Here is a 72,089-nt window from a genome sequence, read left to right as displayed (position 1 = left end):
CGCAAATACGAAACACCAGAACCATGCCTGCAAAAAACTATAGAAATAATCTGAGACTCATCCGAGGCCACCGGGGCTCGGTTTAATCACACCAACGAGTCCCAAAACATAGTTCAGACTTACTATATGCCTCAAATCACACCAAATAACATCAAAATAACAAATCACACCTCAATTCCAACCTAATGAACTAATGAACTTTCAACTTCTATAACTGATGTCGAACCATATCAAATCAACTATGACATCTCAAATTTTGCATGCAAGTCCCAAATGACAAAATGGAACTATACCAGCCTCCGAAACTATAATCTGAATCCAATATCGAAAAAGTCAACTCTCGGTCATACCTATCAACCATCCAAAGCTTTAACTTTTCAATTTTCTCCAAAAAGTATCAAATCAACCTACGGACCCCCAAATCAAAATTCAGACATATGCCTAAGTTCCAAATCACCATACGATGCTACTGAAATTATTAAAATACCATGTCAGAGTCGTCTACACAAAAGTCAAATGTCAGAGTCGTCTACACAAAAGTCAAACTCCGGTCATGATATAGATTTAAGTACCGAATTGAAGAAATTAAAGACAAGATAGAAATTTAGAATAGACCCAATAAAGAAGTAATTGTAAAATAATTGAAATAATCAGTTACCCAACAAATTACAATACTTAGTAGACCTAAACTATAGAATTACCCTCAAGAGGAATTACATTCCTCTTGTGAATACACCTTGCAAGAGTTTGAATTAACAAGTTGGTAACATATGCTCCTCACAATTTTTCAATATTCAAAGATAAGCTAACCTAGAAATGACTCAACATATATTATTTATACTAGGTCCAAATAAAGTAATAAAGATATAAGTAGCCCTAATGGGTCTAACTACTATGCCCACAAGGAAAATCTTATAACCCAAGTCTCGAATCATTGGCAAGCATGGCCTAGGTCCATATGCTTGCATCTAAGTCCTCATTTTGTTCAACCGGCCGTGGAAGAATCATGGGGGCATACATGTGCACCTATCACTATCCACGTAGGCATGGCCTTCCACGTGGTCACCATACAAGTCTCCATGCTCCTCCACATCTCCACCCTCAACACATTGTATGCCTTCAAGGGTCTTCCACCATTGTCTTCCAATGCTTCCAGGATATCCCAATGCTTGGTGAAGAGGTGAAAATCCCTTAGTTCTTTAGCTTGAGATCTTGTGAATAACCTAGATGCCATTAGTGTTCCTTGGGGTGTATCATTCTCCCCTTTTTGAGAAGAATTTGGCCTCAAATGCGGATCATCATCATCACCTAGAACACAAGGAAGAAAGTCACTAATATTGAAAATATTATGAACTTGATATTCACTTGGCAAGTCTATCTTGTGGGCATTGTCATTGATATTCTCCAACGCCAGGTAAGGGCCTTCTCCTCTCGGCATAAGCTTTCTTTTCCTTTTGCTTGGAAATCTATCCTTCCTTAGGTGTACCCACACCCAATCACCGGGTTGAAGGATCACTTTCTTCCTTCCTTTGTTCCTTTTGCTAGCTACTTGTTGATATTTCTCCTCAAGTTATGCCTTGACCCTTTGATGAATCTTCTTCATAGAATCAACTATCTTTTGTGCATTTAAATCAACAACAACATCTTATGAATGAGGAGTAAAATCCAAAGAAGTCGGAGGGTTAAAGACATATACAATCTCAAAAGGGGTCATACAAGTAGAAGAATGAAACGATCTATTATAAGCAATTCAACCAAAGGTAATTGGTCTTCCCAATGTTCTTCCCTTTCACTATAGTCCTCAACATGTCCCCTAACGTAGATTTTATGTTGATACAAAAGAAGTCACACTAAAATCAAACGGACAAGAGTCAAACAATTAACAACGTAATCAAAGAGAAAACCACAAAATTATTGGCACGAAATGAAGATACGGACACAACAACTAGATTGACAAAGTAGGACTAGTTACTAATGTTAACTAGATAAGAATAATCAAAGAAAACAAGTAGGAATAAGAAGAACACAAAAATTGAGCCAGAGAAAATCATGTCCACGATTTATTTCCGTGGCCACGGGTGGGTTGGGTGGTGCAATTTCTTGCCTTAGATTTAATTTCATGTCTGCGAAATTTCTGATTTTCTGAGGTTCAAGTCTGTCTAGCTCTACTCCATGTTTTTGGTCCAAAAATCTGGACTTTCAACTTCTTCTTCTTCTTCTTCATCTTCTTCTTCTTCATTTCATGTTTGGTTTTGAAATTTCAAATTGATCCAAATCACATGAAAATGCCTTCAAACTTAATATTTCACTTGGGAATCACCGCAAGATCAAACCCTAATGGGTTTTAAAATCAATTTCATGAATTATATAAACTCAAATAGATCAAGTTGTACCTTTTCCATGAACTCACTGATGAACATGATGAACTTTAAGAACAAGAAACATTCCAATTTCACTTGTAGTCACTCAAATGACTTCAAACCAACTTAATTTGTTGCATTTTAACATAGAGAACTGTTTACCGTGAAAATGATAACAACAATTAAATTTGTAAATGGGGTTCTAAAAATACATGATCTATTTTATGCTAATTGTTAGAGTAGATGATGCTAGGAATATGAAGTTTAATGATGAAATGAAAGCTAAAATGAGACAATAATAAAATCAAGAGGCCTGCTGCCCGGGTATAGGACCGGTCGATGGGGGACCTCGGGGTCGATATCCGGGTCGAGCTCGATCTATCGGGGATAGTCGGGAATGAGATAAAAATTAGGTTATGATCAAACAAAGCTCTATATGGCCAAGGCCAAGCGATAAATAAAGAACAAGTAAGAAAGAGATAAATGCTGAAGTGACCTCGAGCCAGTGAGTGCAAACGAGTTAGAGAGAAGAGAGAGATATTATTGATATTGTGGAGAAATAGTTGGAGCAACATCAGTCGTTTATAAGGTATTGTGGGTTCCCTTTATATAGGAGGGGAAACCCGGCTATAGTACATGGGCATTAATTGTAAAGTATGGAGATGTGACGGCGAGATGCGACGCTTCAGCGTAGGCTCTGGATAGGCTGGCCCTGTCAAACTTAGCCGTGTGCCTAGGGAATTTCCCCTTCTGTGCTAACCTCGCCCTTTGTCTTCTTCAAGTCAGGCCTCGACGAGCCCCGAGGGAGGGGACTTGATCGTGGCTACATGTCCTCGAGGTCTCGAGGCATTCCCCCGAAGCGGCTCGATAGCGAGAAATAAACTCCTCTGATTTTGCTGCGTATAGCTAGTCTCCACGTTTCCCAGAACGAAGCGATGGAAAATGATTCTGACACCTGACCCCTCAACCTTCTTACAATGATGTCACACTAATGATACAACCTGTGGCACGAGCTTTTGTGACAACCGGGGTGCCCCGTGAACTTGTGCATTTTGACATCATTTAGTGCTCTGTCAATTCTCATTCTCCAAGGTGAGTGTACCGCCGTTGATTCGGTTCTTCAAGAGCGTAGTAATTGCATTCGCCGATCAATCTTCCAAAGACTCGATGATTTTGTCGTTACCCCTATAAATGGGGATGCCTTGGCGAGGATTTTCCTATCCCAGTACCCCCGTTGGCTTATTTGCCCATTTCGTCTTATCATCTTCCTCCATCCTTGAACATCATGTTTGGGTCTCATGGCCTCAAGGCCGTTCGGCAGAGCCCCCGCAGGCTGTGTTGTGGTCTTTTGCTGGAGCTTCCCTTTGTCGAGCATGATCATGCTGTCCTATCATTATTGTGGACGTTGTTACGTTTACTTCTGTTTGCTAGAGATGATGACATACGAGGGTCAACTTTCCTTGCTCGCAAAAAGCTCTTCGAATTACATACCGCTACTCAAAAGGGGGCTTAGATTATACACTGCTGCTCACCTTCATACCCCGGCTCGACGTGGTGCTCTGCCCCAAGCTGGGGGCTTGCACGACTAGATGTTGTAGGAAGTGGACTGTATGTAGCCGTGCAAGCGGGACCGAGGCTTGTTCGGTCCGCTGTCTCTCTGAGGTTCTCTTGACCAGCGAGGATCCTCGAGCTTTGGAGAGCTATGGCATTTTTTCATTCCCTCATGGTTCTCGCCCTATCCCTTGGGGATATCAGTGTGGAAGGCGGGGATGAGGCTTATGAGGATGCACGTCCGGAGGCGCCCAGTGTAGGAGGCAGACTTTCAAAGGTAGATCGGTCTTAGGCTTTTACTTCGTGTGTGCATCCTTTTGTTTCTTCCTTTTTTGGTGTAGCGATCCTCTGTAGGCTTATGTAAGGACCCCTCGAGGGCCATTGTACATGTATTTTTATGAATATGAATATACTTCCTTGACTTCTGTTTTCGATTCTTGCCTTATTATTGCATGCTCTTGTGCCCTTCGGGGCCTTTGAATGTTTTCCTTTTTTGTTGGCCATTGATATCTAACTCGGATGCGAGCATTCTTTCCGATCCTCTGCTGATTGATATGGCTCTTTTTCAAGCCCATCGTCGTACCTCAGACCAAGCCCAAATTGATCCGATATGTTCGGGCTGTCGAGCCCTCCGAGTTGCATGGAGATAATATGCTGAGTTTTCGAGAATGGTAACCTGAGTGAAGGTCAGTTTTGGGTACCTGGGGGTCTCTTTTGAACTTGATGCAGATAGCTTTTTAAAGCATAGGGGATAGACTTCTGTTGAGGGGTTGCCTGTACTCAGGCACTGCCTTGAACCTTCCTGAAGCCTTCGTAATCGGAGCTTCGCATGATTACTTTTCTTTTAGAAAAGGAAACCATGAGATCGGGTACCACCTTGAGTCGAGTGATGGCGTTGAATGCTTCCCGAAGCCTGACTTCTTTTTTGGCGAAGATCCTCGAGGTCGGATGTTGCCTCAAAACTGGACATAATACTGTTGACTCCTTGAGGCCTGGTTTCTCGTCGATGGATGCATCTAGGGTTGGGTATCGTCCCGTCGATCTGTGTCGAGACCGTTGGCTTCCCGGGGCTCACTCCGGATAGGTGAATTGTCGCTATTTCCGCATATATGTGTGGTGGCTTCGGCTTCTTCAAAAGGCCTCACTGTTTTAGATAGCTACCCCTCTGCCTTGGCATAGGGTTCTTCATTTCTTCAGGCGCAAAAAGCGTTGGCACATGTTCTTGTTTTAGTCTGTCGATTCTACCATAGTCGTGGCAACTACTTCAGGGCCGACCTGCCAAGGAGTGGGGAGTTCCACTCCCAACGCTCAGGATCCACGGGAGTTCGCTTTAAAGACCGGTTCTTTGATAAAGAAGGAACATCTAGAGATGGTCAGGAGATACTGTGGATGGAGCGAGGAGATAACGCTGCAGGTGCTTTCCACGGATGAGAGCATTACAGACTCTACTGATGGATTCTTGAGCGTATACCTATATCCTTTCGCATTCAGCCCCCTTGATAGGGTCGTGCTTGATTTTTGCTTGAAGTACCGGGCTACTTTGGCACAGATACATCTGTCATTTTGGCAAGTGGTGTTGATGATGAGGTCATTTGCGGAGAAGGCTGGGCTTGATTTCACGCTCAGTCACCTCGTCAGGCTGTACCAACCCTTTTATCACCGAGGCCTGCTAAACCTGCAGTGCCGTTCGTCCACGCCCTTTGTTGTCGATGACAAATAAGATGGGGATCGAGAGTGGGCCAGTTGGTCCATCTAGGTCTGGACGACTGACATCATCCCCGTGGAGCTTATGCCATTTCCCGAGGGATGGAATTACGCATGTGAGTCGAGTGTCTGGCGCTTTCTCAGATTTTCCTTATAGCGAAAAATCAGTTGAGTAATTGTGCTTCTCCCTTTTTGCAGCAACTTCATAGATGCCAGGCAAAGTTCTTAATCTGCTCAGCTGGGTCTGGAGGTTGGTGACCCATTCGACCTGCGACGAGCGTAGGTGGCGAACTGTATTCTGTATCAGATGGGGAGCGAGATACCAAGGTATGCGCGCACGCTTCCTTTGCCTTGGCCTTCATATATTGGAGATGACATTTTCCCCTTTCTTTTTTACCGGCTTTACCGCTATAGGTACCGGTCGGTTCCTTGGGATGAGGCTATGCTCTTCCAAAAAGGGGAAGGAGTCATCGGCCTCCGAGCTGAGGGACGATGGAGATAAATGGGATTTGTACCCGCAGTATGGTGGAGCTTTTAATGGGGCTCGACAGGCCCGTACCTTCGAGAAGGGGGCATTGCCCAAGCCTGTTGTTCTCGAAGTGTCTGATTCCGGGATGGTGGTTCCCCCGAGTGAATATGCTTTGCTCGAAGTTGGTTCTCCCGTGGCCGGAGGGGCAGGACCAACAAGAGTCTGTTCCGCCTTTGAGGAAGTCGGCTGACTCCACTTCATGGTGAGTTACTGCACAGTCTTTCTGCATTTTGTGTCCTCCTTTCTTTATCGAGTTTTTATTTTGCAGGCCTTTGATAGGCTCAGGTCTGAACTATTCCGTTAAGGGGCCAGGCTTCGGAAAGCTCTAGACGAGGTTGAGTCCTTTAAGCTCCTTAGCAAGGAGAAGGAGGTTGAGTTGATGCATTGGCGATATGAGGCGTACCGAAGCTCGAATTACGAGAGATACTTGATGGAGCAGGTAACCTTTCATAGTACACGCTTCGCTTCTTTTGACCCTTAAGGTTAACCCGTTTTCCTATCTCAGCTGCAGAAAAAGATGGAGGCCTTAGAATACCTTAAGGGCAAAGCCGACCGCGTCAGGAATGCTTGCGGTGAACTAAGGGCTCAGGTGCAAGCTCAAGCTTTAGAGAAGAAAAGTGCCTCAACTAAGGTTCCCGCCTTCGAGGTCTAACTTCGTTTGGCCCGTGACAATGCTTCAGTTCAAGCAGATATGATCACGAAGCTCGAGACCGATCTCTCAAAGGTTAGGGCTGAGATAACCGATGCTCGGGCTGAAGCATCATTGAGTCAAACCAGGGCTGATCAAGAGATGGCGATTCACGTGAAAGATGCTTCTGATGCCCAGGCTGAGTTGAAGCGGGCTCTCGATCGTGAGAATAGGATCAAAGAATATTTTCATTGTAGATCCTAAAGAGAGGTACTCGAGGAGGTCGGCACTAGGGGCTTCGTTCTCTCGGGTGAATTGGCTCGTGCAAGGGCGGACGAGCGTGATGCTCGGTTACTTCTTACTGATGTTTCAGAGAGCGAATTTTGGGCCAACAAGCCGTAGCCTTTTGGAGCGGAGCATAGATTCCGTCATTTTTCAATTTTGTATTTGATATCTGCAGAACATGTTTGTAGATGGAGAACGCGCATTTCGTGTATATAAAATAAGGGAAAACTTGAAGCTTTATCTCTTTCGTATCCCTTTCTGCATTGCTTTTGACCAGGTGGGCTGGTTTTGGTGTTTGACAGGAACCTCGTGGGTCCGGAGCTAATTAGGTAGGCCCAGAGGCTTTTAAGTGTGACTTTTGTCGTAAGTAGGCATTGGGGCCTCTGTTCTTTGCCCAGCTATTTAGAATCAAACTTTGAACCCGGCCTTGACTCGAGCTTACCAGACCTCCAGTCTCCTGTGCCTGCATAAGTGGATGATAATCGTTTTTATTTCTCTCCCTTGGGCATTTGTTGTTTCCACTATTTTGGGTTCAGTCTCCGAGTCATGTTGCGACTCAAGCTTCAATTGACCCTCAAGGTTTTTGTACCTGCATGGGCGGATGATGGTGGTTTCTATTTCTCGCCCTTGGTCGTTTGTTGTTTCAAATATTTTGGGTCCATTCTCCGAGTCGCGTTGCGACTCGAGTTTCAATTGACCGTCAAGTTTTTTCAATTTTCAAGCTGGCGACAGTGGCTGTTACGCTATTTGGTCGTTGAGACCTTTTAGTATGCGGTCCGAAGGTTTGTATAGTTAACTATTTTGGATCCGGTCTCCGAATCGGGTTACGACTCAAACTCATTTTAATCCTCAAGTTGTCAATTTTCAAGCTGGCGACAATGGCTCTTACGCTATTTGGTCATTGAGACCTTTTAGTGTGCAGCCCGGAGGCTTTTTTGGTTAGCTACGATGGCTCTTACGCTTTTGCCCGTAGGCATTTTGTAGGCTTTGTATTCCTCTCGTTAAGGTCTTTTTGAAATAATTTTGCCTGACCCATCGCCGATTCGATAAGAACCTCGATTCCAAGTCGTTAGCAGCGATGTTCGAGCACCTCGGAAGGTTCTTAGCTCGTAGGCTGAGTAGGTCGAAGACTTGTGATTTGGAGCTGACATGGTCGAAGCTCGTTTGCCTGTTGACGGACGCCTGTTTTAACCGGTTCTTTCCGAAGTATATTTGAAGTAATGACCTGCAATTTTGTTTAGCGACGGTCGGCCGTCCCCGAGTTGCATTATTTTGGCTGTATCATCCATTTTGACCGTAGTCATATGTGTTTGGCCAGAGCCATATTTGATCCCGAGTGATAGTTTAGGCGTCTACACCGAGGGTATGCCCTTTCGGGATTCTTACAAATGCGACGTATAGCCTAAACTTCAGGATTTTGAGTTTTATGCTTGTTGAGGTCTTACAGTTTGTCATGCCTATTGAGGTCTTACAGTTTTGTCATGCCTGTAGAGGTCTTACAGTTTTTGTTGCTATGTAGAATAGATCTAGTTATACCAAGTCTGCCTGCTCGGGGTCTTACAGCCTCGGGTTTACAAGTGTAAGGCGATTGGCGATAGTCTCCGAGTCATCGAGTTTGCTTGGGCTCAAAGGCCGTCATTCCTGGTCTCAGAGTTACCTTGCTGGGCATTTATGAGGCCCGAGTTCCGACCCTGGGGTCGTGCGAGCGCCAAATTGTCGACGTCAAGTCTCTAAGTACTTCAAGATGCATTCGGTGGAGGGATCCTTACCGAGAGTATACTAAAATTTCCTTCTTTTGGAGTATGATATGCTGAAAGATATTCTTTTATTGCTTGACATAAATACATATCGTTTCATTGTTGTGAGCTCGGACGCGCGGGTGCGGCTCCTTGGACCGTTTGGTCTGATACATGATTCCCTATTGAAACTTGGTCTGTCATTCCCCGGCCCTTCTGAGCGGTCCGAGCTTTTAGAGAGGGGGAGTGTCCTCCACCGTTTGATTGCAGAATGAAGGCTTACGATCTTGCCGGGTCCTTCTTAAGGGGTACGCTGCTCCGCTAAGAACCCGCTGGAGAGACCCTCTTTGGGGCAGAAGTCTGGCCGAGAGGAAAGAGTGCGACGGGTCCTGTTAAGGCCTTGGGATCCTCGGGTAAAGCTAGCACTTACGAACGCCTTGGACGGATGTCTGCATACAGGTTAGTAAAAAACAATGAAGGAAGGAGGTAATTTTTCTTTACCGCGGGTGTGTAGGCGATGTTCCGGGGTTTGATAGGTTCCTGCTTTTCCGGAGCGTGGATTCTAGTACGGCCCTCCACCGTGTTTAATCGGACATGGCCGAAGATGTGGTTCGCTTACCCTTTGATCATTTTGAGAGTGGAGGTATTGATACCGTCGATGCGTCATATGAAGAGGAATTCTTTCTTGCCTCATATTGCTTTCCGCTTACGATTTTATTTTCGTCCCTTGAGTGGAATTTCATCCCTCGGGCGAAGTGGGGGCGCCGCTGTCTTTGTGCGGTGCGCTCGTGGCCGTATGAATAAGATGTCTATGCCTTTCACCTCCTTTGACGGTATGGGACTCGGCGTTCCCGTCTGAGCAAGCCATGCGGTATCAAGAGAATGGTCTTTCTCCTTGCTGTAGCGATCGCCGTCTAGAATTTGTTAAAGATCCGAGAGGTGGTCGTGTTATGACCCGGTGGTCCGAGTCGAAATATTAACCTCGGCTCGACAACATTGATGTGTTGATCGAACCACCTAAATTCATGAGCACATGTTTTATTTGAAATAGATCAAATGAGGGAGAAGTTTACCAATGCGTTAGTGTGAGGCCGAGGTGGAGCCTCAACGTCTTTTTTACTGGATGTAAGGGCGTCCTTTGGAATGTATCCTCGGAGCCGTCTTTTCCTAGTAACAAGCAATTTTTTACTTTCCGCTTTATGAGTCCTTGGAGGGTTCCACCGTTCCTCCACTATCGTGCCAATACGTCACGACTTATTTACTGCGTTCTTCCTAGTTGCCTTCCTCCCTCAGGGTTGGGTTCGAGCATGATCACTCAACAGTACTCGGTGGTGATTTTTAATCAGTCCCACGACTGTTTTCCTCCTGAGTTGGTGGCCATTTTCGACCCCGTGATCGTGCGCGCCATATGGTTCCCGCGCCAGGTTGTGGTTCCTTTGAGGGGGATTCAGTTGAATAGGTCTGAGCTGTTTGGCATCCCTGGTTTCACTTACGGTGAACATGATGTTCAGTATAGCAATGGTGAAATCATACTCTGATGGGCGAGGCACACCTGTCGGCCACGCCTCGTCGAATCTGGCTCTGTTGAAGATTCCTCGAGGATGTTGCCCTCGGGCCATTTCCCGATCGTTGTGAGGTAGATTGTGTCTCAGGGCGTTCCTCCTATCCGCGGCGTACGGGTGGTACCTCCTTCTGTCTGGCATTAGTTTCTTTGCCGGGAACCTGCTTGGGTACACTGAGCATGAGGAGGTTCCCAGATGGTCGTCCATGACCCTGATTCGCTGTTGGTGCCAGGTACGGGCATCCGACCAGATCTTGGATGGGTAATCAACCAAGTTTCGTTTGAACTGCCCTAAAATCGCTGGGCTTGGTTTGTTTATGCTTTAGGCGAAGGCCTGTGCTGCCCAGTCTTCCGAGACTGGGGGCAATCTTGTTCAAGGAATGAGGTGCAAATTCCCGTGGTGCTTCACTCTCCCTTTGTTCGGCCCTGGATGTGTCGGGCTCTTTCGTTGCTCCTTCGATGGAATCAACGTGCATTTCTATGGAGGAATCTGCCAGTGTGATGAGCGAGTTTGCGAGGTCGGGTTCTAGGCCATGACACCATGTCATGGTTCCCTTTGAGAGTGTTTCCCCAAACCTCTTCAACAAGACGAGCTCGAACTTATCATCTCGAGGGTCGTTGCCTCTTCCCGCACACATAGAAGCGGTGATATGATCATTGGGATCTAAGGTCCCGTTGTACTTGGGGAATTCTGGCATTCCGGACTTCTTTGAAATGGGTTCTGGGACTGCTTCCTTGAGGGACGGCCGTTGCATGAACTTCCACGAACCTGACTCGATCCTTTTGGAGAGATCCCCGAGCATCTTTGCTATGGCAGGATTGGTTACCAATCCGTTGTTGCTTGATCTCTCGGATACTTATTTGGCGGGGGGAGCTGTTTCTGGAACTGCTGTGCTTGGATTCTCCGGGAGGCTTTGCAACTGGGCGATAGCCAACTGATGTGCCTACAACATTTCAAAAATATCATGAAGATTTACTTCCTGTGCTTCTCGAGCTAGGGTTTTTTGGGCTTCCTGTCGGTTGATATGTTGTATTCTCCCATCGGTGCATGAGGTTTCATCGACCTTCTGCGCATTTTGCGAAACCGCATCCGCTGGAGTCGGCCCGGATGCATTTTCGGGGTTCTGCGACATCATGCCAATGATCTGAGCAGCCACACCATTGTCGCCGTGATTTTCGAGGTAGTTGTTCTCAACCCTGTTTGCCGAGCCAGACATTTTGACCTAAAATCAAGGGATCTTGGACAAGAAAAAGTGTGAAAGATAATTTGCAATTGAGCAATGAAACCAGCAAAAAAATAATCACTATTATTTTTAGCCCCACGGTGGGTGCCAAACTGTTTACCGTGAAAATGGTAACAATAATTAAATTTGCAAATGGGGTTCTAAAAACGCGTGATCTATTTTTATTCTTGTTGTTAGAGCAGATGATACTAGGAATATGAAGTTTAATGATGAAAGGCAAGCTAAAACGAGGCAGTAATCAAACCGAGAGGCCTGCTGCCTGGTTATAGGACCGATCGATGGAGGACCTCGAGGTCGATATTCGGGTCGAGCTCGAGTTATATGGGATAGTCGGGGATGGAATAACAGTTAGGCTATGATCAAACAAAGCTCTATATGGACAAGGCCAAGATATAAATAAAGAACAAGTAAGAAAGCGATAAATGCTAAAGTGGCCTCGAGCCAGTGAGAGCAAGAGAGTTAGAGAGAAGAGAGAGAGATATTATTGATCTTGTGGAGAAATAGTTGGAGCAACATCAGACCTTTACAAGGTACTGCGGGTTCCCTTTATATAGGAGGGGAAACCCGGCTATAGTACATGGGCATTAATTGTAAAGTATGGAGATGTGACAGCGAGATGTGACGCTTTGGCGTAGGCTCTGGATAGGCCGGCCCTGTCAGACTTAGCCGTGTACCTATGGAACTTCCCCTTTTGTTCTAGCCTCGGCCTTTGTCTTCTTTGATTCAGGCCTCGATTAGCCCCGAGGCAGGGGATTCGGTCATGGCTACACGTCATCGGGGTCTCGAGGCATTCCCCCGAAGTGGCTCGATAGCGAGAAATCATGTCCTCTGATTTTTCCGCGTACAAGAACAAACCTCAATCAATTTCAAAAATCAAAATGCATCAAGATCTAAGAAATTAAAGATTCAACTCAAGGACACGGAGAACAAATTTTTATTTGATTTTCAAATTTTTAAGGATTTTCAAATGTAAATCAAATACATAGCTAGTGTATGTAGTAACAAACTCTAATCCAAGCACCGATACCAAATGATATGAATCTAGTACGGAATTGAAAAAAATAAAGACAAGATATAAATTGAGAATAGACCCAACAAAGAAGTAATTGTCAAATAATTAAAATCTCAATTATCCAACAAATTACAATACATTGTAGACCTAAACTATATGATTACCCTCAAGAGGAATGAAATTCCTCTTGTGAATACACCTTGCAAGAGTTTGAATCAACAAGTTGGAAACACATGCTGCTCACAATTCTTCAATATTCAAAGATAAGCTAACCTAGAAGTGACCTCATCATATGTTATTTATACTAGGTCCAAATAAGGTAAGAAAGACATAAGTACCTCTAATAGGTCTAACTACTATTCCCACAAGGGAAATCTTACAAACTAAGTCTCCAATCATGGCAAGCATGTCCAAGGTCCACATGCTTGCATCCAATTCATCAAGGGGGCACACATGTGCGCCTATCACCATCCATGTAGGCATGGCCTTCCACGTGGTCACCATCCATGTCTCTATGCTCCTCCAAGATCTCCACCCTCAACATAATGTATGCCTCCAAGGGTCTTCCACCATTGTCTTCTAATGCTTCCAAGATGTCAGGACCTAAACCGACCGGCCGCGATGGGCACCCGATATCCTACTCAGCCGAGTACCAACATAACATATATTTCTTATTAAATCATCATATACACGTGACATACGGGCCTAATATACCAACATGATCCTTTATAAACTCAATACATAGGTGGGTAAGTTCGTACAATCTTTCACGTACATGACATATGTCTACAAGCCTCTAAGAGTACATAATTGTCATAAATCACACTAACCAAACATGCAACTCTGAAGTAAATGAAGCGCACCAACTTCTTCCGCTGAGCTGATAGCCTGCTTGGAGGGCTCTCGTCCTGTCTATCTGGACCTTCAGGCATAAAACGCAGCGTTTCCAGGCAAAAGGGACCTCAGTATGAATAATGTACCGAGTATGTAAGACACATATATAAATACATAAGAGACATGGAAGAAATATAGAGTACATGACTCAACCTGTCAGTCTGAGTAACTTTGTAAATCATAAATTACTTTTAGCATCATGTATATGCATAAAAATGTCATGTCGTGCATAGGTACATGTTTCATAACATCATCAGCCTCTGAGGGCATCCCATCATATCATATCGGCCACTGTAGGCAAAATCATCATCGTATACCAGCTGATCAGGTGGTGGTACGTATATAACATCATAACCTTTCCCATATCCTATATACATACATATATACGCATATATAACGCCGTTTGAATCATATTTCAGCCACTATGGGCAACATCATCATCATATACCAGCTGATCAGGTGGTGGTGCATATATAACGCCGTAACCTTGTCCCATATCCCATATAAATATATTTACATTTATATGCGTATATAACGCCATCTGGTCATGGGTCATTGCACATGTATAAATGAGTGAAATGCAGGAGAAATATGTAATAATCTCAACATTCCTTCCGGATAAACTTTTTCAACTACGTATTATTCTAAGACCCATGAACAGAAAATAATAGTAATTCTCATGGGGAATTAAGAATATAGACATCCCTACTATTTCCATGAATAGATTAATTTATGGAAACTGTGCGTTTGCTCGTTTCTTCAGTATAATTTGGACCATGCCAAAAGAAAAAAGGGATGACCTTAACATACCTGGAGTAGGAACAACTCCGTATAATTATCCAGTTGGGAACCTTCATGGTTGAGCAAAATTTGCCCTTGCTTGTAAAAATTCATGGACAATTAATGCTTCACGGAATGAATAACATTTTTTTTTCTTTGTTTGGAAGGGTTATGGTTTCTGCTTTTGATTTGAATCAAGACTTTGCTTATGAATTTTTAAGGTTGGACAAAGATTATGTACCTAATATCTTTTTGGTTTGAAAACCAAAATACAGAATATGGTTTCACATATTCTTGGTTTGCTAAGACTTAAAGCTTAGTCATTCCCGTCATTTAGCCATTTGGTGACTTCCAATTTCGTGGATTCTTTCCATGTGGGGTGGGGGTGGGATGTAAATTTTTATCAACTTATTAGCTAACTGGGTAATGTCCTGTTACCCGGTAATTAATCAATTACCCGTGTAATTTAAATAATTATCTCAACTTAATTAAATACTACTCTTTTTTAACATACCTTGTACACCTTACTATCATGGCCATGTAGTACTTTGTATGACATTAGTCCATAAATACCTGGTATTTTAGCTCGGGCCGTATTTTATCCCAAAAATGGCAAACTTTGACAAAAATTTATTTTATTAGACTTGCTCCCCCTTTCATCTTTATGAATTTAGTAATCACTTGTGAAACAGCATAATCCTTATAATCCCCAAATAATCTTTTCCTTGGACTGATGTGAATTACCTTACGACAAATTCCACGTAAAATACTGCAGGATACAACATCGTCGTAACTTAGTACTACGAAGCGTAACATCATCATAATGTAATACTACAGGGTGCAATACTGTCGTAACTTATTATTGCGATGCGTAATATCACCGTAACATAATACTGTCGGGTACAACACTGTCATAACTTAATACTGCAGGACATAACATCAATCGTAATATATTACTGCAAAGCGTAACACCATCGTAACAAATTACTGCATAGCATAACATCGTCATAATATAATACTGCAGGACATAATATTGACATAAATATGCGGGGCGTAACATCATTCCGCCCTTTGGAACATTCGTCCTTAAATGTTGACTGATGCTCTATCATTTTCGTAACTTATAGCTCTTGTGAATACCTTAATACTCTTCTTGTTATTTAAGCAGTTGCTCTGTGAATAAATCCAAAGTCTAAGGTATTCCCCCCTTTAGTCTTTTTGCTCATATCATGACCTGTGGTCGAAATCTTCCTAATCTTGTAACTTCTGTTACCTCCTGTCATGTAGCCTGTATGACCTTGGCTTTGTTGGTACACTTATGCGATTCACCTTTCCTTTTACCTTTTATCTTTTTGTCAATCTCTAGGCCTTACTTTGTATATACAAGGCTTAATATGATGCCTCTCTGGGCCTCTATAGGTATACTGATGTCCGTTGCTCGATACTTTGTAGAACTTGCGAATATGGCCATATCATATTTCATAGATCTGATTATCCATTCATATGACTTTACTGCATTTACATGGGTTATACTATGCCATAATTTTTACTTCAATCTACCTCTACTGAGGTATGCTTACCAAGTTCCCAGTTACTTTTGTTGCCTACCCTTTAGGTATAAATCTCAGTCCTTTAATGCCACTTCATTACCGTTTGTCGTAAGAATCATGGCCTAATCTCATGTCATACTTTGTAACTTATATCTGACCATTGTTGATTCGCCTCAATGTTGATCTATAATCCTTTATTTGAAGACTTGAAACTTCTTACGTAATACATTACCGCTAGGGCTTACGTTGTATTGAGGAATATTTGAAGTGATTCTCATAATCATAATTCATAGTGTCTCAATGTGATTAACCTTATGGGAGTATCTTGATTTTGTGCCGCCAACGAATTTTTTTTCCCTTCTCTTCTTCTATTTTCTCTTTTTTTTTTCAAATCATTATTTAAACGAAGGCCCAAACGTTATCCTTTATCTGTCACAATTATCCCCTCATTTTATTACTAGGTCAACATTTCATTCTTTCTAAATGCTATTAATCTTAGATTCCTTTGAGTTTTTTCAGGCCATACTAAACTTTCAATAACTTAGAGAAACCATTATCTCTCTTGTTTTCATGGACTTAATCCCGAGGACTTATCCATTCTCGTCACCTTCTCACTCGCCTTTTCTTATCCCTACTCCTGTCTTCCTAAAACCTTTTCTCTCTACCATACTTTAGCTTGCAACCTATACATATCCATTTATACTACTTGCAACCTTTCTTCAACTTGCTTGCACCATAGATTTTCTTGTGTTATTCTGGAACATCAAGCAAGACATCACATCGTCTCTAACTCTTCTATACACTTTTAACTACACCTCTCGATATGTAGAAACCATAGGCTGGAAGATATGCCACTTTTGTCACGACCCAAACCGATGGGCCGCACGGGCACCCGGTACCTTACTCAGCCGAGTACCAACATATGTATCTTTCTTATTACATCATCATATACACGTGACATACAGGCCTAATAGGCCAACATGATCCTTTATAAACTCAAAACATAGGCCGACAAGGCCGTACAATATTTCACGTACACAACATATGCTACAAGCCTCTAAGAGTACATAGTTGTCATAAAGGTCGGGACAGAGTCCCACCATACCAAACAATACACGTCTAAATCATACAAACCAAACATGCAACTCTGAAGCAAATGGAGCGCACCAACATCTTCCTCTAAGCGGATAGCCTACTTGGAGGGCTCTCGAACTATCTATCTGGACCTGCGGGCATGAAACGCAGTGTCCCCATGCAAAAGAAACGTCAGTACGAATAATGTACCGTGTATGTAAGGCATATAAATAAATACATAAGAGACATGGAAGTAATATAGAGTACATGACTCAACCTGTCAGTCTGAATAACTTTGTAAATCATAAATTACTTTTAGCGTCATGCATATGCATATAAATGTCATGTCGTGCATAGGTATATGTTTCATAACATCATCAGCCTCTGAGGGCATCCCATCATATCATATCGTCCAGTGTGGGAAAAATTATCATCTTATACCAGCTGATCAGGTGGTGGTACATATATAACACCATAACCTTTCCCATATCCCATATACATACATATACATACATATATACGTGTATATAATGCCATTTGAATCATATTTCAGCCATTGTGGGCAACATCATCATCATATACCAGCTGATCAGGTGGTGGTGCGTATATAATACCGTAACCTTTTCCCATATCCCATATACATATATTTACATATATACGCGTATATAATGTCATCTGGTCATGGGTCACTGCACATGTATAAATGAATGAAATGCAGAAAGAATATGTAATAATCTCAACATTCCTTCCGGATAAACTTTTTCAACTGCATATTATTCTATGACCCATGAATAGAAAATAATAGTAATTCTGATGGGGAATCAAGAATATAGACACCCCTACTATTTCTATGAATAGAGTAATTTATGAAAACTGTGTGTTTTCTTGTTTCTTCAGTATAATTTGGACCATGCCAAAAGAAAGAAGGGATGACCTTAACATACCTGGAGTAGGAAAAACTCCGCATAATTATCCCATTGGGAACCTTCGTGGTTGAGCGAAATTTGCCCTTGCTTGTAAAAATTCACGGACGATTATTGCTTCATGGAATGAATTATGTTTTTTTCTTTGTTTGGAAGGGGTATTGTTTTTGCTTTTGATTTGAATCAAGACTTTGCTTATGAATTTTTAAGGTTGGACAAAGATTCTGTACCTAATATCTTTTTGGTTTGAAAACCAAAATATAGAATATGGTTTCTCATATTCTTGGTATTCTAAGACTTTAAAGCTTAGTCATTCCCGTCATTTAGCCATTTGGCAAAAGTGACTATTAGTCACTTCCAATTTTGTGGCTTCTTGCTATGTGGGATGGGGGTGGGATGTAAATTTTTATCCACTTCTTAGCTAACTGAGTAATGTTCTATTACCCGGTAATTAATTAATTACCCGTATAATTTAAAAAATTATCTCAACTTAGTTAAATACTACTCTCTTTTAACATACCTTGTACACCTTACTATCATGGCCATGTAGTACTTTGTATGGCACTAGTCCATAAATACTAGATATTTTAGCCCGGGCCGTATTTTATCAAAAAATGCCAAACTTTGATAAAAATTCATTTTCTTAGACTTTCTTCCCCTTTCATTTTCATAAATTTACTAATCACTTGTGAAATAGTACAATCCTTATAATCCCCAAATAATCTTTTCCTTGGACTGATGTCAATTACCTTACGACAAATTCCACGTAAAATACTGCAAGATGCAACATCGTCGTAACTTATTACTGCGAAGCGTAACATCACTGAAGTATAATACTACAGGGTGCAACACTGTTGTAACTTATTACTGCGATGCGTAATATCACCGTAATGTAATACTGTCGGGTACAACACTGTCGTAACTTAATACTGCAGGACGTAACATCAATAGTAATATATTGCTGCAGAGGGTAACACCATCGTAACATATTACTGCAGAGATATGCCAATGCTTGCAGGGCGTAACACAAGATATGCCAATGCTTGGTTAAGTGGGGAAAATCCCGTAGTTCCTTGGCTTGAGATCTTGTGAATGACCTAGATTCTATTGGTATTCCTTGGGGTGTATCCGGTCAACTCTTACCACTTAAGCTTCTAAAACAAGAATCATACTTCCAAATAAATCCCAAATTGTCCGAAAACCGAAACCGACCATGCACACAAGTCATAATATATAATATGAAGTTTATCAAGACCTTAAACCACCGAACAAAATGCAAAAGCTCAATACGACCAGTGAGGTCGTTACATAAATATACCTATCCATAGTCTCGTAATAACAACTGGGGTCCGAAAATATCAAAGTCAACTCTTGGTTAAAAGTATGATCTTTTAAGTTCTTCAAATTGCCAACTTTTGACAAAAACAGTGAAATCATCCTAGGAATGTCATGACCCAAAGCGATGGGCCGCGACGGGTGCCTGAGTCCTACTTGTCAAACACCCCTAAACATGCGTCTAGGATATGAACCTGTATAACGTCTATTGCATTACGAAATTGACATACTTGAAGGAAACCTGCCATCAAGGAATATGTACGTATACATGTAAAATACAGTGAGCGAGCCGGCAAGGCTGCTATAGACAACTATACATCCAAAACTGAAAGCTGACAAGGCCACATACAACCCAACTAGACATACTGTCCACAAATCACTAATAGAAACATAACTGTATAAAGACGAGACTAAGCCACATCATACCCATATACATATATATATATATATACACATAAACATATCGTACCAAAATCAAAAGCAACTCCGGATCAAATGGAGCATGCCAACTCTTGCTGGTTAGGGATCCTAAGAAGGGGGACCGTCAGCTTGCCTACCTGCACCTGTGGGCATGAAACGCATGCCCCGTGAAATAGGGCGTCTATACGAAAAATGTACTGAGTATGTAAGGCATGAAAATTAGTACGTAACATACATAAATGAAACATGGAATATAAAAATATGTATATAAATCTGAATAACGTTGTAAATTCTAAAACGTTTATAACGTTATGCACATGCGTATAAATTTTGTGTCATGCATAGGTATGGGTGTACATAATATTGTGAGCACGTGATTTTTGCCCTATATGAATTACTCCCATAAATTCAACAAAAAATAATTTCTTTCAGTGTTTGCAATTTTGCGGATTTTCGTGCCATTTTATGTTAAATGTTTACATTTGTCTGTGCATATTTATTTTATTTAATTAATGGAAAATACAAAAACATGTCTCATTTGCATTTAGTATTCAACTTTGCATTTTTGAATTAAGTAGTAAATTAGTCATTTTATAAGAATTGAAAAATAATCACAAAAATAGTTTAATTCACACTATTTAATTTTAACTTTGATTTTGAGTAATCTTCTTTTAATTTATATTTAATTAATTGTGATAATCTTTATTTAGGTATAATTAGGGGTTTTTAGGTTAATTAGGTTCTAGTATTTAATTTAGATTTTAATTTAATTTTGAAAAAAAAGAAGAAAAAGAATTATTTTGAAAAAAAGAAAAGGGAATTGAAAGGTTAGAAAGTTGGGATGTCTTGTTTTAACTTGTCCAAGACCAATGTGAATTCCCTCACCCAGCCTAATTATGCCAGACCCACACCCCAAACCCGCCAGCCAACCCGTCACTGCAACCCGACCCATTCCCCAAATAATTGATTAAACATAAAAGAAACGAACGGATGAGCCCCAAGTCCCAAACCCGACGCGTACTGTTCTTCTTCTCCAAAGAGTCACTCGAATCCAGCCCCATTTCAGCCCAAATCCATGGTGAGTGAGCATCAAACCCATAACCACGCGTCCATCCACCTCTCCTCTTATCGTTCTAATGGTTTCTGATGCCCAAGATTCCTCCCTCCTCTCACTCGCTCGAATATGAGTTAAATCTCACGATTGGAAGGTTTTGGAGATGATATGCTGGATGAGTGTGAGGCGTTGGATGGATTTCACTCAATCCGAGCCCCACATTCATCAGGGATTCGTCTTCAAAAAGAGCCTTATCCGATTTTGAAGGGGGGGGGGATTGCTGGTAAACGTTTTTGGGGAAAAGGTTGAAAGTTTTTCTTTAATTTATGGTTTTCTGATTTTAGGGTCGGCTTTGAAGAGTTCTTTCAAAGTTTAAGAGAAAACATATATAGAATTATTTTTTATTTGTCGAGTCCGGGTTTGAGTTCCAAGGAAGATAAAAATTGAAGTTCAAGTTTGGTTTTCTACTGTCGTCTTGCTGATTTGCTGCTGAACCTCGCTAGGATATGGGGTAGAGAAGTGTATTGTCGAGTCCATAATTGTTATAAAAGAGATTTGCAACTTCAGGTTCAATTTTCCTCTCTTTATTTCTATGCGACTCTGTTTTGTTTCAGTGTTTTGAGTTATGCGATTCAGTCTAACGTGGTTTGTTCTGTGTTATGATCGAATACCAGTGGTGGTATGTGTTTGAGTATATATAGTCAATAAGAGTCGATTTGGGTAATCATCTTCCATCTCCTGTATGTCGTGATTGTTATTCGGGCTCGAGGTATATTCTGAGTTAAATTTCATCGTGTTCAGTTGAACGATATGTGCAGTTTCTTCCGGTGAAATTCCTTTGCAACATGCTCTGATGTGCATGATGATTTGCTTGAGCCATAATTCAGGGAGTTAACTAATGGTTCTGTAGATGTTATACTAGAATGTGTGGTCGACCTAGAATGGTTTTCACTGTTAGCTGTGGTGTTCTGATTGAGGATTCAGCACACAACTAGCCAATGGTTGTGCTAAAGTTGACCTCAAATCAATTGGTTCAAGTATCCTAGCAATAGAGTGTACTGGAATTTCTGAGTTTGCATCTTTTTATTACTATCATTTAAACTTTTGCGGGATTGAATCAATGAGTTCGAGTTTAGTTTCTCATTCATTCGTGACTAGCTAAGATTTTTGGTAAAATCTGTTGAGCTATGTCGCTTTTCTCTGATGTTTTGTGGCTGAAAACTTGGTTCGAGTCTATTTGTTGCCATTGTTTAGACCTAAAATTGAAGTTTGAGATTCAGTTGTATGAGCTGCGCTCATCTTTGAAGTTCTGGGGATTGGAAAATATCTTCTCCTTCTACTTTAATCCTAATTCATTGAATGTCATTGGTTGAAGGATTTGAGTTGAGTATTCGAGTTGGTAGCATCTTCGTTTTGAGATATGAGTCCGACCATGACTGCTTGTTGAAAATATGATCTTACTTTGCATCAAGTTGTTTCTTTGTTTCACATCGAAGTGCATTATGATCTTCACTCTGTAAAAATTATGCATCAGCTGTATTCATGAAGTAGTTTCTCTTAGAATTCTTGTTCGTTTTCTTGAGGCAGTGCTGGAAATATACTATTTAAATCCTAAAACTCAGTATTGGTAATTTTTTTTGTGCTCTTGGGGTAGCAAAAGTGTCTGGGCTGAATCTTAGCGATTCATGTGGTATCATGTTCTGTTCGATTTAAAAAAAAACCTAGCTCAAAGCTGTATTGGTTCATGTTGTACTGAGTTAAACCCTTGCTAGTTTGTCTTAGTTTCTTCGTTCTAGATGGTACGAGCAGTAGGATTCTCTATTGCTTACCAGAATTTGTGAATTTGGTACACTGCTTGATGATCCATTCTTATCAAATCATGGTTTAAAACAGTGTTAAAACTAAGTTGTTTCACTACTTGTTTAGATGTGCTCTATTCTCCTTCTTCTACTCGAAAGTTACCTACGTTGTTATAGCTCTAAGAGCTCTGTTCTTTAGTGCTGCTAAAAGCAGTTAATTCGAGCAGTGAATTAGGCTGAAACATGCAGTGTTTTGAGGGCATTTGCCAGGGTTGTTAAGCTGTTAAGCCTCTTCTGTTCTGCATTGTGTTAAGAAATTTTGTTCTGCATTGTTTTTCTTGCCTTCTTCTTCTTTGAATTAAACTTGTGACAGACTGTTTTGATATCTTTTCTGCGATAGGCTCGGTTGGCATCACACCAAATGTGACTGAGTCAATGTTTTGAACATGTCGACCTCCTATCATGCTCTTTCCCTATTTGAAATTAATTAGTTTGCATCTATGCTTGGTTGATAGTGTAGTTATTTCTCATGTTTACAAAAATCATGTTTCAAAATTGAAGGACTGAAAGTTCTGTTGGTGTACTCCAGTAGCTAAATCACATTCTCAAGTTCTGTTATTGAGCTCGTACCATGTGAGAGTGCTGATTTTTTTTAATTGATTGTGAAAAGGATTTTTCATTCAAATAAGAGGTAGTTCATTCGCATTTGAGAGAATGTTAGTTTTGTTACAATGTTGATTAAGGATCACATTTGGATGGCTTCTTCTTTTCTATTAAAACGTGCCAATAGTTTAGGTGAAGTCTAAGGACAATATGAATTCTCGCTAACTCCATGATTGATTGATTTGTTTCTACACAGATCAACATCCCTAGAACCTTAACTCCTGCTCCTCGACATAGCAGAGAACGAAGGACCCCAATCCCCAAAGAGGCTACAGCCTAATTTCACTCTCTGGTTTTCTTTTTCTTGGAAATTCACCAGTAGCCATGGAACGATGATTTGGATTGTTAGCCCAATCGTATCTTCATTTGGAGTCCTTTAATGAGATGTTTAATTAATTTTAACTCCTCAAGCCTGTATACTATTAGAAATCCTTTTAAAATAATTTGAGGTGTGCCGTTACAAACAAAATATCAAATGCATGTCCCTCATTTAATTAACATGTGAATCCTTAGAATTCGAGGCGTGCCATTTAGTTGAATTTCCATGGCCCTCGCAAATTTAAAAACACGTAGTTGCTTTAGGCGCGTTAGTTTAGTAATATTACCTTCTTAATTTCGGGTGCGCATTTATGTGACCCAAATACAAATCTCAACAATGTTAGATAAAATATCTCGAGGACCGCGGGTGCATTTATGTGACGTGGTTCAAGACGTATTTTAAATGACGTTGCAGTCTTCCTAATAATTAAATAAAAGCGGTTAAAGTTGAAATTGAACCATAGGCTAAAATGTGTTTAAAATCAGATAATTTAGCCAATTATACTAGTTGGGCGACCGTGCTAAAACCATGGAACTCGGGAATGCCTAATACCTTCTCCTGGATTAACAGAATTCCTTACCCGGATTTCTGTGTTCGCGGACTGTAATACAGAGTCAATCTTTCCTCGATTCGGGATTTGAACCGGTGACTTGGGACATCATAAAATTATCCCAAGTGGTGACTCTGAATCTTTTAATAATATGATCCCGTTTCGATTGTCCTTTAATTGGAAAAACTCCCTTATATACTCCCTTCCGGGGATGTTGGTAAAATGAGGTGTGATAGCTCTGGCGACTCTGAATCTTCAAATAAATAAATCCCGTTTCGATTGTCACTTTATATACCATTTGGTTCAAGGTTTAGAATTCGATCTTAGATGAATTGTTATATTTGGCTTTGTTTATTATCTGATTTTATTACATGTTTGGGCCTAATGTGCTAAATGTTGCTTTTACCGCTTTGATATTATCTGAATTGTATATGAACTGCTACGAAACCCCTCTTCTCTCTCCCGAGGAGTGTACACTGGTCGTGACTTCTTTCTGTTAGTGTCAAATCCCAAATAGAACGAGGCTTGGACAATTTGCAAAGCCAGATGATCTTTTGGTTACCGGCACGCAGCACCCCCTCGGCTCGAGTTGTCCGCTCGGGTAAGCCAGGTCTAGAACAAATAAACCCAGGTTTTTAAACTTAGTATAACAATACCTCATGCTGGATCCCTAGTAGGAACGTTTGTTTGTATCATGTGCATTTTGACTTTGGAGACACAACACAGAGGTTGGGTCTGTCTAGGACAGGTGCACCCGAAATAAAAAGACCATCCTGATGCATCTTACTTGCTACTTGTGCATTTATTTGTTTCGGATTTGCATGCTGACCGGCTTTTGAATAAAAGGAGAGAGTTCGGAAAAGAAATAGCAGTGTAGAGGGTTAAGAGAGTTAATCACCTGTTTTAAGAAAAACCAGTGTCCAAATAGCACCGAAACTCTACTAAATTTTTGAAAAAAGAGGAGAAAAACGAAATAAAAAAAAGAAGAAAGTTTGGTTTTCAAAATAGTCTATTTTATTTGCCCGAAATACGCCAGTTTGATTCCTACCGGATGTGGGATACGTAGGCAACCTCCATCGGGTCTAACTTCCTTTTTTGCAAAATAGCCCAAAAGAACAAAAAATTTACTTTTATTTGAAAACAATTAGGGTGATGCCATTCTTGTCAGAAATAGCCGAATGTCCCTAAAAGGGCGCGGGAAGGCTGCTTTTGCAAGAATAGCCACCTGTGGTCATTTTTCAAGGTTTTCACCGGTTAGCCAACACAACCTTAAAATCTTCGTCTTCGAGGTGCTGAAAGGTCGTATTTGCAAAACCGAATTTTATTTTATTTGAAAAAAACAATAGAAAAGAGAGGAAAAAGTGTCAATTTTGTCTTCGAGTCAAATGAGTCTTGATTTTTGTTTAATCACCTTAACAAATGTGCAGAATGAGCACGAGTCCAAGTTTGCCGATAACAGTCATGAACAAGATCCCTTTGGAGTTGCATATGTGGTGGGAGGATTTGGGAAAATCGGAGCAAGATAAGGTCAGTCTCCATTTGGGAGGTCTCACCGGGTATTAAAAATCAGACCTAGAGGAGATGTCATAAAGGCTTTGGTTACGTTTTGGGACCTGACCCATAACGTATTTCACTTTTCGGATTTTGAACTCACCCCAACCTTGGAAGAGATAACAGGTTATATGGGAAATACTGAAGGGCTGAGGCATAAGTATTTGATTTCTCCAATAGCCGTTAACTCTTACAAATTCATGGATTTGTTAAATATAAATAAGGGAGTCCCGTACTCCGAATTGGAGGGTGGTTTTTCCACTCTACGTTTTATATATTAGAGGTACGGGCATGTAGGAGGGTTCAACAATCCGGCAAACGGGGTTTGTAGCAGAGGGAACTAAACAAAATGGGATGAGCATAGGAGTTTTTCCTTCATGGTAGCTTTCCTAGGCCTTGTGGTGTTCCCCCGGAAAGACGAGAATATCGATTTGCGGGTGGCTGGAGTCGTGAAGGTCCTGGTTACCAATGCCAAAAGCATTCTTGCCCCTATGATAGTGTCTGAGATATACCGAGCTCTCACAGCTTGTAAAGTTGGGGCAGATTTCTTCGAGGGTTGCAATAAGCTATTACAGATGTGGATGATCGAGCACCTGTGTCATCGCCCTCGGTATATGAGTTATGGATCTACAAAGAAAAGTTGCATTGAAGTGTTTGACACAAGGATTTCAGGGTTCAAGCTTCCAGAGGGGTTTGGAGATTGGGTATCCCGCCTTCGTTCCATTACTGCAGGACAAATAGAATGGACATTGGGTTGACTTCCTGTTGAAGATATTGTATATATGCCCACCACTGGTCCTTACTTCCTCCTAATGGGTCTGCGAGGTATTCAGCCCTACGTTCCTTATTGGGTAATGAGACAGTTGGGAAGGTGTCAGGTGATACACCCAGATGAAGATCTTAGTGTTTATGCGGTCGAGGTTAGTTCCGACGGCCAATTTCATGAAGAAACAATTCGTTCTATTTGGAATGAATGCCAGTATTTGACGGTGAACACTCGAGTGCGTGACCTATCTAGAGGCGAAGTCTCACCCGCCTATCTTGCCTGGTATATAGAAAGAAGAAAACTGCAAGGGCCGAACCAGAAAAACCAGCCAAAAAGCCTCACATTCAGGAATTCGTTGAGGCGTCGCAAGACAGTGGGCTTGGTTGACTAAGGAGAATGAGTACAGGGCCACAATAGGAAAATTGGAAAAGCAAGTCAGAGAGCTTCAATTCGAGAGTGTCTTGCAAGTTGCGGCGGACGAAGGAGAAAAGAAAAGGCTAGCCAATGAAAATGAGGCCCTTCAAGACCAAATTCAGAAAATGAAAATAGTAGTAGAAAACCCCGCCCGAAGTGCCAAAGATGAAAAGCTCATCAATAACCTGATGCAGAGAGTGAATGACTATAGTTTTGATTTGAACAAAGCAAAAAGTGAACTAGCCGGGGCTCGAAAGCAATTAGCTAAAAACGCAAATGAACGAGTGCACCTGGTTAAGCAGTTGAAAGAAAAGTACGACAATGAGGTCGCAGGATTAAGGAAAAGGGTCATCGCCACAGAAAACAAAATGATCAAACAGGCGAAAGACTTCAAGGTTGAAAGAGAACATTGATATACAGCTTTGGCACAATTAGAAATAGATTTGTAACAACTTCAGGAGCAGAATCATGTGGCCGAGCAAACTTTGGAAGCCAGGGCCAGCAGATCGGGCATTTGTTTCAAGAAAAATGTGTCATAAGAGAGAGAATTAGAAACATCGCCGATTACATTGTTATGAAGTGCCAAGTCTGTGAGGATATGACTCGCACTAACTTCTTCGCGATGGTGATGACATTCGTTAAGCAGATAATGAGTGACTTGGACCGGCTTCAAAGGGATCTTGCATATAGGCCCGCGGCGAGACCGAATGATGTCCCGCAGGCACCAGGAGCATTGATGTATTCATGATTTCTCATTTGAGTCTGTATTTCCTTTTGCGTTAGAGTCTGTCAGTTGTGCTGAGTTTGTATTTTCTTTTGCTGGAGTCTATCAATTGTGTTCGAGTCTGTATTTTCTTTTGTTGGAGTATGATAGTTTATTTTTGGAGTCTATATTTCGTCTCTTCATCCGCGTCTATTAGTTTCTCTCGGAGTCTGTTATTTTGGAGTCTTTGTAATCAAAGTCTTTGCTTTTTATGAAACTTGAAAATCCCAAAATATGTTATTTGACACTTATCTCCCAGAACTACGCTCGGTCTGATTCATGCGAGGTCATGATACGTAGGCAATCTCCATAGGATTCAACCATAACCAAAGAAAGAGAGAGAGAAAACAAGAGAGAAAAAGAAAAGAAAAGAGAGAAAATAAGAGAAAAAAAGAAACAATGGCAAAATAAGAGGGAAATGAAAAAAGAAGAGCAAAGGCCAGAATGAAAAGAAAGAGAAAAAGAAGGAAAGTTGCAAATGGAAAAGCCGGGATTATGCAAGCAGCTGATCAAATGCATAATAGAAACGGTTAACTGCTTAGGTGAATTCATTCCCCAAAATGTGGTTACCAATCTGTTAAAGCCCTAACCACTAACAAGGTTGTTGTTGATGTATTGAGTTCAGGCAGGTGGTTAGTTGATTGGCATTCTGGCAACTCACTCATACAACACCCGATCAAAAGACAGGCTGAATATGGCCAACCAAGAACCGGAGACAAGTATTGTTGACCCGTCAAAAGAGGTGGAAGAACTGGATGTTAATGCAATGAAGGAAGAGATGTATAAGTTAAATCAGCAGATGGCTGAAATGTACCAAGCCTGGGCAAAGGGGTATCCACCACCGGTTTATCCCTCTAACACTGCTTATATCCCACCATCGGCCCAACCTCAAGAGCCTCCCACTGTGAACTCATCTCCAGCCTTTCCTCTCTACTAACAATGCTATGGCACCATTTCCCATACTTCTCAAGCTCCACCACCCAAATAAGTCCCATACCCTAATCCACCAAGCACTCCTGTTTTTGTGGCACCTCCACCCGCTGCATTACATCGATCTTCCAGTGAACCTCTATTCCAGACTCACGACAATCAGTATTATCCCCCTGAACCCACCTTCAAAATCTCAGAACCATGTTCTTACACCCCTCATCTTGATCTCCCGGCAGAGACCGAGAGGCCACCCAAAAATCCCGAGCATGAAGAGATGATCAGAAAGGTCAAAAGCTTAGAACGATCGTTCAGAGATATGAGGGGGTTGGGAGGTCAAGTAAGTATAGCCTACAAGTATTTATGTCTGTTCCCAGATGTTCAGTTACCTGCAGGGTTCAAGATGCCCATGTTTGATCTATACGACGGGCATGGTGACCCAGTAGCATACTTAAGAGGATTATGTAGCAAGATGAGAGGAGCAGGCGGAAGAGATGAGTTGCTGATGGCATATTTCAGCCAAAGTCTGAGTGGATCGGCATTAGAATGGTATACTAAAGAAGATCACAGCAGGTGGTACACATGGGACAATTTGGCCCAAGCCTTCGCCTGCCATTTTCAGTATAATCTTGAAATTATCCCAGACCGTCTGTCATTAACAAAGATTGAGAAAAATCCCGGTGAGAGTTTTAGAGAATATGGATTCCGTTGGAGGGAACAAGCAGCCAGGGTTGACCCTCCGATGAAAGAAAGTGAGATGGTTGATTATTCTTGCAGGCTTTGGAACCCACTTATTTTGGTCACTTGGTGTCAGAAGTGGGTAAGTCCTTTAATGAGGTTGTAAAAATGGGAGGCATGGTTGAGGAGGGACTCAAGTCCAACAAGATCATGAGTTATTTAGCAATCAAAGCGACCACCCAGGCCATTCAAAACGGTACTGGAGGCGTACTCGGGAAGAAGAAAAAAGAGGATGTTGCGACAATCGAGTCGGGAGCTTGGGTTGGGTCCAGGGGCCCTTCATGTTGCTACAACCAGCCTCGACCCTATCATCAAACTTACCCCCACATTCCATATAGCCCACCACAACACTACTACCCACCGCCTGATCCCTATTTTTACGTCCATCTCGCATAAACCTATACCTACCCCCCTGCTCACGCACAATAGCGTGTGCCAGCTCCACAAAATCCATACCAAGCTCCCCAAAATAACTATCCACCCCCAAAAGCCTACATGAATCCCCATGGAACAGGTTTTCGGCCCAATTAATCCTTTAAGAATGAGAGGTTGCAGAAACAGAAGACTTTCACTCCTTTGGGAGAATCATATACTAGCCTATTCCACAGATTGAGACAGTTGGGTATGTTGAATCCGATCAAGGCTAAACTACCGAATCCCCCTCCCAGAAATCTTGACCGCTCGGTGAGTTGTGAGTATTGTTCAGGGGCCCCGGGTCACGACACAGAGAAATGATGGAAATTGAAAACAACTATTCAAGAGCTCATTGATACTAATCGGATTGAGGTCCAAGCCCCGGAGGCACCCAACATCAACCAGAACCCATTGCCGGCCCATCATGAGACTAATATGATTGAGATAGTGCATAATGGAGGGGAGCCTAAGAAGCCTTCACAAACCATCATGATGATTCGGGCTAGTGAAGCCAAGCCGTTTGAAAAGACAACAAATGAGAAGTCTATGATCAAGTTGAACGGGGCAAATAATGAACCATTTGTGGAGGTCAAGAAGGCGTCCTCAAGTGACATTGCAGGAAAACATGAAAGAGCAAAAGTGGTTGTGCCAGGAGTGACGAACAAGCCTGTGGTAATTGTGAAGGGCGCCCGCACAAATCCTGTCATTATCAAACCGGTAACTCAATTACCCATAGTCAACAACAAGGCAGACCCATGGAATTATGAACGAGTGACAGTGACTTACAAGGGGAAAGAGGTTAAAGAAGAAATGTGTGAGACCCATGGTTTGACTCGATTAGGGAGATGCTTTGCCCCCGAAGAGTTGAGAAAAGCTAAGACCTCCAAAGGTAACCCAGTGTTGATGAAGAAAGCTGTGACCGAGGAAGAAGCAGAAGAATTTCTGAGAAAGATGAAAGTGCAGGACTATTCAATTGTGGAGCAGTTAAGGAAGACACCGGCTCAGACCTCGCTATTGCCATTATTGATCCATTCGGACGAGCACCGTCGGGCTTTGATGAAGATCTTGAATGAAGACCATGTTCCTAACAAAATCTTAGTAAACCACTTGGAAGAGATAGCCAACAAGATATTTGAGGTAAACAGAGTCACATTTTCTGATGATGAGTTGCCCGTAGAGGGTACGGAGCACAATAGAGCCCTCTATCTGACGGTGAAATGTGAAGATTCTGTGGTTACTCGGGTACTGGCCGACAATGGCTCCAGTGCAAATATTTGCCCTCTTTCCACTCTGAACAAGTTGAAGGTGGATGATGAAAAAATTTACAAGAACAGTATCTGCGTTCGGGGATTCGACGGTGGAGGGAAAGATTCAGTCGGGGACATAGTGCTCGAGCTTACAATAGGGCCAGTTGAATTTACTATGGAATTCCAGGTGCTCTATGTGGCTGTTTCTTACAATCTGTTGTTAGGTCAACCCTGGATTCATGCTGTCAAAACGGTCCCGTCCACTCTGCATCAAATGGTTAAGTTTGAATGGGATCGACAGGAAATTGTTGTATATGGCGAAGACAATTTGTGTGTTCCCAGTGATACCGTTGTTCCGTTCATAGAGTTTGAAGACGAAAAGGGGACATGGGTTTATCAGGTTTTTGACACGGTATCAGTAGAGAAAATTCCTGAAGGGAAATGCGTGCCGACTCTAAGGGTAGCTGCTGCATTAGCCATGGTAGCCGTTGAAATGTTGAAAAATGGTTTTGTACCGGGCAAAGGTTTGGGTGCATGTCTGCACGGTATCGTATAGCCGGTCTCTCTTCTTAAAAACATGGATACATTTGGTCTGGGGTTCAAGCCCACAGTCGCAGACGTGAGAAGAGCCAGAAAAATGAAACAGAGAGCATGGGCCCTTCCAAAACTAGTCCTGCATCTTCCCCGATCATTTGTTAGGCCTTGTACCAGAAAACGCCTAGTGACGACGGTTCCCAATTTGGTGGTTGATGTGGATGGAGATTTGATGGAAAGGTTCGAGAGGATATTCGCCAATGTGAACGTGTTGGAAGCTGGAGAGGGTTCTAGCAAGGCGGATGTGCAATTTATTGGGCCCAGTGCAAAGATTAACAATTGGGAAGATACTCCTCTCCCCACCAGGAGGGAGTTTTGGTAGTTTGCTTTGATTTTCTTTCAATTTATCTGGATTATTCTAGGGTTGTAATTCTTATTCTATGTTTCGTACATTTGGATGTGTAAACCCCGTTATCTTTAATTTCAATAAAATGCAATTTCTCTTTTCCTCTCTTCCTGATAGTTTTATTTTTGTTTTCCTTTCTTCCTTGTACATTTCTTTTTATGCTGGCTTCAATGATATGACATGCATGCGAAATCTCTAGCCCAGTCTTAAAAGCCAATCTAATTTTGAAATAGTATTTCAAGAAATAGAGTGTGATGTTGAATCGGAATATGATGAAGATGAAGCCTTTGAAGAGATTAGTAAAGAATTAAGCCATTTTGAAGAAAAACCCAAGCCTAACCTGAGTGATACAGAAGCAATCAATTTAGGGGACCGAGATAATGTCCGGGAAACTAAAATAAGTGTCCATCTTGAACCACAACTCAGAGAGGAGATAATTAAAGCACTGTTTGAATTCAAAGATATTTTTGCATGGTCTTATGACGATATGCCAGGTCTAAGCACTGACTTAGTGGTTCACAAATTGCCCACTAACCCGGCATTCCCTCCTGCCAAGCAGAAGCTGAGGAAATTTAAAACTGATATGAGTGTGAAGATTAAAGAAGAAGTCACCAAGCAATTTGAGGCCAAAGTCATTCGGGTCACCCGGTATCCTACCTGGTTAGCCAATGTTGTGCCTGTGCCGAAGAAGGATGGCAAGACTAGGGTGTGTGTCGATTATCAAGATCTCAACAAGGCATGTCCCAAAGATAATATCCCATTGCTGAACATCCATATATTGATCGATAATTTTGCCAAACAAGAGATTGGCTCTATTGTGGATTGTTATGCGGGCTACCACCAGATCTTAATGGATGAGGAGGACGCAGAGAAGACAACATTCATCATGCCCTAGGGAACGTACTGTTATTGGGTCATTCCATTTTGTTTGAAAAATGCTGGGGCAACCTACATGAGGGCAATGATGACCATATTCCATGACATGATACATAGGGAGATCGAGGTTTATGTGGATGGTGTGATTGAAAAGTCTAGAAAGCAGTCTGACCATGTCATAGATCTGAGAAAGTTCTTCCAAAGGCTTCGCAGGTACAATCTCAAGCTCAATCCTGCAAAATGCGCGTTCGGTGTTCCGTCTTGAAAGTTGTTGGGATTCATAGTCAGCCGACGAGGCATTGAATTAGACCCGTCAAAAATCAAAGCCATACAGGAATTGCCCCCTTCAAAGAACAAGACTGAGGTGATGAGTCTGTTGGAAAGATTGAATTACATCATCAGTGCCAAGTGCATGGATATTTGATTCATTCTCCACCATCTGAATTACATACAATGTCTGCACCATGGCCTTTTGTTGCTTGGGGTATGGATATCATTGGACCAATCGAGCCAGCAGCATCCAACAAACACAGGTTTATTCTGGTGGCCATTGATTATTTCACCAAGTGGGTAGAGGCTAATACATTCAAGTCTGTAACTAAGAAGGCGGTGAATGATTTTGTGCATTCAAATATCATTTGCCGGTTCGGGATACCGAAGGTGATCATTACAGACAATAGAGCTAATCTTAATAGTCATCTGATGAAAGAGGTATGTCAACAGTTTAAGATTGTGCATCGCAATTCCACACCATATCGTCCCAAGGCGAATGGAGTAGTCGAGGCGGCTAACAAGAACATAAAGAAAGTACTTTGAAAAATGGTGGAAGGTTCTAGGCAGTGGCATGAAAAGCTGCCGTTTGCATTGATGGGTTATCGCACTACTGTCCGTACTTTAGTAGGGGCGATGCCTTATTTGTTGGTATATGGTACCAAAACAATGTTACCCGCAGAAGTGGAAATTCCATCCCTTCAAATTGTCGCGGAGGCTGAGATCAATGATGAGGAATGGGTCAAAACCCGCTTGGAACAATTGAGTTTGATCGATGAGAAGAGACTAGCAGCAGTGTGTCATGGCCAGTTGTATCAACAGAGAATGGCAAGAGCATACAATAAGAAGGTGCGTCCACGGAAGTTTGAAGTGGGTCAGTTAGTATTGAAACACATTCTTCCTCATCGGGTTGAATCAAAAGGAAAATTTGCCCCAAATTGGTAGGGGCCATTCATTGTAACTAGAGTGTTGTCCAATGGTGCATTGTATTTGACAGATGTAGAAAACAAATGTGTAGAAATGACTATCAATTCTGATGCAGTCAAGAGATACTATGTATGATTTCTTTCTTTGATTGCACTTGTTTGTATTTGGCATGTCTCGAATATTGAAATGACAAAGGCTTTTGTTCTGCTATCTAAACACCTTATCCTTCATTACCCCTTTGAGCCTTGTTTATTCTCTTTCATACCCCTCTTTCGGAATTAGTAACAAATATAAAAAACACAAGCGTAAAAGATAAGTAAAGGAAGAAGAGAAAAATAGAAAGAAAGGAAAAAAGAGAAAAGAAAAGATGAAAATTGAAAAAAAGAGTAAAAAAGAAGAAAGAAAAAAAACAACAAAATAGCAAAAAGAGAAAAGGAGTAAAGAAAATAAAATAAAAGAGAAAAAAAAGAGAAAAAAAAAAGAAAAAGAAGAAAAAAGAAGAGAGAGAAAAGTACAAAAATGAAGCAATTCCTATGTCATGAACTACGTTTGACCTCATTCCTTTTAAGGATATGTAGGCAGCCTCACGGTTCGGTCCCACTACAATAAAAATCCAAAAGTCCCCAAGCAAGAAACTGGGGCAGAAGTTGTGGTTGTTGTAAGAAATCTGGCTCCGAAAGTTGTAGTTTTGAACCCATGTGAATCGTTTTGAGCCTTTGATATCCTTTCTTTCTAACCCCATCCAAAAGCCCACATTACGGTCCAAAGAAAGACCTTCCGATCGATTTTCAAGAAATGCCAAGTCAAGCAGATAGCGGTGATTCACATCAGGAGCAACACTCTTGTCCAAAGAGGGAAAAGAAATAAAAAATGAGAGAGTATTATTGGTGAAAACCCTCACGGGCACCGTAAGGCGACGAGATCTGAGAGAAATAAAAAAATGAGAGAGTCTTATTGGTGAAAATCCTCACGGGCACCTTAAGGTGAAAGTGAGTTGACAGATGAATGAATGAGAGAGGTCTGCTGGTGAAAACTTTTCAAGGCACTGCAGGATGAACAAGGTCGGGATTTGGATGAAGAAATCAGGTTATGGAAATTCCGGGGCAAGAAAATGTGGCAACTGGAAGTTGATTGGTTGGACAGATTGGGTCGACTAATCCAAAATGCATGTCATGATCATTGGTGCCTGCTACTCCATCCAGATAAGTCCTTTTTCTTTTTCCTCTTCAGATAGTCTTCCAGTTTTGGATTTTCTTATCCTTAATTCTGAAAGTCATTGCATTTCATTCCTCTGGGTTTATTTCTCTAAGATGTTCCCAATGTCAGTTCTATTTAAGCAAATAAGAAGGAATTTCAAAGCTCACTACCACCTTCAAGATTACAAAGCACAGTGCGGCCAGAGCATACCAAAGATAGCATGAGTAAAGTGGGGTAAAGTGCCAGCAAGAGTTCCATCGACAAAATGATTTGGTAATTTCATGGGGGATGCAGAGGTTCAGTTAAAGGGGTTAGAGGTGTGAAATAACGGTTCGGGTATAGAACACTCGGGTCATTCAAGTTATGGGGTTTTGAAAGTCAGTCAGAAAGTCAAGCGATTCAGGGCTAGTTCGGGGAAGCCAGTCAAAACAAAACAATGCAATGAAGAGACCTTGAGCAAAGAATGCCATCAACTAACCACCATATTTAAAACTGACAAGATTTTTTATTTGATTAAAACAGGGGCAGGAAATTTCGGTTGTTTCGGAGAAACCCTCCGTAGAGAAAGGCACTCACCAAACAGGTTTGATTTTTGATTTTCTGGACCCTCCTGGAAAATGGGACCTAGTTTAAAGTTCAGAAATAGCATAATCTAGCATAAATGTATACCAAAGGAATATAAGTTAGCTTAGAAATTTGCATGTTCGATATATGATTCAATTAGGAGTTTCCAGGACCCTCCTGAATAATGGGACTTAGCTTTAAGATTTTGATTAGATAACAACATTTAACGTAGACTCTGCTGTAGGGTAGTATAATTCAGCCATGAAAGTTGTCACCCTTAAGATAAAACTTGACCTTTGATTTTCAGGACCCTCCTGGATAATGGGGAGTAGTTTAAGACATTCTTAGATAACAAGATGTAGCGGAAGTCATGCCTTTAAAAGATATAGCTTAGATTTAAAATTGCCGTTTAGTTAAGAGTTGTCAGGACCCCCTGGATAATGGGACCTAGCTTTCAAATTCTTAGTAATATTTGGTAATATGATTTAGTTTAACTCACATATGTGCCCAGCTACCAAACTAGGGCAGAAAATTTCCTTTGTTTTTGTCATTTCGTTGAAGTCAGGAGCCCGCATGGAGAGCAGGGAATACATTTCAAGTTAGAAGTCAGAAGCCCGCCTGGAGAGCAGGGAATACATTACAAGTCAGCAATCAAGAGCCCACCTAGAGAACAAGGGAGTACAATTCAAGTTTTAGCTTTCAAGCTCTTATTGATATTTGGTAATGTGATTCGTTTTTACACTTACATATGTGCCCAGATACCCAAACTGGGGCAGAAATGTTTTCTCTGTTTTTGTCTATTTTGTTGAAGCCAGGAGCCCGCTTGGAGGGCAGGGAATACAATTCGAGTCAGCAACCAGGAGCCTGCCTGGAGAGTAGGGAATACATTTCAAGTCAGCAATCAGGAGCCTGCCTGAAGAGCAGGGAATACATTTCAAGTTCAGCAGTCAGGAGCCTGCCTGGAGAGCAGGGAGTACGTTCAAGTTTAGCAGTCAGGAGTCCGCCTGAAGAGTAGGGAATATATTTCAAGTCAGCAATCAGGAGCTCGCTTGGAGAACAAGGGAGTACAATTCAAGTTTTAGCTTTCAAGTTGTTATTGATATTTGGTAATGTGATCTGTTTTACATTTACTTATGTGCCCGGATACCCAAACGGGGGAAGAAAATTTTCTTTGTTTTTGTCTATTTTGTTGAAGTCAGGAGCCCACCTGGAGAGCTATGAATACATTCAAGTTCAGCAGTCAGGAGCCCGCCTGGAGAGCCGGGAATACATTCAAGTTCAACAATCAGGAGCCCGCCTGGAGAGCAGGGAATACATTCAAGTTCATGCAGTCAAGCGTCCACCTGGAGAAAAGAAAAACATCTCAAAGTGTAGTTGGCAGTCAGGCATCCACCTGGAGAAAAAGAAAACATCTCAGATTACAATTCAAGGCGTCAACAAAGGGATTCCACTGGGAGAATACAAGTCAACAAGGCAACAAGAACCACCATAGCAAGTCTGAAGTTATACATAGGATTTTGTAATGCATAGATCATAGTCTAGTCTAGCTTCTTTTTATCTTGTCATGGTGTAATAAGGGATGCAGTAAGCAGTAGCAACAGCAGCAGCAACAGTGAAACCACAACTTCATGGTAGTACCAGCTACCAAAACTACCCGAACTACACTGAGCTGATTCCTTTTTAGCCAAGGATATGTAGGCAACATTGGAAGCAGGGTGCAGTCAAATCTTTCAAAAAATGCTTCCCACGGAGTATTCAAGCGGTCAAAAATCGCTCGTATCCGTTCACTTTATCTTTGCACGAAAACTCTTCGTATTTCCAGGCAAAGAGGGGCAGCTGTGAGCACGTGATTTTTTCCCTATATGAATTACTCCCATAAATTCAACACAAAATAATTTCTTTCAGTGTTTGCAATTTTGCAGATTTTCGTGCCATTTTATGTTAAATGTTTACATTTGTCTGTGCATATTTATTTTATTTAATTAACGGAGAATACAAAAACATGTCGCATTTTCATTAAGGATTCAACTTTACATTTTTGAATTAAGTAGTAAATTAGTCATTTTATAAGATTTGAAAAATAATCACAAAATTAGTTTAATTCGCACTCTTTAATTTTAACTTTGTTTTTGAGTAATCTTCTTTTAATTTATTTTTAATTAATTGTGATAATTTTTATTTAGGTCTAATTAGAGTTTTTCAGGTTAATTAGGTTCTAGGATTTAATTTATAATTTAATTTAATTTTGAAAAAAAGAAGAAAAAGAATTATTTTGACAAAAAGAAAAGGGAATTGAATGTTTAGAAAGTTGGGCTGTCTTGATTTAACTTGTCCAAGACCAATGTGAATTCCCTCACCCCAGCCCAATTATGCAAGACCCAAGCCCCAAACCCGCCTGCCAACCCGTCGCTGCAACCCGATCCGTTCCCCAAATAATTGATTAAACATAAAAGAAACGAACGGATGAGCCCCAAGTCCCAAACCCGACGTGTATTGTTCTTCTTCTCCAAAGAGTCACTCGAATCCAACCCCATTTCAGCCCAAATCTATGGAGAGTGAGCATCAAACCCATAACCACGCGTCCATCCACCTCTCCTCTTACCGTTCTAACGGTTTCTGACGCCCAAGATTCCCCCCTCCTCTCACTTGCTCGAATTTGAGTTAAATCTCACGATTGGAAGGTTCTGGAGATGATATGCTGGATAAGTGTGAGGCGTTGGATAGATTTCACTCAATCTGAGCCCCACATTCATCAGGGATTCATTTTCAAAAGGAGCCTTATCCGATTTTGAAGGGGGGGGATTGCTGGTAAAAATTTTTGGGGAAAAGGTTGAAAGGTTTTCTTTAATTTCTTGTTTTCTGATTTTAGGGTTGGCTTTGAAGAGTTCTTTCAAAGTTTAAGAGAAAACATATATACAATGTTTTTTATTTTCCGAGTCCGGGTTTGAGTTCCAAGGAATATAAAAATTGAAGTTCAATCTTGGTTTATTTGCCGAGTTCGAGTACATAATTGTTATAAAAGAGATTTGCAACATCAGGTTCAATTTTCCTCTCTTTACATCAGTTAAATTTCATCGCGTTCAGTTGAACGATATGTGCAGTTTCTTCTAGTGAAATTCCTCCTCAATATGCTCTGATGTTCATGATGATTTACTTGAGCCATAAGTTCAGGGAGTTAACTAATGGTTCTGTAGATATTATACTGAAAATGTGTGGTCGACCTAGAATAGTTTTCACTGTTAGCTGTGGTGTTCTGATTGAGGATTCAGCACACAACTAGCCAATGGTTGTGCTAAAGTTGACCTCAAATCAATTGGTTCAAGTATCCTAGCAATAGAATGTACTGAAATTTCTGAGTTTGCATCTCTTTATTGGTATCATTTAAACTTTTGTGGGATTGAATCAATGAGTTCGAGTTTAGTTTCTCATTCATTCGTGACTAGCTAAGATTTTTGGTAAAGTCTGTTGAGCTATGTCGCTTTTCTCTGATGTTTTGTGGCTATAAACTTGGTTCGAATCTGTTTGTTGCCATTGTTTAGACCTAAATTGATGTTTGAGATTCAGTTGTATGAGCTGCGCTCATCTTTGAAGTTCTGGGGATTGGAAAATATCTTCTCCTTCTACTTTAATCCTAATTCATTGAATGTCATTGGTTGAAGGATTTGAGTTGAGTATTCGAGTTGGTAGCATCTTCGTTTTGAGATATGAGTCCGACCATGACTGCTTGTTGAAAATATGATCTTACTTTGCATCAAGTTGTTTCTTTGTTTCACATCGAAGTGCATTATGATCTTCACTCTGTAAAAATTATGCATCAGCTGTATTCATGAAGTAGTTTCTCTTAGAATTCTTGTTCGTTTTCTTGAGGCAGTGCTGGAAATATACTATTTAAATCCTAAAACTTAGTCTTGGTAATTGTTCTTGTGATCTTGGGGTAGCAGAAGTGTGTGGGCTGAATCTTAGCGATCCATGTTGTATCATCTTCTGTTCGATTTAAAAAAAACCTGGCTCAAAGCTGTATTGGTTCATGTTGTACTGAGTTAGACCCTTGCTAGTTTGTCTTGGTTTCTTCATGCTAGATGGTACGAGCAGTAGGATTCTCTGTTGCTTACCAGAATTTGTGAATTTGGTACGTTGCTTGATGATCAATTCTTTTCAAATCGTGATTTAAAATAGTGTTAAAACTATGTTGTTTCACTGCTTGTTTAGATGTGCTCTACTCCCCTTCTCCTGCTCGGAAGTTACCTACGTTGTTACAGCTCTAAGAGCTCTTTTCTTTAGTGCTGCTAAAAGTAGTTAATTCGAGCAGTGAATTAGGCTGAAACATGCAGTGTTTTGAGGGCATTTGCCAGGGTTGTTAAGCTGTTAAACCTCTTCTGTTCTGCATTGTGTTAAGCAATTCTGTTTTGCATTGTTTTGCTTGCCTTCTTCTTCTTTGAATTAAACTTGTGACAAACTATTTTGATATCTTGTCTGCGATAGGCTCGGTTGGCATCACACCAAATGTGACTGAGTCAATGTTTTGAACATGTCGACCTCCTGTCAGGCTCTTTCCCTATTTGAAATTAATTAGTTTGCATCTATGCTTGGTTGATAGTGTAGTTATTGCTCCCGTTTACAAAAATCATTTTTCAAAATTGAAGGACTGAATGTTCTGTTGGTGTACTCCACTAGCTGAATCACATTCTCAAGTTCTGTTATTGAGCTCGTACCATGTGAGAGTGTTGAATTTTTTTTTAATTGATTGTGAAAAGGATTTTTCATTCAAAGAAGAGGTAGTTCATTCGCATTTGAGAGAATGCTAGTTTTGCTACAATGCTGATTAAGGATCACATTTGGATGGCTTCTTCTTTTCTATTAAAACGTGCCAATAGTTTAGGTGAAGTCTAAGGACAATATGAATTCTCGCTAACTCCATGCTTGATTGATTTGTTTCTACATAGATCAACATCCTTACAACCTTAACTCCTGCTCCTCGACACAGCAGAGAACGAAGGACCCCAATCCCCAAAGAGGCTACAGCCCAATTCCACTCTCTGGTTTTATTTTTCTTGGAAATTCACCAGCAACCATGGAACGATGATTTGGATTGTTGGCCCAATCGTATCTTCATTTGGAGTCCTTTAATGAGATGTTTAATTAATTTTAGCTCCTCAAGCCTGTATACAATTAGAAATCCTTTTAAAATAATTCGAGGTGTGCCGTGCCAAACAAAATCTCAAATGCATGGCCCTCATTTAATTAACATATGAATCCTTAGAATTCGAGGCGTGCCATTTAGTTGAATTTCCATGGCCCTCGCAAATTTAAAAACGCGTAGTTGCTTTAGGCGCGTTAGTTTAGTAATATTACCTTCTTAAATTCGGATGCGCATTTATGTGACCCAAACCCAAATCTCAACAATGTTAAAATATGTCGAAGACCGCGAGCGCATTTATGTGACGTGGTTCGAGACGTGCTTTAATAACGTTGCAATATTCTTAAAATGAATAAAAGCGGTTAAAGTTGAAATAGAACCATAGGCTAAAATGTGTTTAAAATCAGATAATTAAGCCAATTATAATAGTTGAGCGATCGTGCTAAAACTACGGAACTCGGGAATGCCTAACACCTTCTCCTGGGTTAACAGAATTACTTACCCGGATTTCAGTGTTCGCGGACTGTAATACAGAGTCAATCTTTTCCTCGATTCGGGATTTGAACCGGTGACTTGGGACACCATAAAATTATCCCAAGTGGCGACTCTGAATCTTTTAATAATATGATCCCGTTTCGATTGTCCTTTAATTGGAAAAACTCCCTTATCTACTCCCTTCCGGGGATGTAGGTAAAAGGAGGTGTGATAAATATCAACAAGCCACTGAGGACATTCCATCATATCGTCTCAGCCACTATGGGAACATCATCAACATATACCACCTGATCAGGTGGTGGTGCGTGTATAACACCGTTAACCCTTTCCCATATGCCAGATACATATATTTACATACATACGTGTATATAATGCCGTCCGGGTCATATTTCAGCCACTGTGGGAAACATCATCATCATATACCAGTTTATCAGGTGGTAATGCGTATATAATGTCGTAACCTTTTCCCACATCCCATATACGTATATTTACATATATACGCGTATATAATACCATCTGGTCATGGGTCAATGCACATGTATAAATGAGTGAAATGCATGAAAAATACGTAAAAATCTTAATAGTCCTTTTGGATAAACTTTTCCAACTGTGTATTATTCTGAGACTCATGAACATAAGATAATAATTTTTCATGGGAAATCAAGAATATAAACACCCCTACTATTTCTATGAATAGAGTAATTTATAGAAACTGCATGTTTGCTCGTTTCTTCAGTATAACTTGGACCATGCCAAAGGAAAGAAGGGAGGGCCTTAACATACATGGAGTAGGGAAAACTCCGTATAATACTCCATTGGAAAACCTTCGTTGATTGAGCGAAATTTGCCCCTACTTCTTTAAAAATTCACGGACGAAATTCTTCTTGTTCCTTGAATATTTTTGGAAGAATCACGTTTTTGGCTTGGAAGGACTAAGGCATCTGTTCCTAATGTCTTTGGTTTTAAACCAAAGATAGAATGTGTGTTTATTCTCTTGAATTTGGTTACTAAGTCTTATTTGCTAAGATAAGACTTAAATGTAAGTCATATCTTGTCATCTTCATAGTTAGCCATTTGGCAACAGTGATGACTTAGTCATCTCCAAAATTGTGGCTTCTTGTCACGTCGGGTGGGGGTGGAATATTAATTTTTTTATCCACTTATTAGTTAACTGAGTAATGTCCTGTTACTCGGTAATTAATCAATTACCCGTATAATTTAAAAATTACCACAATTTACTTAAAATTCTATTTATTTTTAAAATACTTCATAAATACATTATATATTATACTACTGTGGTCATATGATACCTTGCATGGTACTAGTTCATAATTATCGGGTATTATCGCTCCACCCGTATTTTATTCCAAATTGGCCACTTTTAATGAAACTCGTTTTATTTAATCCCTGTACACCTTTATCCTTCATAACACTTATTTATCGCTTGTTATAAATAGTATAAGTACGTTAACATCAAGATGATCTCATCCCCGAGTCTACTTCGGTTAACTAAAAACGAAATTTTAACGTACGAAAACACGCGATGTAACATCCTTCCCCCCTTAGAAACATTCGTCCTCGAATGTTTAACTCTCCGGGATTAATATATCCTTGATAGAGACGCCTTTGTAACAACGCTACTACCAACTCTTCTTGTAGAAACCTAGTAATTTTAACGCCATATAGGACCACAATCATTAATAACAACGATGGCTTTACACCACCAATAACAATAACTAGCACAAGAATTCATTCACGCACCTTGAGGTTTTGACGTTTCAGTCGGACCCTTCTCTGGTTGAGGAAATAAGTAGGGATATGTAGACTTTAGGTCTTCCTCAGCCTCCCAAGTCATTTCTTCCACATTGTTATTCCTCCAAAGTACTTTCACGGAGGTTACCTCCTTATTCCGTAGCATGCGGATTTGTCTGTCTAGAATGGAAACTGGAATTTATTCGTATGACAAGTCCTCTGTAATCTATACATTATTCGTGGGCTTCGCTCGGGTAGGATCGCCAATGTACTTCTGTAACATAGATACGTGAAAAACCTGATGGACAGGCTCAAACTCCGAGGGCAATTCTAACTCATAAGCTACTTGGCCCACTCTTCGAATGATCCTATAAGGCCCAATATACCGTGGGATAAGTTTGCCTTTCTTTCTGAACATCATGACAACATTCATCGATGATACCTTTTTTGAATACCCAGTCGTCCACCTGAAATACCGAGTCTCGTCATCGATTATCCGCATAAACCTTCTGACTATTTTGAGTTGCCAATAGCCTTTTCCGTATAAGCGTAATTCTCTTGATTGCATGTTGTAATAATATTGGTCCTATTAATGTAGTTTCCCCAACATCGAACCACCCTATAAGCGACCTACACTTCCATCCATAAGGAGCTTTGTATGTAGCCATCTGAATACTGGAATGGTAACTATTATTATATGCGAACTCAATAAGCGGCAGATGATCATTCCAGCTACCTTTGAAATCTATTACATATGCTCGTAACATATCCTCCCGTGTTTGAATAGTACTCTTAACTTGTCTGTCTGTCTGGGGATGAAATGTTGTACTAAGATTTACTTGAGTCCCCAATCCTTTTTAGAAGGACCTCCAGAAGTTAGCTGTGAATTGGGCTCCTCTATCCGAGATAATAGATACAGGGACACCATGCAGTTGTACTATCTCCTTATTATAAAGCCTTGTATAATCCTCTAAGGAATATGTAGTTGTAATGGGCAGAAAATGAGCTAACTTAGTAAGCCTATCAACAAGAACCCATATCGAATCGAAATTACACTGGGTATGAGGTAAGCCTATGATGAAGTCCATATTGACTATTTCCCATTTCCAAGTCGGAATCTCCATAGCTTGCAATAATCTGCCTGGTTTTTGATGATCAATCTTAACCTGCTAACAGTTAGGATACTGAGCAACAAATTCTGCTATATCCTTTTTCATTCCGTAGAAGGGTGGTACCCCTATACTGAACTAACAAAGGACCCTCGTACTGACGTTCCTTTACTTTAGTTACTAACGAGGATGTTGTCGTATCCTGAAGAGTAATTCCAACGTCACCTGAGTCTAGTAACCAAACTCCAAGACTAGCTAGCTGATGAACCTCATGGGCTATTACCCTTTTTTCTGGCTGCAAATATGATAGGCTACACATAGATCTACGACTGAGGGCGTCGGCTACTACGTTCGCCTTCCCTGGATGGTATAAAATATCAATGTTATAGTCTTTGAGTAGATCCAACCATCTCCTTTGATGTAGATTCAATTCCTTTTGCTTGAAGATGTACTGGAGGCTCTTATGATCCGTATAGATGTCAACATGAATGTCATACAAGTAGTGCCTCCACATCTTTAGTGCATGAATCACTGCGGCTAACTCTAAATCGTGGGTCGGGTAGTTCTTTTCGTGCTTTCTTAGTTGTCTAGAAGCATAAGCCAAAAACTTACCATGCTGCATCAGCACACGACCCAACCCAACCCAATGCCTGAAGCGTCATCATAGATAACGTAATCATCGGTCCCCTCTAGAAGCGTTAGAACTGATGCTGAAGTTAAACTGTCCTTTAAGTCTTGGAAAACTCCTTTTGCAAGCGTCAGTCCATTGAAACCTAGTTCTCTTCTGAGTTAACTTACATGGTTATCCTAATCTTGTACAATTCAGGAAATTACCCTATTCGGAGGCCCAAACTTCATCTTTTGTCCCTCACAATTTAGCCCTTATCCCCTTATTGGGGCAACATATCATCTATTCTAAACGTTACTAGTCTTAGACTCCTTTGAGTTCATTAATGAGACTTCTATAACTTAGAGAAACCATCAGCTCTCTTGTGAACATATTCCCAAGGACTTATCCTTTCTTGTTACCTTTTTACTCATCTTTTCTTATCCTTCCTCCTGTCTTCCTAGAACCTTGTTACTCTACCATATTTTAGCTTGCGACCTACACATATCTATTTATACTTATTCTCAACCTTTCTTCAACCTACTTTCACCTTATATTTCCTTATGTTATTCCAGTATATCAAGCAAGACACCACATACCACTTTGGTCAAAGGTGCTTAGAAGAGAAGAAAATTTCGTTACAAGTTTCTTATAATAACCTGCCAAAAGAAGCTACGAATCTTTATCGGTGTTGTGGGTCTAGGCAAAGTCTTCACTACCTCAGTCTCTTGTGTATCCACTCAGATGTCCTTACCCGAAATAATATGCCCAAGGAAATCTACAGAGTTCAACCAGAGTTTATATTTAGAAAAGTTTGCATACAACTTCCCATCTTGTAGAACTCTGAGCACAGTACGCTGATGATCTGCATGCTCACCCTTTGAACGAGAATATACCAGTATATTGTCAATAAATATAATTACGAACAGATTTAAAAAAGGCCTGAACACACGGTTCATTAAATCCATGAATACTGCTGGGGCATTGGCCAGACCGAACGACATAACCCGAAACTCAAAGTGCCCATATCTAGTCCTGAATGCAGTATACAGAGTATCTTCATCCTTAACCCTTACCTGATGGTACCCAGACCACAAGTCTATCTTTGAAAAACACTTGGCACCTAGTAACTTATCAAATAAATCATCAATTCTCGGGAACGAGTACTAATTCTTGATCGTCACTTTATTCAGTTGCCTATAATCAATACACATTCTTAAGGAACTATCTTTCTTTCTTACAAACAACACAGGTGTTCCCCATGGTGACATACTAAGTTTGATAAAACCTTTTTCAAACAAGTCCCTTAGTTGTTCCTTTAACTCTTTCAGCTCTGCGGGGGCCACTCTATAGGGGGAATAGATATTGGATGAGTATCTGGTAGTAGGTCGATGGCAAACTCAATTTCTTGCTTTGGCGGAAGACCCGGAAACTCATCGGGGAAAACATCAGGAAACTCATTCACCACAGGGATGGACTGAATGGTTAGTGACTCCACTTCCACATCCTGAACCCGAACTAAGTGATAAATACAACCCTTTCTGATCATCTTCCATGCCTTGAGATAGGAGATAAATTTACCTCTTGGTGATGCCGTATTACCTTCCCATTCTAAAACAGATTCTCCTGGGGACTAAAATTAAACCATCCTTGACCTACGCTTGATGTTAGCATAACAAAAGGCCAACCAATCCATACCCATTATAATATCAAGTTCTACCCAACCGAACACCACGTACCTTATCCTTGTTTATTATCAAATCTATCATGGGCCATTACAACGACATCCATTTATATAAGTAATAATATTAAGACTTAACTCGCATAACTAATTTAGAAAAAAAGTTTATATACATAGGGGTCGACTAAGCCATAGATATATCATACCCAAAACTATATACAGGATACTGTTTGTAAAACCTCTAAGTAGGCATAACCATAATATGTACAAGTTGGGATGGGGCTCCCTACATCCTCATACAACAAACAAACACATTTTAAACCCTGACTTGGTAATATCCCACGAAGGGGTAGAACTCACCAACCAAAAACTGACACTTAGAGGAAGTTTATAGTAGAGGGTCCTTGCCTCGCCCTATATAAGAACCTCGATCGGACACACTTCGAAGCAGAATCTTCATGTCATTATTAGTTACCTTCCTCCTCTTAGCCCGACTACTATCTTCTTCCTTTGCGTATCCCATAACATACATCGATAAACCTTGATTGACAGACTCCCAAGATTGCGGACTATCCGGAACCTCAAAAGAGTTGGTGTTCTCAAATACATTGACATAATTTTGAGCCTAAGAGAATCCCGGTTATGACAATCCATGAACTAATCCCCTTATACCCTGATCAACGAGCTGTGAAAATAAGGGCCTTGGTGAGGTCGGAAATCCTCTCACCCCATCTACTGCCAGGATGGTCGAAACAACTCGAATGGATGACTCATATGGATCCTCGGATGGATCCTCCTCAATAGAACCCATGATCTCCGATGGGTCTGAATCCATAGTATAACTTATCTCTCTTTCTAACACCTTCGTAGCCTTCTGACCCGTGCTAGCAGCCGTAGTCTTCGACGGCATCGCTGAAAACGTAACATATCGTTAGGAACATGAATGCTTACATCACACAATCTAAGATAAGAAGAGAGGATAACATCCTATATGTCCTGTAGCCTCCTATATATAAGTGTGGTGCCTGACACACCCATAATCAAGACTCTACTAGATACGGTCTATAGACAAACCTAGGACAGAACTACTCTGATACCACTTTTGTCATGACCCAAACCGATGGGCCGCGACGGGTGCTTGAGTCCTACCTGTCAAACACCCCTAACATGCATCTAGGATATTAACATACGTGAAGGAAACCTGCCATCAAATCATATGTATGTATACATGCAGAATACAGTGAGCGAGCCGGCAAGACTGCTATAGACAACTATACATCCAAATCTGAAAGCTGAAAAGGCGACATACAACCCAACTAGACATACTGTCCACAAACCTCTAATAGAAACATAACTGTACAAAGACAAGACTGAGCCACATCATACCCGTATACATATATATGTACAAACATATCGTACCAAAATCAAAAGAAGCTCCGGATCAAATGGAGCACGCCAACGCTCGCTGGTCAAGGATCCTAAGAAGGGGACCGTCAGCTTGCCTACCTGCACCTGCGGGCATGAAACGCAGGCCCCATGAAATAGGGCGTCAGCAAGAAAAATGTACTGAGTATGTAAGGCATGAAAAATTAGTACGTAACAGACATAGATGAAACATGGAATATAGAAACATGTCTTTAAATCTGATTAACTTTGTAAATTCTAAAGCGTTTATAATGTTATGCATATGCGTATAAATGTCGTGTCATACATAGATATGGGTGTACATAATATCATCAAGCCACTGAGGGCATCTCATCATATCGTCTCGGCCACTATGGGCACATCATCAACATATACCAGCTATTAAGGTGGTGGTGCGTATATAATACCGTAACCCTTTCCCATACCCCATATGCATATATTTACATATATACGTGTATATAACGCCGTCTGGATCATATTTCAGCCACTGTGGGCAACATCATCATCATATACCAGCTGATTAGGTGGTAATGCATATATAACATCGTAACCTTTTCCCATATCTCATATACATATATACGCGTATATAACGTCATCTGGTCATGGGTCAATGCACATGTATAAATAAGTGAAATGCATAAAAAATACGTAAAAATCTCAATATTCCTTATGGATAAACTTTTCCAACTATGTATTATTCTGAGACCCATGAACAGAAGATAATAATATTTTTCATGGGAAATCAAGAATATAAACACGCCTATTATTTCTATGAATAGAGTAATTTATGAAAACTACGTGTTTGCTCGTTTGTTCAGTATAACTTGGACCATGCCAAAAGGAAGAAGGGAGAGCCTTAACAAACCTGGAGTAGGGAAAACTCTGTCTAATACTCGATTGAAAAACCTTCGTTGATTGAGCAAAATTTGCCCTTGCTTCTTTAAAAATTCACGGACGAAATTCTTCTGATTCCTTGAATTTTTTTGGAAGAATCACGTTTTTTTTGGCTTGGAAGGACTAAGGCTTCTGTTCTTAATGTCTTTGGTTTTAAACCAAAGACAGAATGTGTGTTTATTCTCTTGAATTTGGTTACTATGTCTTATTTGCTAAGATAAGACTTAAATGTAAGTCATATCTTGTCATCTTCACAGTTAGCCATTTGGCAACAATGATGACTTAGTCATCTCCAATTTTGTGGCTTCTTTCCACGTCGGGTGGGGGTGGGATATTAATTTTTTTATCCACTTATTAGTTAACTGGATAATGTCATGTTACACGGTAATTAATCAATTACCCGTATAATTTAAAAATTACTACAAATTACTTAAAATTTTATTTATTTTTAAATACTTTATATATACTTTATATATTATACTACCGTGGTCATATACTACCTTGCATGGTACTAGTTCATAATTATCGGGTATTATCCCTCCACCCGTATTTTATTTCAAACTGGCCACTTTCAATGAAACTCGTTTTCCTTAATCCGTGTACCCCTTTTATCCTTCATAACACTTATTTATCGCTTGTTATAAATAGCATAAGTACGTTAACGTCAAGATGATCTCATCCCCGATTCTACGTCGGTTAACTGAAAATGAAATTTTAACGTATGAAAATGCGAGATATAACAAGGAACTTCCAAAACCAAATCCAAACATACGTAGAATCCAAAATCATCATACGAACCTATATGAACTATCAAAACCCAATTTAAAATTTAATTACCCAAAAGTCAAACCTTGGTCAGCTCTTCCAGTTGCAAGCTTTCAAATCAAGAGTCATTCTTCCAAGCCAATCTCAAACCACTCAAAAACCAAAATCGATCATACACTTAAGTCATAATACATCATATGAAGCTATTCAAAGTCTCAAACCATCAAATAGAACGTAAAAGCTCAAAATGATAGGTCAGGCCATTACAACTATTCTTTTTAAATTATTATTTTTTATATTAGTTATGAATCATATGGAGGTGGATTGATCGTTCATAAAAAATTATATGTCTAGTATAATATATTTTTATTTATCATTTGATTTATCGTCGCCAAGAATGCTTTGTTATTTTCTGCATGATGCCTTGTTATTTAAATCCCAATAAGTACCATCAGAGCTAATGGTTCAGCGAGGTCGAAGACAAGTTAAATTTGGTTTCAGATCAAGTTGCAACCAATTTGACAATAACAAAGATTTTATCAACAACAAGAATAAATTATCATGATACTATACGTGGAAACAAATTTTCAACATTCTTGCTGCTACATCTTTAATAACAAAAATCATTTTTGTAACAACCTGACCAGTCATCTCGGGCTTTAAGGTTCCGTTTAGTGGTTCGAGGTCTTGGGTTGATTCATATTATGTATTATAACTTTCATGCATGGTCAAAATTGATTTTTGTATGGTTAGGAATGAATTTGGATGAGTGATTCTCACCTTAGAAGCTTAAGTGGAAAATATTGACAGATGTTTGACTTTTGTAAAAATGACCCCGTAGTGTTGTTTTGATGGCTCCGATAAGTTCGTATCATGGTTTTGAGCTTGGTCATATGCCTGGATTTTAATTCAGAGGTCCGTAGGTTGATTTGTGTTGTTTCACCGAATATTCACAATTTAAAGGCTTAGAATTTTTATAAGTTTGATCGTAGGTTGACTTTCTAGCTATTTTGTTTAGATTTCTGTTTCGGGACTTGGAACAAGTCTGTTTTTTTATTTGGATCTTGTTCGTATAGTTTGGCATCATTCCGAGTTATATGATAGGAATCGAACGTGCGGTTGTGTTTTTAGAAGTTCTTGAGTTTCATATTGAATTCGTGTATTTTATTGTCCGATTTGTGATTTTGGATGTTATTTTGATGATTTCATCATGCGAGCTAGTTCACATTATATTTTTAGACTTGTGTCGATGTTTGGGTTGGAGCACCGAGGGCTCGGTGAGTTTCAAACACATTTTGAAAAATATGGAAGAATTTGGAAATTGCTGGTGTGACCAGATGACTCAGGTCTCGCATTTGCGAGTTTTGGATCGTATTTGCGATATTAGGCAAGTTCTACTAGGTTCCCATTTGTGGCCCCAGTGATCGCATTTGTAATGGGGCGTCCTGGGTAGCTGGTTTGCATTTGCGATCTTCTTGGTCGCATTTGCTATGTGTCCACGTTCGCAATTGCAGATTTTTCATCGAAATTGCCATGACAATAGGAGTAGGAGGACTTCGTGTTTGCAATTATCTCTTCGCATTTGCGAACTCCAGGCAGTATGTGCGACACTTATGACTAGACAAAAAGCTGAGGGACAAGATTTTTTGTCTCATTTTCATATGTTGGAACTCTAGACCCGGTAGGATGTTATTTTGAAGAGGGAATTTCATCTACAATTATTGGGTAAGTGATTTTGTTCAATTTTCAATTATTTTTCATGATTATATGTGAGTTTTAACATCAAAATTGTGAGAATTAAAGTAAATTTATGAAACTTTGTCAAGTTTTTGAAAATAAGAATTTGACTTTTAAGAGTCGATATGGACTCGGATTTTGAAACTAATCACATATATGAACTCATGGGGTCATGGGTAGTTGGTATGTACCATTGGACCCGTGTTTTGGCTGGAGGTGTCCAGGGTTGATTTTTGTTGACTCTTGAGAAATTGTGTAAAGATCATTACTTTATTTATCAAAATTGATCTCTCTTGCATTATTTGATGTTATTGAGTCGATTTTGGTTTGATTTTAGCAGAGCAGAGGTGAATTATAAAGAAAAATCTATTTTCGTGTGTTGATTGAGGGATCTTGAAGTAAGCATCTTGCCTAACATTCGGTGGATGAATTTCCCTATAAGGTTCGATTTGTTTGCACTATTTGAACTACGTGACAGACATGTACCCGAGGTGACTAGTGTGTACACGACTTATATGTGGAAATTCGACCGTTTAGACTCTTAGGTTCTTATGTATATTAAAATGAAGTTATCTTATCATGTTAAATACTCAATTGCTAAATTTACCCTTACGTGTCTTAATCAAAGTTGATTGGTTCATGTTTTACCTTTTATTGCCAAATATACCCTTCTTTACCTTAATTAAGTTGTTACCTCATTTATGGTGCCATGTTGTCTCTTACGTAGTTGATCATCCTTAATTGAAGGTATTGTTATTTGTTCCCTTGTTGAATTATTCTTATCTGAAATGATTGTTACATGTTATCTCTCTTATTTTTTGAGTTGTTCTATTTGAAATCAATGTTACATGTTATCTCTCTTAATGTTGAGTTTTTCTTATTTGAATTCTTTGTTATGTTATCTCTCATATTGTTGAGTTATTCTTATTTGGAATCATTGTTACATGTTACCTCTCTTATTATTGACTCACTCTAATTGGAAGTCATTGTTACATGTTATCTTTTTGTTGTTGAGTTATTATTATTTGATATCATTGTTACACCTTATCTCTCTCATTGTTGAGCTATTATTCTCATCTTTTTGTATTTTAGCATGAGTAGCTAGCTTTAAATACTAAGGTTGTTGAACCTAAATGGGTGTTATGTTAATGGGTGTTTAATATTGAATATATATATAATGGTTGGTTGATATATATTTATTTCTCATTCTTCAATTATTGTTGGTGATTGAAAACATTAACAAGAGCCATTAAACTCTTTCTTTACTTACAAAAGAGAGTTAGAGTTTGGTAGAAGTAAATATCAAAGACTCAATGCCTTAAACCTTATTTAATAGAATCTCTTAGGAATAAGTGGGTTTTATTTGGCATAAATTGATTGCCCTTAATTGCAACTCTTTTATATTTGGAAAAATCTTAAATAGGAAATACTACCCAACTATTGGAAAATATTGGGTAGTCATTTAGAAATCATTTTCATATCTAAAGAAACTTCCATTAGAAATATATCATATTAACACCGATAGCATTACACTTCATTGAAGGGGACACAACCTTGGTTTCCTTAATCAAATTATTTACAGTCTCAACGTTACAATTAGTTATCTCTTCAAGTCACAATCATATCATACTCTTGTTACAATTAACCGAATAGAATTAAGACCTAAGTCAAGTAACACACTACTCGAGTAACCTTTTCACTCCTATTCCCTGTTGGATTCGACCCCAACCTTGTTGGGTTATTATATTCGACACTGACCGCCTTACACTATTTAATTAAAGTGTAATTTGAGCGTATCAAATTTTGGCGCCGTTGCCGGGGAATACAGTTTTGAAATTACTAATTAGTGGGTGCTTTACTTTACGTCTTATTCTATTCCATCACACTTTGCTTGTTTTGCTTGGTTTTGATAGGAAGACATGGCCGAATATGAGGAAGAAATGGAAGAAAATCCTTTTGCGGACATAGATGAGTACATCGAGGATACAAATTCTATTGTACCTACGGTTTGCGTGCGGCGAAATCAGAGAGCTTAATTTCTCGCTATCAAGCCACTTCGGAAGAATATCTCGAGACCTCGAGGACGTGGAGTTGCAACCGAGTCCCCTCCCTCGGGTCTCATCGAGGCTCGACTGAGAGAAGAAAAAGATCGAGGCTGGAACAAAAAGGGGATTCCCTAAGGCACGCGGCAAAGTCTGATAGAGCCGGCCTACTCAGAGCCTGTATCGAGGCGTCATGTTTAGCCTTCCCATCCCCATGCTTTTATAACTAATGTATGTTGTACTATAAACGGTTTCTCCTCCTGTATAAAGGGAACCCTCACCACCTTGTAAGAGGATGCTATTTCTCCAATTATTCTACACAAGATCAATAATATCTCTCTCTCTCTCTTTCTTCTCTCTAACTTACTCGCTCGAGGTCACTCTTAGCATTTATAGCTTTCATGCTTGTTCTTCATTTATTGCTTGGTATTGGCCATAAAGAGCATTCTTTAATTATATTCTAACTGTTATCCCTCTCACGGTTACCCTCGATAGCTCGAGCTCGAGCTGGATATCGACCTCGAGGCCCCTCATCGACCATTCCGAAGCCCGGGCGGCAAGCCCCTCGGTTTGATTACTGCCCCGTTTTAGCTCGTATCTCATCGTTAAACTACACATTCTTAGCATCAACTTCTCTAACAACTAGCATAAAAATAGATCGCATATTTTTAGAATCCCATTTACAAATTTAATTGTTGTTACCATTTTCACGGTAAATAGTTTGGCACCCACCGTGGGGCTAAAAATAATAGTGATTATTTTTTTGGTGGTTTCATTGCACAAACGCAAGTTATCTTTCACACTTTTTCATGTCCAAGATCTTTTGATTTCAGGTCGAAATGTCTGGCTCAGTAAATAGGATTGACAACGACTGCCTCGAAAATTACGGCAAAAATGGTGTGGCTGTTCCAGTCATTGGCGCGCCACCGCAGAACCTCGATAATGCACTTGGACCGATTCCAGCGGACGCGAGTTCGCTAGACGCATAGCAAGTCGATGAAACCTCGCACACCGACGGAAGCATACAATATGGCGGCCAATAGGAAGCCCAAAAGACGCTAGCTCGGAAAGCACAGGAAGTTAGTCTTCATGATATTATTGAAATGTTGCAGGCACACCAGTTGGCTATCGCTTAGTTTCAAAGCGACCCGAAGACTCCCAGCACAGTAGCGCCGGAAACTACTATCCCAGCCAAACAAGTACCGGAAAGGTCAAGCAATGACGGATCAGTAGTAGATCCTGCCATCATGAAAATGCTGGAGGACCTCACAAAAAGGATCGAGTCAGGCGAGAAAACGATAGCAGCCAACTATAAGAAGGTCGAAACTTACAACTTCAGAGTCGGCCAAATCCCAGGTGCACTTGTAGTCCCGAAGGGTATAGATTCGTGGAAGTTCATGCAATGGTCGTTCCTCGAGTAAGCGGCCCCGGAACCCATTCCAAAGAAGTTCAGAATGGCGAAACTCCCTAAGTACAACGGGACCTCAGATCCCAACGAACATATCACAGTCTATACGTGCGCGGTGTCACACCTCCTTTTTCCTACACCCCCGGGAAGGGGTATAAAGGAGTTTTTTCCAACTTACAGTGATAATCAAAACGGGATCATTTTATTAAAACATTCAGAATCGCCACTTGGGACAATTTTATGGTGTCCCAAGTCACCGGTTAAAATCCCGAATCGAGGAAAAGATTGACTCTGTATTATAGTCCGCACACACAGAAATCTGGGTAAGGAATTCTGTTAACTCGGGAGAAGGTATTAGGCATTCCCGAGTTCCGTGGTTTTAGCACGGTCGCTGAACTGTTACAATTGGCTTATAATCTGATTTTAATACATGTTTTAACCTATGGTGCAATTTTAACTTTATAACTACTTTTATTTAATTATTTTTAGGAAACGATTCAATGTCATTTAAAACACTCCTTGAACCACGTCACATAAATGCACCATTGGTCTACGACGCATTTCATCTAACATTGTTGAGATTTGGATTTGAGTCACATAAATGAACACCCGAGTTTAAGAAAGTAATTTTTAAAATAGCACACCTAAAGCAACTACGCACTTTCAAGTTTGCAAGGGCCATGGAAATTCAACTAAATGGCATGTATCGATTTCTAAGGATTTCTAAATTTAGTTTTGAGGGCCATAACTATTGGTATTATTTAATATGGCACACCTCAAATTGTCTAAAAATGCTAGCTAGTTTTGTGAGGGCCATGGGCTTAGGGGTTTTATTCGGTATGACACACCTCAAATTATTTCAAAGGGTTTTATTATTCGAAGTTGTTATAATCGGGTTACATGAAATGCACACCCGAATTTGGGAAATTAGGCATCGTAACTATGTCACGAGGACCGTACCCATAATCACGATAGTTTATTAATCGCATGATATTCATTATTCTTCCTAAATTTTGAGACTATTGCAAAGTCATGAGGTATAAATATGAAATTATGGGATTATGGGAGAATATGGTATTTCACATAGATTAAGTTAACTAACATTTTAGAACGTGTATAAACACTTATTAGTTATAGAAGAAATAGGCTAGCTATACTTATTGCAAATCAATAAAATATCCATATAAAGAAATAAAAGAAAAGAAAGAATCAGAAACTCAAGCGCAAAAAAAAAAACAAATAAATAGAGATTGCATGTGAAGTGTATCAAAAGTGTTGTTCAGGCCGAGAAAATGATTCAACGGTGCATCTGTTTTGGTCATTCAGATTATAATTCATGAGAAACCCACTTTGGCTTTAAACGAGCATAATAGCTGAAACAAACAACTACTAAAAGAAAAGAATATACATTGTAATCACACACCACATATAAGTAGAATGGATACATAAATGACAAATCAAGATGAACAACTCAAACTTTAAAATGAAGATCTATAGGAAATGAGCAGATCAAAAAATAACACTTAGTATATAAGAAAAATTAAAAGCACCTCATGAACGAGACAAGAGGAATCGAAGAAGATGCAGAACTATCGAGTAAACATGGACCGAAAACGGAGAACTCGCCGGCAACCTCAAAACTCAAATGGCGACCTCGACTCTCAGACCTAAAGGTTTCCAATCAAAACCAAACAGTTCCGGCGAATAATAGCAAAAATGGAGGTTGGGAATAGCGGCTGCTGATGGTTTTTTCTTTCTTTGTTTCAGTTTGCAGCTGGGTTCTTTGTAATTTTTTTGTCTATTTTCGCTGATTCTTTTGAAGAAGAACGGTAGAATTTTTGTGTAGTTTAGGGACCTGATCTGTTTTTAGGCCTTTGGCATCTAGCTTTGCTGATCTATCTTCTAGATTTTAGGCGTTGGTTTTTATAGAAAGAAGCAGAACTGATGGGATCTCATTTTGGAAAAACGGCGGATTCGTTTTTTAGGTCCCCCTCAATTTAGGGATTATGTACTATTATATAGGGGTAGAGATTAGGTTAGGGGTATGAGCCTAGGAATTATGGGCTTGAAAATTATGGGCTAGGTCCAAAATTTGGCCTAAAAATGGGTTGCTCGAGCCCAAGTTTTATTCTTTCCTCGCGAACGAGATTAAAATACGATCTCATTTATTAATTAGTCCTACTTAAGTAAAATAACTGTGAAAATAAGATTAACCATTAAAACAAAACTATTTTTTTGGTATTTTTCATGATTAAAAATGACTACAACACATTAATGAAACTATTTTTTGTAATTTTTGTTTTCTTGTAATAAAATAAAGTAAAATAGTAAAAATTAGTTGCAATAGCTATATTAGGCCTAAATTAAATATTTATTTGCTAAAATATGAAAAATCTTGGGGAGGGTCAAAAATCACATGTCTACAGCTTCCCCTCTTTGACTGGAAACGCGAAGAGTTTTTGGACAAAGAACGACTAGACAGGTTTTTGACCCGACCCTTATTTAAGGAGACCAAAACTAAGAGAAAAGGGGAACGTGACCGAGCCCTGGTATCTGAGCTGCCTATATATCCTTGGCTATAAAGGAATCAAGCCACGTGTAGTTCAGAGGTGAGTGAGATAATGGAGTATACCGAGGTGGAAAGCCGGTCGAGGTTCCATTCCATCGAGGTTTCGGTCTGCGGTCCTGATGTTATATCAAAATCAAAAAAATGAAAATGACTAGCCAAGCCTGTCAACTACGAGTTACAGGATTCCTATCTATAAGTCTTCTAAAGCTTGATCTTGAGTCTTGAATGGTTCTTCATGCAGACTTTGGATTTGAACCTTGTCGCTTTCTAGTTGCAGGTGCTAGCTCGTTTTTCTTTAGATTTTCGGATCAAGACCGGACATGTAGTGCTTGTGACCTCAACCATGTCTTGAGAAGCTCACATCTTTCATCAACTTCTGCATTTGGATTCACTTCTTGTTTTTTTTTTTTTTCAGATTGTGACTAACTTTCGTTGATCACCTTGGACTATTGACTCGCATTCTCGCCGCGAGCTTCTTTTGTTGCTGACTTGAATTGTGTTCTGAAGTGAATTCCCTTATTCTCCAGGTAAAGATCCTAATTGCCAATACTTGAACTGTCTTCCTTCGAATATTGCTGCTTTCCCTTCGTTCTCCAGGTGGGCTCCTGATTACCAATACTTTGAGTTAATTTGTTCTCTAGGTGAGCTCCTGATTACCGACACTTAAATTGTTTCCCTTCCTTAAAACTGGTGTTGTTCTCCCTTGCTCTCCGGGTGGGCGCCTAATTGCCAAAACTTTAACTGTATTCCCTTGCTCTCCAGGTGGGCGCCTGATTGCCAAAACTTGAACTGTATTCCCTTGCTCTCAAGGTGGGCGCCTGATTGCCGAAACTTGAGCTGTATTCCCTTGCTCTCCAGGTGGGCGTCTGATTGCCAAAACTTCAACTGTATTCCCTTGCTCTCGAGGTGGGCGCCTGATTGCCAAAATTGAACTGTATTCCCGTGCTCTCCAGGTGGGCGCTTGATTGCCACACTTGAACTGTATTCCCGTGCTCTCTAGGTGGGCGCCTGATTGCCAAGACTTTAACTTTATTCCCGTGCTCTCCAGGTGGGCGCCTGATTGTCGAACTTTATCTGTATTCCTGTGCTCTCCAGGTGGGCGCTTGATTGCCAAAACTAGAAATGTATTCCCAACATTAACTGTATTCCCGTGCTTTCCAGGTGGGCGCCTGATTGCCGAACATGAATTGTATTCCCTTGCTCTCCAGGTGGGCGCCTGATCGCCAAACTTGAACTGTATTCCCATGCTCTCCAGGTGGGTGCCTGATTGCCAAAACTTTAACTGTATTCCCGTGCTCTCCAGGTGGGCGCCTAATTGCCAAACTTGAACTGTATTCCCGTGCTCTCCAGGTGCGCGCCTCATTGCCAAAACATTAACTGCATTCCCTTGCTCTCCAGGTGGGCGCCTGATTGCCAAAACTTCAACTGTTCATCTGAAACTGCTGCCTTTGAACCTGATTACAACAAAACAAACAAAACAAAAAAAAATTTTCTGCCCCATTTTGGTGCTGGCCGCATCTATGAGTGTTAATTGAATCATGTCACCAAATATCTCTATGAATTTGAAAGTTAAATCACATTATCCAGGAGGGTCCTGAGAACTCCTAGTTAAATGACAGCTTTAAATTTAAATTATATCTTCTAAAGGTATGACTCCCACTAAACCTTGTTATCTAAGAGGGTCTTAAAACTACATTCCATTATCCAGGAGGGTCCTAAAAATTCAAAAATCAAGTCTTGTCTTAAAAGTGACAACTTTTACGGTTGAATTATACTACCCTACAATAGAACTTACGCTAAATCTTGTTATCTAATGGAAATCTTAAAGCTAAGTCCCATTATTCAGGAGGGTCCTGAAAACTCTTAAATGAATCCTATCTCAAGCATGAAAACTTTGAAGCCAATTTATATTCCTTTGGGGTACCTTTATGCTAGATTCACTACTCATGATTATTTTAAACTAGGTCCCATATTCCAGGAGGGTCATGAGAATTTACGGTCAAACCAATCTGGTGCTTGCTTTTCCTTACAGAGGGTTTCTCCGAAACAAACAAAATTTTCTGCTCCTGTTTCAATCAAAGAAAAATCTTGTCAGTTTAAAATGAAGTGGTTCGTTTGTGGCCTTGACTTTGAGGGTGATTGCTCCTCCACTTCCCATGATAACTTCGACTTCCACTCGAAGACCTTGCTAACCACTTTCTCTATCATCCTTATTACAGAAAATACCTTTTCTCTGTTCAGACCCAATACCCTCTATTTGTTGCATTGCTCATGAACTGATATTTACCAAACCTTTGTGTCTCACATGAATCCCAAAGCACGTCAATTGCCACCCACTCAGTGCGTATGCTATTCTTTCTTGACTTAAACCATTGGCCTTGGCCTTGAGGTCTATTGCTCCTTCACTTGCCATGATAACTTTGATTTCTGTTTGTAAGACCTTGCTTGTCACTGGTTAACCACTTTCTTTGTTAATCTTATCACAGAAAATACCTTTGATCCGTTCACCCTACACCCTCCATCTGTTGCATTGTTCATGAATTGATATATACCAAACCTTTGTATTTCACATGAATCCCAAAGCATGTTGATTGTTACCAACTCAGTGCGCACATTGTTCTTTCCTAACTTATGCCAATTTGATGTGCTAGCCAGATCCCATTTTGTGCAATTGGAAAGCTGGTGGCAAATTTTGAAGTCATTTCTCACTTATTTTGACCAAACAGACTCAGAAAGAGGAAGTAAACAAGACCAAAGGAACAGAGTAAAGGACAAAGGAAAGAGATGATTCCTAACAAGAAAACTACAAAGTAGAAACCTATCAGATGTGGATACCAACTCTAATGACCATGAAATGCACCTGTGGCCTATTATGTCGAGCAAGTCTAATGTTCAACTCCTGTTATACCCCTAAACCATGAAACTGGGCTTCAATGCTCCGATTATCCAATCTGATTCACAATCCTTATTCGACTTGTAATGCCGGAAGAGTTTTCACCATCAAGCCTCTCTCATTTTGTTATCTCAACTTACCGTTGCCTTATGGTGCCCGTGAGAGTTTTCACCAATAAGGCTCTCTCATTTTTGATTTCTCTTAGCTCCCATCGCCTTACGGTGCCCGTGAGGGTTTTCACCAATAAGACTCTCTCATTTTCATTATTTTTTTGCTTGGACCAGAGTATCGCCCCTGATATGAATTACCTCTCCTTGCTTGACTTGGCATCTCTCGAAGACTGATCGGAAGGTCTTTCTTTAGACCGTAACATGGGATTTTGGATAGGGTTAAAAAAATAAAGGATATAAAAGGCTCAAAACAATTGACATGGGTTCAAAATTACAACTTTCGGAACCAGATTTCTTACAACAACCACAACTTCTGCCCCAGTTTCTTGCTTGGGGTGTTTTGGATTTTTATTTTGATGGGACCAAACCGTGAGGCTGCCTACGTATCCATAAAAGGAATCATGTCAAACATAGTTCATGACTTATGAATTGCTTCGTTTTTGTACTTTTCTCTCTGTTTTATTCTTTTTCTCTTTTTTATTTTTTCCTTTTTTTTCTTTTCTTTACTCTTTTCCCATTTTTCTTTATCTTTTTCTCTTCTCTTTTCCTTTTTTCTCTTTTTTTAATATTGTATCTGTATTTTTGAACTCTGCTTCTGATTCCAAAAGAGGGATATGAAAGAAAATAAATAAGGCTCAAGGGGTAACAAAGAATAAAGTGTTTTAGATAGAAGAATAAAATGCCTTCGTCATTCCAAACTTCAAAGCATGCCAAACACAAACAACACAATTAAACAAACCAAAGAAATCATATATAATATCTTTTAACTGCATCAGAATTGATAACCATATCCACACATTTACCTTTTACATCTGTTAAATACAAAGTACCATTGGACAATACTCTCGTTACCACGAATGGCCCCTGCCAATTTGGGGCAAACTTGCCTTTAGCTTCAACCTGATGCGGCAGGATGCATTTCAACAGTGTTTCTTTATGTTCTATCTGTCCCAGTTTCACACAATCCGGGCTTGAAGTGGTCTCAAAATGCCTTTACTTATTTCCCTCAAATATCCCTACATCTTCCACATTGTTTCATTGATTCGTGATTAAACTGACTTTTAAAACTAGTCTAAGAATTATGCGTGCATGTCATGTCACTAGAGTCAACATGAAAAGAACTATAAAAAGAAAAGAGAACTAAACGAAAATGACTAGAAATCACAGAAAACAGAAAATTGCATTAGACAGATGGTGAAAGGGTTTGGACAACAAAACAAACTAACTAAACTGGGGTTACAAACCTAGAACAAACCTAGACAACACTAAACGGGCTACTATGACTAAACAAACTAGGCAAATTAAAAGGATAGAAGGGTTTGAGTCACAAGACAATATCCGGATTACAACCCTAAAATAACCCAGAAAGCAGAAATGACAACAAAATAAACCACCAAAACTCCTCCCTGGCTGACCAAGAAAAGAGCGTCTTTCCAATCATCAAACTTAACATCTTAGCCACTGACTTATGCATCAACAATACTAGGACTTTCACAAGTCTCCATCACATTGTTCTTAACAGATTGCCTTTGGGTTCCCTTTGCTTGCTCGTTCTTAGGATCAACCTCTGATAGCAATGAAAGCTTCGTAGCACGTGGATCTCCAAGGATCCCAAAAGAATTCTCAAATTCCTTTTCAAAATAAATCATACCCACCATATGCGTCTCATTATGCAAAAGTGACAGACTTTGGCTAGTGTCTGCTGCATCTGGATTTTGCACGACAATGTCGCCTGCATCCATAAGCTTCTAAATCGCATTCGTCAGATTCCAACACTTCTCTATGTCATGCCCCGGGGCATCTCAGCAATATGCACACCTTTGAGAAAAATCAAACTTCTTTGGAAGAGGGTTTGGTATTTTTATCTGGATCGACTTCAACATGTCCAATTTCCTTAGCCTCTGGAACAAACTAGCATATGACTCTCCTAGTGGAGTGAAGGTTTTCTTCTTCCGCAACCTCTCGTTCTTAAATGCTTGATTGGGCCGAAAACCTAATCCAGGATGGTTTCGGTAGGCTCGTAGGGGTGGATAGGTCATCTGGTGCACAAGGATATCCACGGGGACGATGTCGAGGTTGGAAGTGTTGAGCAGGAAGGCCCATCGGATCATCTTTTCTGTTTGTCTTTCTTCAACCCAAGCTTACTGGGATGTTCTGAATGTCTTTCGAACAACTCATGATTTTGCCTGACTTGATTCCCTCTTCTACTAGCTCCCCTATTTTTAACACATCATTGAAAGGCTTTCCCAAGGTAGGGATTAAATGACTGAAGTATGTGGGCCCTTGGGCTTGTAGGAAAAGCTCAACTATTTTTTTCTTCACCAATCGGGGTATTGACTCGAGCAGCTTTCTACCTCCATCTGAGTCCAAAATCCCTAAAGCTTTCCTCCGGCTTCTTTTCCATTTTAGATAGAGAGGAGTGGTGCGGGGTAACACCTGATCTATATTGAAAGCACCAAACAAAATCTTGAGCCATGTCACCCAATGTAGGCCACTTATCAACATCTTGACGATTATGCCATTTCAAAGATGCCCCAGTCAGGCTCTCACTGAAATACGCCATCAACAAATTATCTTTCTCGCCAACACTTCTCATTTCACTGCAATACTCCCTCAAATGGGCTACCAGATCTCCACACCCATCATACAAGTTAAACTTTGGCACTATAAACCCCGCAGGCATACGAACATCGAGGGACATAGACAATTCATTGTAAGATATGCTACCCTGGTCTCCCATTCCTTTCTTGTTCTTTAAGGACTGTTCTATGCCTTTCAGCCTCCTGGGTATCCTATCTCGCCCTTTTCTTCCTGTGAACTTTTCATATTCAACATGAGGCTCATCCCGCGAGCCCTGCTTGTATGAGTTGGGAACCTTGTGGGCAACCTCTAAGGGGTAATATTGGGCATCGTGAGCTTTGAGTGGGTGTTCATTGTTTGGGATGGGGGATAAGACAGGAGGGCAATTTTTGGGAAAGGTAATTGGAAGATGAGTGATGGAGCTACTAGGGTAGTTGGGAAAGCTATGATAAGCGGGTGGATCTGGAGAGTATGGGGGATCATCTGACACTGTGACCGGTGTTTGGGTAAGGGTAGAATTTAGGAAGCTAGGAGGTGGCGGGGGGTGGTGGCTTCCCAGTCATCCAAGCATGATACATGTCCGTCAAGTGTTGTCTTAACATCCTTACCTCATCAGCCAAATCAGTGTCCCATTCAACCAATTGCTTTCGGGCACGGATATAAACCAACCCAATTTTGTTATTGTCCGCCATTGCCTTTTGAATTTATGTTGGGGAGAGGAGTTACTACTTCAGGAACCACAAACCAACCACCTTTCTGTGCTGAATTGTCAACAACAAACTTGTTAGTGATTAGAGCTTAACAGATAGGCATCCGCACATTTGACGAATGAATGCACCTAAGCAGTTAACCATTTCTATTATGCATTTGATCGGTTGCTTGCGTCATCCCGGCTTTTCCTTATTTCCATTTGCAACTTCTTCTCCTTTCTTTTCACTCATGCCTTTCTATGCTTGATTTCTCTTTGTTTTTATCCTCTCATTTCTCTTTTATGTTTTGCCATTGTTTCCTCCCCATGGTTTCTTATTTTTCTATCTTTTCTTTTCTTGTTTTTTTCTTTGTCTTTCCTCTCCTTTTCTATTCTTTTCACTCTTTTTATTTTATTTTTGTTATGGTCGTATCCTATGGAGATTGCCTACGTATCATGACCCCGCAAGAATTAGACGGAACGTAGTTTTGGGGGATAAAAAAAAAATAATAAAACATTTTGGGATTTTCAATTTTTTCATAAAAATAACATATTTTGATTACAACGACTCATCCTACCGAATTTTAACCATAAAAACCAACAGACTCGAAAAGGAAACTAACAGACTCCAACAGCAAGATGAAAACACGGACTCAAAAATAGACAAACAAATTCCCATAGAAAGAAAATGCAGACTCGAGTAAAAATCATGAATACATCAACGCCTCAAATGCTCCTGGGGCCCGCGAGACATCATTTGGTCTCACCACGGGCCTACGTGCCAAATCCCCTTGGAGATGGTAGAGATCTTCCATTATATGGACGACAAAGGTCATCACAGTGGCGAAGAACATGGATCTAGTGCCCTATAGCCTCCTGCTTATAAGTGTGGTGCAAGACACACCCATAAACAAGACTCTACTAGACACGGCTTGTAGACTCCCTAGGATAGAACTGCTCTGATACCACTTTTGTCACGCCCCGAACCTGGGGGGCGAGACCGGCACCTAGTGCCTTCCCTATCCTTGCGTACCAACTTGCAACTAACGAACTCTAAACATATAATGCCATACTTTGGACATGGGCCATGTTGCAAGATAACTGCGAATGCTGACTAAATGTCAATATAAAACTGGGTCGACAAGGCCGTCATAACTATTACAGCTGACAAACCAACAAAATATACATACAAGGCCTGCAAGCCCAACATATTGCACTAACTGACAGGATATGTCTACAAGCCTCTATTGATGGATATACTATGATCGGAACATCTCCCCGACCTATAATAACATATATACATATATATACAAGATGTACATAAGGCTCTAGACCGGGAAACTCCAAAAGGCATAGAGATTACCGATCAAGCTGAACTCGGGCAACACTTATTGAAGAGGCCTATCGTCTATCCGTCTGACCTGCACGTATGAAATGCAGCGACCCCGAAAAAGGACGTCAGTACAAAATAATTTACTCAGTATTTAAGGCAATATACTAAAAGCTGAAACTGAACTGATAATATAATAACAGCAAGTAGCTGGAAGTCAAAGATAATCTGAAGATATGCTTACCTGCTGATACTGACTCAATTCTCTCAATATAGTAAGTAAAATAGTTGTCCGTACCTATAAGGCTCGGTATACATATATATCTACTATGCTGTAGTAGGCTCTCTCATAAGCGCTCAACCATGGTCGACTCTATATCTCGATCAACTGGGCCCCCTCATAAGCGCTCGGCCACAGCAGGCTCAGTACATATATAACTGCTCTGCCGTAGTAGGCTCGCTCATATGTGCTCGGCCATACTAGGCTCTGTGTCTCGACCAACTGGGCTCGCTTATAAGCGCTCGGCCATAGTAGGCTCGTCATATAACTTACCATCTGATCAGAGGTTGCCCAATAGGGCCCTGCCCATCTATTATAGCTCGATGGTAATGAAAATACTTTAATACTGTATATATAAACTCTTTGCTCTCTTGACTGGAAGAATGAAATACTCAAATGATTATGAAGTCCCGATAAAGGGAATACTGTAACTTGCGAGACTAGCAAAATACACATAAATTTCGGGATATGAATTTTTCTTTATGCTTCGTTATCAAACTTGTGTAATGACGAGATCATGCCAAAATGAAGGAAGATCTTAGCCTTAACATACATGTTTCTTGAATTATTTAAATGAATCTGCTTCTGCGAAATTTACACTGGATATCCTTGAATTTTGGAACGAACTTGGTTTGGTTTTAAAATCTTTGGACGAAAGGTTTCTTGTTCTTACATTTTTAGGTTCAACCCCACAAACAGATTGTTGGTTTAGATCTTCGTTTTAAAAATAAATCATACCAAGCCTTCCTTAGCTCTTAACCTTTCAAACTAAGACAGGTAAGGCTTTGTTTTGCTGATTTGAAATGTGCTAACGTTCTGCCCCTTTCCCACAATGAATTAGGATAACATTTTATGTAGTTGTATAAGTTAGATATCTCATAGACAACCACCTAGGATAGTAGACTTAAAGAGTCATTGTCTAGGTTTGTGGATTCTTGCCACGTTTGGGAGGGGTTATTTTATTAAAAAAAATTTGTTCACTTATTAGTTAACTGGGTAATATTTCGTTACCCGGTAATTAATCCATTACCCGTATAATTTAAAACTTACCACAAATTACTTAAAATACTACTCACTTTTAACACACCTTGTACACCTTACTACCATGATCATGTAGTACCTTGTATGGCACTAGTCCATAAATAACGAATATTTTAGCTCGGGCCATATTTTACCCCAAAATGCCAAACTTTGACGAAAATAAATTTTCTTTGACTTGCTTCCCCTTTCATCTTCACGAATTTATTCATCACTTGTTTGAAATAGCATAATCCTTATAATCTCTAAATAATCTTTTGCTTGGACTGATGTAAATTACCTTATGACAAATTCAACGTAAAATACTGTAGGGTGCAATACTGTCATAACTTATTACTGCGAGGCATAACATCATCATAATGTAATACTGCTAGACGTAACATCCTCGTAATATATTACTGTAGAGGGTCACATCATCGTAATATATTACTGCAGAGCATAACATCGACGTAATACTACGAGGCGTAACACTAACTGTGCCATCGCTGCATAACAATGTTCTTTTTCTGCCTTAAAGTCTTTTGCTTGTTTGATCATTTTATTCTCAAAGATGGTGACCCTTTTCTGCAACCCCACAACCTCATTGTCATATTTTATTTTAACTATTTAACTAGGCGCTCTCGTTCTTCCGCATTCTTAGCCAATTTTGTTCGAGCCCTTGCTTATTTACCCTTCACCTTGTTCAAGTCAAAACCATACTCACTCACCTTCTGCCTAAGGTTCTTTATAAGTTTTTCATCTTTTGCACTTCTGGCAGGATTTCCAGCTGCTATTTTCATTTCCCGAATCTGGGCTCAAAGGGCTTCATTTTCCTTGGCTACCTTTTTCTTCTCACCCTCATCTGCAGCGGCTTGCAAACCATTCTCGAATTGAAGGTCCTTGACTTGCTTCTCCATCTTGCTTATGGTATCCCTACATTCATTTTATTTGGCCAACCAATCCCATTGCACTTGTGTCGCCTCGATAAAATCATGAAGATGGGGTCTTTTGGCCGGCCTTCCAAACTCAATATCCATTTTATACCAAGCAAGGTACCTTGGCTAAACTTCACCTTTGGATAGATCGCGCATACAGGTATTTTTCGTCAGGTACTGGGGCTCACTCCAAATTTCGCGTACTGCTGCTTCATGAAACTGACCATCAGGACCAATCTCGACTACCTGAGCACTAAGTCTTCATCTTTTGGAACTATTTGACATCTCCCCAACTGTCTCAAAACCCGGTATGGGCATAAGGCTGGATACTTCTGAGACCCATCAGGAGGAAGTGAAGTTCGGTAGATGGCATGTATATGATGTAATCTACAAGAAGCCACCCGAACATCTATTCTATTTGGTCTGCAGTGATGGAACGGAGAAGGGATATCCATTATGTGACCACTTCTGGCAGGCTAAACCCGTCGACCCTTGTATAAAATTCCTCTATATAGTTTTTCTCTGTCGACCCATAGCTCATGTATTGAGGACGATGACATAGATGTTCAGTCATCCACATCTGTAGCAACAAATTGCACCCTTCAAAAAAGTCTCCTCCGACTTTGCAGGCTGTGTGAGCGCGGAAGATTTCAGCTACTATCATGGGTGCAAGGGTGATTTTGGCCTGAGTAAGCAAGGTATTGACGACCCCAGCTATTCATATATCAATATTTCCATCTTTCCTAGGAAACACAAGAAGACCCAAGAATACTACCATAAAAGCAAAGCACCGGTGCTCTTCCCATTTGAGGCAATTCCCTTTGCTATAAATTTTGTTTTCTGGATTGTTAAACCCTCTTATGTGACCGTATCTCTGGTATATAAACTGCGGAGTGGAAAAACCAGCTACAAATCTGGGTTGGGACCCCCTGCTTATCTTTAAGGAATCTAGGAACCTGTGCACAATGACGACTCTTGGAGCAATCAGATATTTGTGTCTCATAGGAACCTCAGTGCTCCCAATATATCCTGCTATTTCTTCCAAAGTTAGGGTGAGTTCAAAATCTGAGAAATGAAACACGTTGTGGGCCAGGTCCTAGAATGTAACCAATGCCTTTACGATGTCTCCTCTAGGCCTGATCTTCAACAACCCGGTGAGACCTCCAAAGTATAGATTGACCTTATCTTGCCCTGATTTACCCAAATCTTCCCACCACATACATAACTCCAAAGGGATCTTGTTTATGACTGTTATTGGCAAATTTTGACTCGTGCTCATTCTGCACATTTATTAGGGCGATTAAGCAAAATCATGACTCATTTGACTCAAGAAAACCCGGCTTTGCAAATACGGCCTTTCAGCACTTCCGGGGAGAAGATTTTAAGGTTGTGCTTGCTAACCAGCCTAAAATTTGAAAACGAGACCAAAGGTGGCTGTTCTTGCTAAAACAGCCTTCCGACGTCCTTTTGGGGACATTCGGCTATTTTAGACAAAAATGGCATCACCCTGCTTATTTAAAATAAAATAATTTTTTTGTTCTTTTTGGGGCTATTTTTGCAAAAGGGAAGTTGGACCCGATGGGGGTTGCTTACGTATCCCACATCCGGTGAGAATCAAACTGGCATAGTTCTGGCAATTTTGACAAAACAAAAACCAAATTTTTTTTTTTTTTTAAAAACAAAACAAAAAATTTCTCTCTTTTTTTTCCAAAATTTCGGTAGAGTTTCAATATATTTTAGGACATCGATTTTTCAAAAACAAGCAATTATCTCTCTTAGCCCTCACATTGACTTTTCTTCTCTCAACCTTTTCCCTATAAGCCGATCAACATGCAGATCTGAAGTAAATGAATGCACAAGTAGCAAGTAGGTTGCATCAGGATGGTCTTTTTCATTTCGGGTTTATCTGTCCTAGACAGACCCAACCCTTGTATCTCCTAAGTCAAATGCACATGATGCAGATAAGTGTTCCTACTAGGGATCCGACATGAGGCTGAGTTAATCTAGGTTTAAAACCTGGGTGTATTGTTCTAGACCTAGCTTACCCGAGCAAACAACTCGAGCAGAGGGGGGTCTGCATACCGGTAACCAAAAGATCATCCGGCTTTGCAACTTGTCCGAACCTCATTCTATTTGGGATATGACACTAACAGAAAGAGGTCATGCCAGTGTGCACTCCTCAGGAGAGAGAAGAGAGAGGTTTCATAGCAGTTTATGTACAGTTCAAATAGTATCAAAGCGATAAAAAGCAACATTTAGCACATTAGGCCCAAACATGTAATAAAATCAGATAATAAACAAAGCCAATTATAACAATTATTCTAAGATCGAATTCTTGAACCCTGAACCAGAGATTCTGAGTTCTTTTCCCCAGCAGAGTCGCCAGAGCTGTCAAACCTCCTTTTTCCTACACCCACGGGGTATAAAGGATTTTTTTTCCAGCTTAAAGTGACAATCGAAATTGGATCATTTTATTAAAAAAATTCAGAGTCGCCACTTGGGATAATTTTATGGTGTCCCAAGTCACCGGTTCAAATCCCGAATCGAGGAAAAGATTGACTCTGTATTACAGTCCGTGAACATAGAAATCCGGGTAAGAAATTCTGTTAACCCGGGAGAAGGTATTAGGCATTCCCGAGTTCCATGGTTTTAGCACGGTCGCTCAACTATTACAATTGGCTTATTATCTGATTTTAATATATGTTTTAGCCTATGGTGTAATTTTAAATTTATAACCGCTTTTATTTAATTATTTTTAGGAAAATATTCAACGTCATTTAAAACAAGCCTTGAACCACGTCACATAGATGTACCCGCGGTCTACGACGCATTTCATCTAATATTGTTGAGATTTGGATTTGGATCACATGACTGTACACCCAAGTTTAGGAAAGTAATTTTTAAAATAGCCCGCCTAAAGCAACTACGCATTTTCAAGTTTGCGAGGGCCATGAAAATTCAATTAAATGGAACGCCTCGATTTCTAAGGATTTCTAAATTTAGTTTTGAGGGCCATAACTATTGGTGTTATTTAATATGGCACACCTCAAATTGTTTATAAAAGCTAGCTAGTTTTGTGAGGGCCATGGGCTTAGGGTTTTATTTGGCATGACACGCCTCAAATTATTTCAATATTCGAAGTTGTTATAATCGGGTTACATGAAATGCACACCCGAATTTGGGAAAATTAGGCATCGTAACTATGTCACGGGAACCGTACCCATAATCACGATAGTTTATTAATCGCACCTAAAGCAAGCTATGTTATTCATTATTCTTCCTAAATTTTGAAACTATTGCAAAGTCATGAGGTATAAATATGAAATTATGGGATTATGGGAGAATATGGTATTTCACATAGATTAAGTTAACTAGCATTTTAGAACGTGTATAAACACTTATTAGTTATAGAAGAAATAGGCTAGCTATAGTTATCGCAAATCAATAAAATATCCATATCAAGAAATAAAAGAAAAGAAAGAATCAGAAACTCAAGCGCAAAAAAAAAAAAACAAATAAATAGAGATTGCATGTGAAGCGTATCAAAAGTGTTGTTCAGGCCGAGAAAATGATTCAACGGTGCACCTGTTTTGGTCATTCAGATTATAATTTACGAAAAACCCACTTTGGCTTTAAACGAGCATAATACTTGAAACAAACAACTACTAAAAGAAAAGAATATACATTGTAATCACACACCATTTATATGTAGCATGGATACATAAGTGACAAATCAAGATAAACAACTCGAACTTTAAAATGAAGTTCTATAGGAAATGAGCATATCCAAAAATAACACTTAGTATATAAGAAAAATTAAACGCACCTCATGAACGAGACAAAAGGAATCGAAGAAGATGCAAAACTCTCGAGTAAACATGGACCGAAAACGGAGAACTCGCCGGCAACCTCGAAACTCAAATGGCGACTTCGACTCTCAGACCTGAAGGTTTCCAATCGAAACCAAACAGTTCCGGCGAATAATAGCAAAAATGGAGGTTGGGAACAGTGGTTGCTGATGGTTTTTTCTTTCTTTGTTTCAGTTTGCAGTTGGGTTCTTTATAATTTTTTTTGTCTATTTTCGCTGATTCTTTTGAAGAAGAATGGTGGAATTTTTGTGTAGCTTAGGGACCTGATCTGTTTTTAGGCATTTGGGATCTAGCTTTGCTGATCTTTATTCTAGATTTTAGGCATTGGTTTTTGTAGAAAGAAGCAGAACAGATGGGATCTCATTTTGGAAAAATGGCGGATTCGTTTTTTTTTTGGTCCCCCTCAATTTAGGGATTAGGTACTATTATATAGAGGTAGGGATTAGGTTAGGGGTATGGGACTAGGAATTATGGGATTGAGAAGTATGGGCTAGGTCCAAAATTAGGCCTAAAAATGGGTTGCTCGAGCCCAAGTTTTATTCTTTCCTCGTGAACGAGATTAAAATACGATCTCATTTATTAATTTGTCCTACTTAAGTAAAATAACTTTTAAAATAAGACTGACCATTAAAACAAAACTATTTTTTTTGTATTTTTCAAGATTAAAAATGACTACAACACATTAATGAAACTATTTTTTGTAATTTTTGTTTTCTTGTAATAAAATAAAGTAAAAGAGTAAAAATTAGTTGCAATATGTCTAAATTAAATATTTATGTGCTAAAATATGAAAAATCTTGCGGAGGTGAAAAATCACATGTCTACACGCGGTAAAAGGAAATGACCCAAAAGACGATGAAATCGAGTCCGTCTTATTGAAGAGGTTTGGGGAAACACTCTCGAAAGGGGCCATGAAGTGTCATCATAACCTAGTGTCCAACCCCATAAACTCACTTACCATACCGGCAGATTCCTCCATAAAGGCACATGCCGGTGCCATCAAAGCAACGACGAGAATGCCCGACACATCCAGCACTAAGCAAAGGGAGAATGAAATACTGCGAGAATTTGCATCTCATCCCCAGATGGAACGAACGGGATTACCCCCAGCCTCGGATGACCGGGCAGCACAGGCCTTCAC

Source organism: Nicotiana sylvestris, chromosome 8 (genome assembly GCF_000393655.2).
Source record: "Nicotiana sylvestris chromosome 8, ASM39365v2, whole genome shotgun sequence".
Lineage (NCBI taxonomy): Eukaryota > Viridiplantae > Streptophyta > Magnoliopsida > Solanales > Solanaceae > Nicotiana > Nicotiana sylvestris.
The sequence above is the reverse complement of the archived record's forward strand: the minus strand, read 5'-3'. Positions refer to the sequence as shown.